The 71,560-nt window shown below is 45.1% G+C and overlaps 2 protein-coding genes and 1 long non-coding RNA gene across 4 annotated transcripts; 1 reads left to right on the top strand and 2 right to left on the bottom strand.

Annotated features, from left to right (window-relative positions):
• The first annotated feature begins 34,105 nt into the window (after positions 1-34,105).
• LOC115312002 (P2X purinoceptor 7) lies at positions 34,106-41,489 on the top strand. Its single transcript, XM_040221162.3, has 3 exons — positions 34,106-34,417; positions 34,480-34,695; positions 41,171-41,489. The coding sequence occupies exons 1-3, from the start codon at positions 34,194-34,196 to the stop codon at positions 41,322-41,324; spliced, it is 594 nt and encodes a 197-aa protein (XP_040077096.2). The 5' UTR covers positions 34,106-34,193; the 3' UTR covers positions 41,325-41,489.
• A 1,475-nt stretch (positions 41,490-42,964) lies between these two features.
• Positions 42,965-45,218, bottom strand: LOC121833675. Of its 2 annotated transcripts, none has more exons than XR_006076752.1 (2): positions 45,199-45,218; positions 42,965-44,057 (listed from the first exon to the last, which is right to left on the bottom strand). It is a non-coding gene; the product is annotated as an uncharacterized LOC121833675 (long non-coding RNA). The 2 variants fall into 2 exon arrangements; XR_006076751.1 differs by lacking the exon at positions 45,199-45,218 and adding an exon at positions 44,137-44,196.
• Positions 45,219-45,229: 11 nt separating this feature from the next.
• On the bottom strand, positions 45,230-50,706 carry LOC115311927. Its single transcript, XM_029970817.4, has 11 exons — positions 50,286-50,706; positions 48,532-48,788; positions 48,095-48,470; positions 47,357-47,530; positions 47,156-47,231; positions 46,933-47,043; positions 46,598-46,846; positions 46,369-46,540; positions 46,035-46,183; positions 45,733-45,954; positions 45,230-45,290 (listed from the first exon to the last, which is right to left on the bottom strand). The coding sequence occupies exons 1-10, from the start codon at positions 50,592-50,594 to the stop codon at positions 45,773-45,775; spliced, it is 2,055 nt and encodes a 684-aa protein (XP_029826677.2). The 5' UTR covers positions 50,595-50,706; the 3' UTR covers positions 45,230-45,290; positions 45,733-45,772.
• Between the last annotated feature and the right edge of the window lie 20,854 nt (positions 50,707-71,560).

Below are 71,560 nucleotides of genomic sequence, written 5' to 3'. Positions count from 1 at the left end.
CGCATTTTGTACAGACTCAGTGACTGGCGGAACTTGCATTCATTCGACGCTACATTGACACGCACGATTGCAGTCATATTAAAGTTTTCATTATTAATTCGGATTCATGAGGTTCCAATTAAAATTAGTGCGATAAATACCAATCTGTCATATTCACTCCTTCTATAGCGAATAGAATTAAGGTCCACACAAGTCACAGTCACACTTGAAAATGAAATGTTTATTGAGGCGAAATATCAACGTCTTAAAAGGCAGTGTTTGATACTGCAGTGCTGTCTGTCCATGCTGGAAAAAGCGATAGAGAAACTTCATCATGACGTCGTCGCCAGTGGGAGGAGCCTAATCTCAATTGCCGGAGAACTCAACTGACAGGGTACTCCATCGCGGCGCGTTGATGCACGTCGACGAAGAGTGGCGATTCAATTGAACTTCATTGGAGTTTGTCCCCAAAAATGTTCCCAAAGGGAAATACGCAACGCCGAATCGGGGAGTCTTGCAAAAAAAGCAACATTTTTTAACTTCTCCAAATGTACAATTCGGTACAATTCAAATAAAATTACCGATGTCAACTTTAAGTCGCATCAATCATGTAGTGTTGCATAAGTGATAAAATTTGGATGATCGCAACATGCGAGCTGCTTCGCGATCGCGATTAATTTTGACGGCCGACGGTGTAATGTCACGCGTAAAGTGCTCGTGTGTCTGTACGGAGAGTTGCCTCACTTTAGAAATTTTTGCAGCCAAATCGGACTTTTTCCAGTCAAATCGGACTTCTTCCAGTCAAATCGGACTTTTTCAAAGGTTGTTACGTCTCGATTGCCACACGAAAGTCAAATGGGGGATGTGAACTAAGTGTCGTCGCTGAACTCGAGGAGGGCAAAATGCAGGCCCCAATGAGAAGATTCCTCGCAAGGACGCCGGAGAAGGCGTATGATTTCGAGGGCGGACGCGCCTCGTCCGTCACCACACGGCATATCGGCTGCATGCAGTGTCGCTAAGTGCCCCGAATCGCAATGGGCGGTTTTAGCATAGCATTATACCGTGCGCAGCGCAATCGCTACTGGGAGCTCGCGCTGTAACTTTGAAGCATGCTTTTCAGCGCGCAACCAAAGCCTTACGAGCCGTTCAGTGGCCACCGCAGAACACGGTAAAGGTCTGCTAAAACTGCCTATTGGTAGTGAACAGACACCGTGTTGTTTATGGTCTTATTGACTTTGGACGAGTGGGCTGCCTCGTAATGTTTCTTCGAAAGCGCAGATCGTAGCGCTATAGCTCATGGGTCAATTTCTCGACCTGTGCATGATGCACTCCGATACCTGAATTCTAAGGTGCAGGCAATGGTGCATTCGATCAACGCATAACCAGAAAGGCTGTCCATTTGCTTTGCGTTAACTTGCGTTTAATTGGATTATGCAGGACTCATCTCCTGTGGCCAAAGGTGCTAGTGAGGACCCAGCACAGATGGCAGCTCCACCACAACCAATGGGTAGGTAGAAAACAACAGTCTGGATTCATCTCTATGATACGCGTGGTTGGCACCTATGTCACGTCATTGATATATATTATGCATTAGTGCCGTCGGTAGTCTTATGCTGGTGGCCACTGATGGTCCATGGTTGCAGTTTTGCTACCCTGTAATCATGGTGAACTGTGCTGGCTCCAGTGGCCCAAAGTGACAGCTTGTGTGCCCATCTCAGCAACTGCATAAAACTGTGAACACGATCTGCACTGTGCATAACTATGAGAAAAGTCGAAGAAGCTGTCATAAACATATTGTGCCTGGCCGGTAGCTCTCAAAATGGCTGTAGATCCAACCGTGTTGATGTTTCTAGCAAGGTGACACCTCATCAAGACTCACAAAAAACTTAAGTGTACACATGGTGGAGAGGAAATCCACACATGGTTCCTCGAATTTTGTGTCGAACAAGCCAGCAGATCCAAATCCAATGGATGAGACTAAATCCCCGTTAACACATATGCAACCGAGTAAGACCGAGAGAGACCAGACCGGTTTTTAAGCCTCTTGCGACGTCTTAGGACCAGCTCCGCTGCTGCGCATCCGGTCCTAAGACGTCGCAAGATGCTTAAAAACCGGTCTGATCTCTCCCGGTCTTACTCGGTTGTATATGCGTGAACGGCAATTAAGTGTAAGTTTGCAAAAATATTGTGTCTCCGGTTCCGCATCCCAACAGCGGCCTGCTTCCACCAAACATTCCCGACAACACCACAGCTACCCACCACTCTGAAATTCAGAAGGGAATGACATTAAGACAGAACTCACTCACCAATTCCAAAACGGGTGTCTGCTATTTACATAAAAAGGACCACTTCTAAACATATTTGGCGCAAATGGCAGGGGGAGCAGGACGCACCTAGCTGGTGGGCATTGCCTGTAAAACTCTGGAAAATCATCGGCGTGCAGTTTTGCATATTTCTTTTAATTTTTCGCACTCAGGCATCCAAGTCCTCTACCTTTGGCTAGAGATCACAATCTGTCACAGTCCAGCTGAGAGTAAGTAGCAGATGGTTCTTGCCACCACACAGGGCAATATTTGCTGCGTAATGACCTGGACAAACACGGGCAAACTTTGTCGTCATCACTTGGCGGTTTAAACTTCTGCTTAGGCCTAGCCCAAGTGCCCGCATTAGCACATATTGCCAAGCGCGTCTCCGATCAAGCGCGAACGTGGCCGAATGGTTATCGTGCTTGGCTCCCACGCAAAGGGCCGAAGTTCGATTTCTCGCCGCGCATGTGCACCTTTTTGTTAATGCCCCCACCTCCACCAAAATGTCACGAATGACAGATGATCAGGTGAAGAATGAACAGGAACTTAACGTTTAATTTGGCGAGCTTGTGCCGAAAACCAAAATACAAAGAGGTATAGCGTCGCAGGCATCGAAGGTCGGCGGAGTAGCACATTAGAGCGCAAGAGCGAGACTCTCTCTGTATCGCGCGGAGCCCCTCATGTACACGCGTGGACTTCTGGAACAATCGGCGTAGAAGGTTCGGCGCGTAGAACATTCAGACTTCGAACAAGCAACAGGGTTCTTTAATTTACCAGCACGCGACAATTACAGAAATAAGAAAAAAGTGCATGTGCGGCCAGGCATCGTACCTCGGTTCCTTGCGTGGGAGCTAAGCACGATAACCATTCTGTCACGGGCGCGCTTGCTCGGAGACACGCGTGGCAATATGAGCAGCCTCTGCCATTAACCGCATCTGACATGTACCAAGTGGTGGCCACCACCACAGCGCCCTTAGAAGTGCCCAAAAATCGTGTCTTTCATACTGACATGACATCACCTGCGAACCATGTATGAGTGCTACTGAAACTGTATCATGCCAGCTGTGCACCAGTCATCCGTTACAGCTGCAGCGGAAAAAGATGAGGAGCAGCAACCGACCACCGGAGCGGCAAAATCGCGACACGTGGTGGTGGTCGGCACAAAGCAGCCCATCCTAAAGCCCCCATTTCGAAAACTATCTTATCCTTCAATTATATGCCGGCCACCCCCACGTTGAGACATGGAAAGTGACAGGCAGTCCCTGTCGACGTGCTCGGGAAGAATAGCGCCGCCTGTCGGCGATTTTGTCCATGCAGTCTGGTCATCGGTCACTTGTGCTAATCGTTTTCTGCTGCAGCTGTACACTGCCACCCTGGAGGGTGAGGGCCTGAACTTCCCCCAACTGCACTGTTAAAGGGGTACTCCGGTGATTTCTTTACCCTTACAAAAATCTGTAGTTAAATTCTTTTGAATTTTTGTTGAAAATTTTCTGGAGTCGTATTGAATTTCTTTTTAAACTTTTTTGATGTTTTTTAGACTTTGTTTTGACAACTTATTTAACTCCTAGTTAAAATTGGCCACTTAAATTTTTTAGAATTCCTTCCTACATAAATTCTTTTGAATTCCTTCTTACATAAATTCTTTTGAATTCCTTACAAAAATTCTTTTGAATTCCTTCTTACATAAATTTTGTTGAATTCCTTTTGACAAAACCGCAAATTAACGTTTAAAAAAAACACTACATTTTTAATATATTTTTTAATTTCGTTAGGAAATAGTGTCTTTTTAATACATACAAATCCCACATATAAGCTATGTAAACAAACACAAACACCATCAAGCACTCAACACCAGAAACACAGTCCTGTTGACAGCACCAGAGCGTTATATAGCCTACATATCCAAGGTAATCATTTGGCCGGTGACCACCTGAGCACTTACTAAGTTTCCAAGTCTCCGGTCTCTTTCTTGAAAGTCTGTCAAAGGAAAGACGGTGTTCCGAAGTTCGTGGACTCTATCTCTTACTAAAAAGCATTGGTACAACTAATAATAATTTCGTGTAGTCGCTAAAACAATATCCACAAAAACGACTCATAGAACAAATGTTATCGCTTCTCTGCATAGCACCACTCGGGACGAAGCCAGTCAAGGCGGTTGCTCCACTTTAAAATAGTTATTTTGCTCTTCTTTACTAGTTGAATAGGGTCAATGATGCAACGATAGTCATTTACAAAGTGAGAACAGCAGGGCGTGTTTTTCGAACGCCTGGCCTCCAGCACGCGCCCCATGCCTTCCATCGTGCTTTGACTGCGCAGTCGAGCTCGAGGGGCGCGAGACGTCGAAGAGTTGTCAGGGATAGAAGGCTCACGCTGGAGGCAGAAGAACGGAAGCTCCTCCCTACGGTTCTCAACTTGTCAGACACTATTGAGAAACTTTTTTTTTTAATTTAAGATGTATTATGTTCAATAAAAAGTCAACAGAAAGTCTGTAGCTTTTCTTTTGACACTGGCTACAGAAAGTCAACTGAATAATTTAAACACCATGTAAATAGAACGTCTGCAGTATTTCTGATAACACTTTCAACAGGAAGTGAACAGAAAAAGATACAACGTAGAGTTAATAGAAAGTCAATAGCTTTTCTTTTGACTCAGGCAGAAGAAAATCATAAAAAAAGTTCAACACAAAATCAACAAACTTTTTGTTGACCATGTCAACAGGAAGTCAGTCAAAATAAAGTAATCAAAGTGAACAAGAAGTCAACACATTTTCAATAAAAAGTAAAAAAAAAAAAAAAAAATCCGTCATATCGGACCCCGCACACGACCGCAGACCAAATAAAATAATAAAAAATGTCTCTTTTTATAAAATATCATAAAGAAATAATGTCAATAGGTTTTCTTTTTATTTTTTAGAAAATAACCTACAAAAAAGTTGTTACAACTTCTTTTTATTTTTTTTATAAATAAGTCTACAAAACAAAATCTATTGTTTTTCCTTTTGAATTTTTTTAGAAAATAATCTACAGAAAAACGTCTTTACAAGTTCTTTTTAATTTTTTTATAAATAAGTCTACAAAACAAAATCTATTGTTCTTCCTTTTGAATTTTTTTAGAAAATATCCTATAGAAAAACGTCTTTACAAGTTCGTTTTAATTTTTTTATAAATAAGTCTACAAAACAAAATCTATTGTTTTTCCTTTTGAATTTTGTTAGAAAATACCCTATAGAAAAACGTCTTTACAAGTTCTTTTTAATTTTTTTATAAATAAGTCTACAAAAAATTCAATATTTTTTCTTTTGAAAGTTTTTTGACAATAGTCAAAACAAAGTGTGTTTATAAAGGAATTCAGTAGGATCGCGGAAAGTCAATAAGAAGTCTAAGAAAAGTAAAGATAATGTTGAGACCCGTTTTTGTAAGGGTATGGCCAGACATGTACAAATTACTCAAAAAAGGTAGTTAAGTTACTGAGTATCGACACCAAAAGTAATTGGAGTAGAGTAGAAGGTACCCATTTGTAATAGTAATTGAGTAAACTACTAACCACCGTAAAAAAGTAGCGAGTTACTTTTGAAGTTACTTTTTTATATATTTGTGGTAGCAAATAAACAGCAGTTTTAATCCGTGAAAAACCCTGCGAACCTAAAATATTTGCAGTCATCTTATGGCTAGCGTTTTTACCAAAATAGTTTATTCGCTCGCAGAAGCAATTGACTTTCAAAGTTTTTATCGGAGAGTTTTCCCCTTTTGCTCCTAAAGATGTCCCCAGCGAAGCTAAAAAGACGTTCCACCGACGCGCTGGACAGAACGGCAGCGTTGAATTTCAGAAACAGGCTGTGCAGGGTCGGGTAAACGGGTGTCAGCATCTTCGGTGTCCATGACCAAACATGTGAGGTTTCCTTCGGCTAGTCAGTCTTTTATAACAAACTCTCCTCTTTTTTTTTTTCTTCGACAAGTTGAGATTTTTATGAATGGCCTCTCTTTATTCCCACGACGTTCGGAGAGTACGTTGAGTACGTGGATTGTACGCACCTGACAGCGTCAAGGGTTCAAGTCTCGCGCCGCGACGATGAGATTATCCGGACGACTGCGCGTCTCGTTGCAGTCCAAGCTACTGAAAAAAAAATGTTTTGGTTTAACAGAAGATGAAACGAAGTATACTTCGCCGCTGACGCCGGGTCCAACGAAGGGATCTCTCAAGAGTGACTCGCAATCCTCGCCGGCGACTACGGCGTCCTGACGCGCCTGACACACCTGAGAAGTAAATCGCTTTTAACAAAGAGGAGGTATCCCTGGTGTGGAAGGTCGGAAGGACACGAAGCATTACGTGAACAAGCATCGTCGCTCGTACAGTTGCATCTGGAAGCGGGAACATGCTCCCATGAACAGATTATCCGTGTCTGCGTTTCTGCGCGGGAGAGTCAGGCTTTGAAAGGGAGTATGCGCTGACGACGAGGCGACCATGAGAACAGGCGTCCAGCGGCGAGGTCATTCCAGTGGCGCTTCCCGAGTAACCCCCGTCAGAACTCACTAAAGGCAGACAACAACAACCCTCGGAGTGTCCCCGTCTTTCACGGTTTCAGATGGAACATTAAAACTTGGGTTTGGGCTAGTTGGTCCATTACTGAATAAAAGGTTAAAAAGCGCGAACAAACGAGGACAATAAAGAAACACGGACGACAGGACAGGCGCTTCACTCTCAACTGGTTTTTATTAACACCATTGTCACTTATATACACATTGCCCAAACCACATCGAATTCAATCGCGACAATCAGAGCCAACCTTCCAGAAACACCATCTCACTCTGGAGCAAATACAAAGACGGAGCGCTGACGCAATTGTTTTCTTTCTTTTTTTATGTAGAATGCCTCTATAATCTCTCTTTCCGTTTTTTCCTTTGCCTTTCTTAAAAACTTTGTGCCAGTCAGGTCAGGTCGCCACATCGCCTACAATGGTCAGCGAGATGGCCCCCCGCGTTGTTGCGCACACACAAATTATACCCTTACAAAAACGGGTCTCAACATTCTTTTTAATTTTTTTAGACTTCTTATTGACTTTCCGCAATCCTATTGAATTCCTTTATAAACGCACTTTGTTTTGACTATTGTCAAAAAACTTTCAAAAGAAAAAATATTGAATTTTTTTGTAGACTTATTTATAAAAAAATTGGAAAGAACTTGTAAAGACGTTTTTCTCTAGGATATTTTCTAAAAAAAAATTCAAAAGGAAAAACAATAGATTTTGTTTTGTAGACTTATTTATAAAAAAAATTAAAAAGAACTTGTAAAAGACGTTTTTCTGTAGATTATTTTCTAAAAAAATTCAAAAGGAAAAACAATAGATTTTGTTTTGTAGACTTATTTATAAAAAAATAAAAAGAATTTGTAACAACGTTTTTTGTAGGTTATTTTCTAAAAAAAATAAATAGAAAACCTATTCACATTATTTCTTTATAATATTTTATAAAAAGAGACTTTTTTTATTATTTTATTTGGTCTGCGGTCGTGTGCGGGGTCCGATATGACCGATTTTTTTTTTTTTACTTTTTATTGAAAATGTGTTGACTTCTTGTTCACTTCGATTACTTTATTTTGACTGACTTCCTGTTGACATGGTCTACAAAAAGTTTGTTGATTTTGTGTTGAAACTTTTTTATGATTTTCTCCTGCCTGAGTCAAAAGAAAAGCTATTGACTTTCTATTAACGCTACGTTGGATCTTTTTCTGTTGACTTCCTGTTGAAAGTGTTATCAGAAATACTGCAGACGTTCTATTTACTTCGTGTTTAAAAAATGTTACACAAAACAGTTGCCCCTGTTTTGTGTAACATTTTTTTGGCATCACTGGACCGGCGAATTTCAGATAGACTTGCAGATTTCCATGTTTTAAAGACGTATAGATACGTAGATGACTATTTTTTAATTTTAGATACAGATTCGGGTTTGGAGAAAACGGTTGAGAAGATTGTCGGACTGTTTCGGGAGGTGTCAGGCGGACTTAATTTTACCTGGGAATTGCCTGTGAATAACTGCATTCAGTTTTTAGACATTTTGATCCTTTTTTCTGAAGAACATGTCTGTTGGCAGTATTGTCCGCGCACTAAGAAAAGCCTGGTGTTGTTTGAAAGTGCTCACTCTAAACTGGTAAAGAGGGGTATAGCCTTGACATGTCTAAGTGCGGCTCTGGAAAAAAGTTGCAATCACCAGATGAAAATCAGTTTTGAACGACAATCAAAAAGGTTAACAGACGCCGGGTACCCCCCTAATCTAATCTCTAGTTGTTGTGAGAGCCTTCTTCAAAAGCTAAAAAGAAGTAAAAAAGGCAGCGAGGCACGTAAAGAAAGGAAACGAGTGCAAGTCATTCCGTACATGCATACCGTATCTCATAATCTAAAAAAAGGTAGCCCGTAGATACGACATTAACGTGGTTTTTTCTGCACCGTGTAAACTTGCCAGGATCTGTCCGTTGTTGACAAGGCAGAAAAAGGCACCGTGCTCCAAGAAACACGCGGTGCAATATACTGCGTGCGTCGCCAATGTGGTTTACGAGATTCCGTTTAGTTGTGGCAGAGTCTACATTGGGGGGGGGGGGGGGGGGGGGGGGGGCAGACTGGGCGCTGCTTCAATGATAGAGCACGTGAACATAATTTGTGTGTGCGCAACAACGCGGGGGGCCATCTCGCTGACCATTGTAGGCGATGTGGATGTAAACCTGACCTGACTGGCACAAAGCTTTTAAGAAAGGCAAAGGAAAAAACGGAAAGAGAGATTATAGAGGCATTCTACATAAAAAAGAAAGAAAACAATTGCGTCAGCGCTCCGTCTTTGTATTTGCTCCAGAGTGAGATGGTGTTTCTGAAAGGTTGGCTCTGATTGTCGCGATTGAATTCGATGTGGTTTGGGCAATGTGTATATATAAGTGACAATGGTGTTAATAAAAACCAGTTGAGAGTGAAGCGCCTCTCCTGTCGTCCGTGTTTCTTTATTGTCCTCGTTTGTTCGCGCTTTTTAACCTTTTATTCAGATGGAAGCGCGGCGCCTGCGTGCATTACCGGATTAGGTCAATACCCGACCAAGGCTTGTTAAGCATCTCTTTCTGCGTTCGTCCGCGCTGGTGTTATGTTTTGGCTGCTCGTCGCCACCTTGGCTCAAGGACGCTTGTGATGCAGTTTCTACGGCTGCGTGGCAACGGAATGTGAAAGGGCCCCTGTTCGGGAATGGCCCTTGATCTGCCGGCGTCTTATTCATTTCTGCGCTCAAAATTTTGTGATGAGCAAAATTAGCACTAGATTTCGAAAGTAGTTAGTAATTTTAGTTGAAGTTACCTGAAAAACGTAGTTATATTAAACTACTAATTGCCCAAATAAAGTTGTAATTGAAAGTTACCAAGTTACTCGGAAAAGTAGTTAAACTAGAGTAGTTTGAGTAGAGTAGTTGAACTACGTCCAAGTCTGCTTTATGGTCCCCGATTTGCTTGGAATTTTGCTGAACTCGCCAAACAACATCGCTAAAATAGTATCCCAAATATTAGGTCAAAAAAAGTTTTTTTCACGAAGTTATTGAATTTACAGTTTTGGTCCTCACCGTGTTTTTCAAACTGAAAGTCTCTACTGGCAACAACGAAAAAGTGACGTCAGTGGAAGGCAGGGGTTCACTTGTTGGATTGTGGAATTTGTTCCCAACTGTTTCGAAGCGGTTTCATGGTGTCAAATGAATGTTTTGGAAGCTCGCTCCAGTCCCCGCGCCCCAGCACAGAGCTAATGATTGGCATATTCTATTTTTTAGACTGCTTGCTCGACTGGCAAGCCCGCCCGCCACTGACGTCACGGCATTGAAAAGTGCGGGAATATTTGAATGTTGGGTTTTGCATCATTTTCATTTGCCGATTTAGCAAATAACTTTTATGAATTTCGCGATACTAAGTAGCATACCGGAAAGGGTAAAGGCCGGGGAGTCAGAAAACATAGTTAGTTGAGGTAGCCCAAAAAATCGCTGGAGTACCCCTTTAAAGGGATACTGAACCGAAATTTGGATTTCGCAAAGTAAGGCTGCAGAAGTGTTGAACCGGACTCTACGAACCCCAAAACATCATTCGTACATCGATATCTCAAACGGATAACCGTACTTTTGGAAAAGAAGGGCGCGATCAAGCGAGTTCTTTGACTTAACTGTCCTCCGGGAGAATTTGAGAATGAGGAGAAGCGGCCTCGCTTCTCTTCTCCTCGCTTCGGTTCACCAGCTTGACGGGACGTGGCGAGGAGGAGAGAGAATGGGAATCGTGACTTGCCTTGCCTTGTCGGCCCCGTCGGCCGGGTTCAATCGCGCACTTCTTTTCCAAAAAATACCGCGATCCGTTAAATATATCGCCGTATGAGTGATATTTTTTGGTTTTGCAGCTTCCCGCCTATCCGCCCGGCCTTTTTTAGTGAGCTCGAAATTTCAGTTCAGTATCCCTTTAAGGACCTCTCACCCACTCATCAGGAGCAGCTGGTTGCATATTGCACATGCTGCTGGGAACCCAACATTGCAGCATGAATGCCCTTGTGGGAGAGAGTGTAGTCAAGGTCCGAAATTGGCTCGCAAGCATTGTTTAGAGAACTGTGGAAAGAAAACCTGCGTCATATGACACTAATGAGTTATTTTGGGCCGAGTTTCTTCATCCTTGCTTCATTCAGTTACATCCGGAGCAGCTCGGGCTCACAGCCTTTGTTGCTTGCTCAACGCAATGCGGAAGAGCTGGACTTTCACAGCACCAAAAGCATTGATGGTAACAACAGTTAGCTTGTCATTGGAAATCAGTTATGATAGACAGTTATAGCAGAAAGGAAGTTGAATGCAGCACTTTTGTGTTTTCGCTCCCTTTCATTTTCTGACCTTGTGTTGGATTTTGAAGTGACTGTCAGGTTCACAGAAACGCCGTGGCCGACTATACGGCTCCTCTGTTCACCTCCACGTTTGGGTAACTAACATTTAGTAACTCTAAAGGTCGGTTCACACACCTGCGTTCCGAGCGACAGGAACGACAGAAACACCATCAACGACGTGACACGGGACAACCGTGACACATGATTGCTTGACAAATTTCGCTACTCCTTGCATTATCTGTCACGCTTAGTAATGCGAATACTTGACCCGGTGTCAGGTCGTTGGTGTCGTTTCTGTCGCTCGGAACGCATATGTGTGAACCGGCCTTAACGCCGCCGTTACTTACTAAACACTTTATGGAAAGAAAAAGCAACAAACTGGGGGCGCTCGCTCTGCGCGCGGCTTTCCTCCTCTAGTTAAAAAAGTTTATATGACTTTATATAAGAACTGATATGAAATATCCGAAAACTGATATATGACATATGAAACTGATATGAAATATCCAAAAACTGATATGCGGTAGATGAAACTGATATGAAATACCCAAAAACTGATATGCGACATATAAGAACTGATATGCAACATATGCCAACTGATATGAATGTGTCCAATAAACATATCAGAAATAAATTCATATTATTTTTTTTCCAGTATACGACGTGCCGCGCGGGCAAGCAAACACGTGGCTTGGAACCGCAGTGGAGCGGCTTGATTTATTGACTTTCAAATAATTACGGCATGAGCGTTTACTTTTTATTAAGAGATTCATCCCCTGAGCCATTCAACATACTCTCAGAGGTATGACATTTGCTGAAAAAAAAATCCAACATGCTGAGAATATTATTTATACTCCATTATTCCGTACTTACAAAACGACCTGTATAAAAGGTGGAAACGCAGTGCTCAGAAGTAGTTATTTGGTGTGCTGTTGTGTTCATGATTGTTGTGCCGTATATGTGCATGTGCTCAATGTATATGTTCAGCTGATGCTAGTGGCATGCGTAAAGCGCGAAACACATGTACGACGAAACCTTCCGATCCGACGTGCAGACTGCCAAAATGACCTTGGGGGGAGAGGCCTTCCGTAGCATCGGAGGGCGTTGAAAAATTTCGCCTCCGACCGTCGTATTGCGCGGTCGGACGTCGGATCGGACGGTTTCGTCGTAGATGTGTTTCGTGCTTAATGTATCTACATGGCGGCGTGAGTAAATAAAATATTTTGTAGCACATGAATTGGGCGGTACCTAGCGCCATCTAGCCCAGTGTAACTGATATGCGGCATATGAAACTGATATGAAATAATAACTTCTGATATGAAAATGGTGTCCAATAAACATATCAGAAATAAATTCATATAACTTTTTTCAGTAGGGATATCAGTTGGCTGTTGAAGGCCAGGTGTAAAGCGAACGCCGCTGGGCGGACCCCTTCACACTTTTCGTTCGGTGGAGTTCAACGTTAGCCTGCCGCCCGGACCTTGGACGGTGCTCGCACGCTCTTTGTAAAGTTCCTAGCTAAGAGACGCACTTCGTGTTTCTAACATGTCCTGATATTCCTTGAAGCGCCGACTGCGTGACAGCGCATGTTTTAGGAAGCGAATGGCTGTCGCACAGCGAAGAAATAAACTGAAAGACGCCATATTTGCTTCCCGCGAAAGGCGCTTCGTCGTGCTTGTTGTTTCGTTACCTCTAAATGAAGATATCAAAGGACCTTAGACACTGGCTCTTTGCTGTTGGTCCTTCCTTTGCTATTGGAAGCGTCGCGTTTTTCGCTGTTAGGAGACGCGACCTTGCTGCTTTTCTGAAGTGGCGCGCTCTTGTCACAATTAAAGGGCATTTGGGTCAGTGTTTACAGCCCTTTTTTTCGTAATTCACTTACAGATAGCTGCTGCATACACATCCAGGGAACGAAATGTCCTCTAATATAGATATAGGGGGCATATGTCGAGGTGTGGGTCACGACTGCTCGTGCAGGGAATTTCTGAGGGAACCAAAAAATGGGAGTGTTCACCCGCACTGGTGTGCCTACAGTGGCCACCCTTCAACATCACACAATGAGATACGCAAGTCCTATTTAGTACTTTCATATGGAATTATATAACAAATATAACAAAACCAAACTTCCTGCTGAGAATACCATGCAAGGGAGAACCTAACTTTGAAAGCGCCATTATTGTGCTACGTCGCCGCTGTGTATTCTGTTTTAAATTGCCTTGGATATAAGTATGCAACGTCAGCAGCACCCATACTAATATACCAGTTAATGATTCTGTTTCGGGAAGATGGATGACTCTATAATGTTAGATGGCATCTCTTGTGAAGAGGAGAGCAGCCACAACCACAATTTTTTTTACAGAGGCTGCAGAAGAAAGAGGTGAGACACAACGCATAAATGTCCGTCTCTATTTCTATGTTTAATTTTAGAATAGCGCTCTCAAATATATATGTGCCAGTTAGGTGCGCTGTATAACGACCAAGGTGTTTTCGGTAAAGTACTAGTTGTAATTCAATGTCGCCAATTTTGTAATAAGAAACAAATATTATTTGATTACTTATTAATCTTTTAGTACATTGAAGCGAATTAAAGAAATAGCATAGCAACATACATATTTATACAAATTAATAAGAAATATTTATACAAATATTTTTTATTTATTTATTTTATTTAAAAATGTTATCAGTCCCTCCATGAGACTATGATAGAGAGGGCATGAACAAAAAGACTTGATAAACACTAAAGGAAAAAAGAAAAAGTGAAAAGAACATTAGAAACTTTGTCTAAAAAAAGAAACCAACAAGGAAACAAGAACAAACAACAAAAACTTGACAACTGCGTTTGTTGCAAACCCGCCCTAAAAATATATTACAGAAGAATCATTCGGCACTGGGGAAAAAATGTAAAACCAATACAACAATAGAAGAATGACGCTGGCTGGAAGTCATGACGCGACAAAAATAGGGAATAGTAACTATAGTCGATTACAAGTCAAGAAGGTAGGAGAAGCTCCTCCCACAAGCGTGATGCGTCCGTTTCAAATCCCTCCGCAGTTGAAAGAAGAGTTCACTAAGAGTTCACTGGATATAAACGCTCCCTGTACCGCTTCAATTGATAGATATTAGCTACAAAGTGGTGCCAACTTGTCTCTGATCCCACTTTTTAAGAAAGCGACCTTTGTATTCATCGGAGGGGGGACCGAGCCCCTGAAAGCAGCCTTTGTATCCATCGGGGGGAGAACCTAATTCCCGAAAGTCGTATTTGTTTCCATCGGAGGGGGAAAATTCTAATCTCCCTCTCATGGCTTCCACCATGCTAAGTCAAAGTCGAAAGATAAAGCAAATATGAACAGGAAGGCAAGACCCTCCTCGCGCGTTGGCCGCGGCGTCACGGAAACGGTGGGACGCTATTGGATGCGGAGGTGGCGGAGGGATATATGAATCCCTTTGAGGGGCATTTGCCGCTACCTTCTTAACCTGTAACTTACTATAAATAAACATGCCATTTCAAGGATTGCTGTCCACGTTATCAAATGTAAGATAAGAACAAAAAGATTCCAGCGATTGACACGATACTGCTTGTTCTGGGAGAGAGTTCCACTCGCTTATCGTTACGTGAAAAAAAGCATACTTAAAACAGTCTTTGAAGCAGCAGGGCTGATGAAGGGCACGACTATGTTGGTTACGTGTAATTCTAGACGCATCGGGAATTAAGTAAGCTGTCTTGTCTATCTGTAGATAATCATTAAGAACCATGTAAAGAAATTTTAACCTTTTCTCTTTACGCCGAGCCTTTCGTAGCGAAAGTTTGGCTCTCCAGTACAAAGTCGTTGGCGAATCTAATCGACGATATTTAGAAAATATAAAGCGCAAAGCGAGCCTCTGCACTCTTTTTAATTTAAGGGCATCTTGCTTAATTTGGGGGTCCCAGATTTCGCATGCATATTCCATGATCGGAATGACGAGCGTTTTATATGCCAAAAGTTTTGTGTCGACTGAACTCAGTTTTAGGGACCGGCTGAAGTTAAGTACCATATAATTTGGCGTTCGCTTTTTTAACAACATTATCTATATGCGTTCCCCAGCGTACAGATAGTGAGAAATGGTCACACCCAGATATTTGTATTTGCTAACCCTTTCAATCGGCTTTCATTCTAGCTCATATACAAACACACTGGGTTTAATTTTGTAACTGTAATGCAAACGTTTTTGTTTTTTTTCAACATTTAACAACATTTGCCATGTATTGCTCCATTCACCAGTGCGCGCAATACATATATTTAGGGTTAAGTTGGTCCATGGGCGTCTTAATTTCTGTATACAGTATGCAGTCATCGGCGAATAATCTAGCCTAGACGGTAAGGTTTTTAATTGTGTCGTTTATAAATATTAGGAAGAATAGCGGTCCGAGGACCGTGCCATGGGGGACTCCCGATTTGACATCACTCATATCGGAGTGCTCATCTTTAATTTCTACGAATTGCCTCCGTTCATATAAAAACATCTCTATCCATCTGACTAATACCGGATTCTTTAAAATTGATTTTAATTTGATCAATAACTTCCTATGGTTAACCTTATCGAACGCCCTCTTAAAGTCTAAAAATATGACTCCAACCTGACCCCTGCGGTTCAAAATCTCGGCAAAATCATGCACAACTTCAACAAGCTGACAGTAGACAACCCCTTGCAAAATCCATGCTGAAAGCTATTCAACAAGTTATGATTTCTCAAAAAAGAATGTATATGGTTCGAAATTATATGTCCAAGAAGTTTTCCACATGTTGATGTTAACGAAATCGGCATGTAGTTGTTAACGGATGAAGCTTTACCCGACTTCAAAACAGGTACGATTTTAGCAATCTTCCAGTCATTAGGCAGTAATCCTGTTAAACGAGATTTCTTAAAACAAATATTAACATAGTTAGACAGTGATTCAGCGTAAAGTCTCAGAAACGTATTCGGGACCTTGTCGTAACTGGTTGTTTTTTTACAATCTAGGTTAAACAGCAAGTCGACAATACAATCAAGAGATAAACTTACATCGGGGATAGGAGCCACATCCTCTAGGTTGTCGAACGAGGGCGTAGTCCCATCGTCCGTAGAAAATACGGTTGAAAAGAAGTGATTAAAACAATTTTCTATTCCGTATTGATCCTGGACCGTCCTTCAACCTCAATTTTTCCTATACACCCTCTTTTGCTGGTTTGAGATGACGCCGAAATTTGCGAGGAGATGGAATTAGAAAAGCTATATTCCAGTATTTATTTTTCGCTGCTTTAATCAGCGATTTAAGAGTTTGACTTAGCGTTCCTATAGTTTACTGCGTCCGTCCGGGTCGGGTACTTGACGAATCCCTGCTCTACAGCGCGATATTTATCTTTCCGCGTGAATGATATCTCTATTAATCCAGGGATTGTGCGTTGCCTTCTTTTAGTCCTAGTAGGTACATACCTTGTTATATACTTGGTAATAACTTCTTTCATATAAATCCACAAGTCGTTAACCGAGACCGTAGGATCGTCAGCAATTCTCTCAAGTGTTCTGTATGACAGCTCCTCCAGAATAGCTACGTCATCAGCCCGATTGAAATTCTTGTACGTATTGTAAGCAAATTTAGTGTGAGAAACCGATTGAATGGGAAGAGATAGAACAGCCATGCAGTGGTCAGAGATACCGGGCAATACCCTACAGTCGTGGCTAGTTGAGAGAAAATTGTCAGTGACAAAAAACAAATCAAGGATCGAGCTTGACGAACCCTGAATTCTCGTGGGAGTTTTAATAACTTGAGTGAGATTGTGCGAAAACATCATATCCAGTAATGCAGAGGACACTAGGATCTCATGAGATGTTGAAACTAGACCATCCCAGTCAATGCTACCGAGATTAAAATCACCAGCAATGATAACTTTCCGGGAGTGTGCACGTAGTTGATCCAAAAAATCGTTCAGATTATTTACATATTCTACTCCCATTCCGGGTGGTCGATATACAGCTCCCAATATGCATTCAACTTTGCCAATCTTAATCTTACACCACTTGTTTTCTATATCAGGGGCACCACCTAGCTCTTCACAATCCAAACAGTCCCTAACAACAATAGCGACACCGCCCCCTCTGCTTTCACGGTCAGCTCGCATTTTTCGCTCTCTTTTACATCGGCTAAATTGTGTGTGTTATTTACTCCAGAGATTTTCGGGCATCTCCAAGTCCAGATGAAGCTGAGCATCAACATCAAGGGAGCCCCACGTAAGGCACCTTTGCTCACCTTGCAATTCTCAAACCCGGTTTTTGTTCGTCTTGAGGACCACTTAAAACGTCTCCACGCGAACGAGGACACTATGTGCACGATGTGCCAGTCTAGGTACCGTCACTTTAACTGGTACAAGGACCATTTCAAGCATTGTAGCCTTGGTTCCGCATATGCAGAACTACGATCTGTTGAGGTGACCAGTATGGAGAGTAACCTCTCCAAGCATGATTGGACGCATGATCGGGCTGGAGAGCACGAACACAAGGAACGGGTGATCGCATCAAATAACCAAGGTAACGTCACAGAGTTGTGCTGAATGTTGTAAGGAAAACACCCATGCACAAAAACAGTAGTTGATGATGTTGTGGCTTGGGTCTCGGACTTTTGCATCTCGAACGGCATTGCGTTTTACTCATTAAACTTGCAATCTGATAGTGTTAGGAAGGAACAGTTTGTAAAGCAGGGAATTTATGTTCCACCTGTTGAGGTCATTCTTCCCTCGGGGTCTAAAGCATACCATATTCCCTTGGAGAATTTGATAGCAAACCTCATGAAACGCCCGGAGTTTATTAAGTATTTTAAGGGACCATGTCGACAAGATGAAGTTTTGAAAGATTTTTCTGATGGCACAAGGTTCCAATCCCATCTTGTCACAAGGAAACACAGGGGAAACGCTCTAACTATTTTCTCTATTGTGACGACACTGAAATTGCAAACCTACTGGGGATGAAACGAGATGCAAGAGGCAAGCTCAGTGTGTACTACGTTATTTTCACAAATCTGCCTCCAGCAGAAAGGTCCAACTTGCGAAACCTATTTCTTTTATCTGTGGGGAACTCAAAGGCTATCAAAATTACGGAAGCAAAAAGGCGTTCTCGCTTGATACTAATCGAACTGTCAAGTACCCAGGCAGCACACAGCATTGCGCAATATTGGCGTCGGATCGGAGAAAACCGGGCGAATATTATTCTGATACTGCAATATTGGCGCTGGATCGTAAAGATCGGGCAAGTATTACTATGATGTGGCCGATGTCGGCGGAACATCACTTGAGTCGGCCAACGCCACGCTGATATACAGTATCCAGCGCCGTTTTCCGGTAATTTGTCGGGTCTGAACCGGCTATACCGGCCGGTATTAGGAATTCTTGACCGTTTCTAAAACGATATCAATAATTTGTCGGGACTGAACCGGCTATATCGGCCGGTATTAGGAATTCCTGACCGTTTCTAAAACGATACTGAATTATGAATCGGTCAATCGCGCCTGCCAATCGCGGCAGCCGCCGCTGTTGCCACGGGGCGCGCGCCGAGGACGCGCCGGGCAATCAGCGACTGGAACTGGGTTTTTCTGTACAAACAAACGAAAAAATCTCTTTTTTTAGTAAATTTTATTGGATATTAGTACAAAACGGGGGGGGGGGGGGGGGGGGGCGTGATGTTTTCTAAAATTTTAGTTTCCAAGGTTCCGCGGCACAATTAATATTGTTTGTACACAACCATGTCTCAGCGGTGGTTTTAGGTGTAGTGCGTCCCGACCTATAGGCGCATCCTAACTTCGGCAGCGATTCGCGGCGCGCCCAGTTGGGAGTCGGGGGTGGCACCCTTGAAGCCCCTTCCACCGTATCTGTTTGGGCGCCAAAGTGGCCGATTGAAGCCAAAATAGAAGTCCCGTGCAGTTCCTCGAGTGGCTGGTGCGGGAGAAATGGCGGCGTTGCGATCGCTATTAGCTCGGTTCTCGAGTACGGATCGGTGCCACTTTTTCAGAGCAGGCTGTATGGCAGTTTCCCAACCGAGTGGTTTTAGTAACGTTGGCTTGGCCCCAAGTCCGCTGACACCGCAGCGGCCGTGGCCATGTTAACCGATTTTCGCCCATCTCTGCCGAGTACTCGAATGATATCGCCGATTCTGGCCCATTTTTAGAACGATCGTTAAACGATATTCGCCCAATACTCGGCTGTGCATGGTGCAAAACAGGAAACTGGCCCAATTTTATGAGCAATATTCCCCCGACGCTGGCCCAATGTCGACGTGCTGCCTGGGTAGTTGGCCTGTTCTGATGTTAGTTTTGAAACACCTAACGGAAACCAACTATTTCATGGCTGTACCGTCGCATATGCTGGCGATGTTTTGGCATGCAACTATATTGCTGGGTTCAAGGAGTTTTTCGGTCCAAAAGTCCGGTTCGGCTGTCGTAGTTGAAAGGTGCCAACCTCCGGCTTCTCGACATGCTTCGGTCTGAGAAGCATGTCGATGCCGTAGTACTCGAGTTGGAGAACGTTAACCCAGCAGACCGCAGTTCTTTGTCTAGGAAGTCTGGACTTAATGGTCCCTTAGTGTTGTCTAAAGTTGCTTATTTTTCTTTGACAAGTAATCTGCTTTATGATCCGTTTCATATTTTGCTCGAAGGAATTGCTCCAGAAGAAACCAATATTTTTCTTCTGACTGCTATTCGCACGGAACAATATATAGTTCACAAAGAGGCAGCTAAATGACGCTTTGTCAAGTTTTGACTTCCACAAAGCAGTAAGTAAGAGTGACTATCCAAGGTTGTTTGACCCTGAGCTTAAGTCTCCTCTGGAAGTGCGTCATTTGTCTTGCTCATCCACTTAGCCGTGGTTCTTCGGGAGCTCTATTAAACCGATGAAAGCAGTTAGGTTATGTGCTTGTCCCTGCTTGTCCAAATTACTTGGATGATTTTGTCATCCTCTCTAATGCAGAGGGTTTCACAGATATTGAGTACTTGGTTGCCGAGCATCAGAAACCCTTCGTTCAGTGTTACGGACCAGGTGCCTTCGTTCCAAAGCTCCATATGCTCGTTCATCTTGTTGAACAAATTAGAAATTTCGGCCCAACTAGCAATTACTGGACAATGCGATGTGAGGGTAAAAATGCTCTCCCGAAGTCTAAGAAGTTTTACAACCTTAAAAACATACCGCATTCTGTCAGTGAGATGTAGTAACTTAACCAGTCGTATGCACTTTGGAACGGCGATGGATCGCCGAGAACTAAACGAAGAGATGCTTCTGACAAATCGTTAGGACGTTCGATTACGCTCAAGCCTTTGTTGCGGCAGGATTGGATGACTCAGAGCCGTATATGTAGAGAGTTTGGCCATTCGTTGGGAAGTATAGGAGACAAATGAGGAGGCGCCATTGGCCGAAAGCGGGCTGGGCGTGTTCCAGGGCGTCTTCAGAAATTCGAATGTGACCAACCAGAAGCCGGAAATAATACCCTGGTGGTAGTCGCGAGAAACAAACCTGATAACTGCATTGGAGTAACTCTCGATAGATGAAAATATGGTACACGTGATGTTTCAATCACGCTCATCCAAAATGATGGTGGAAGAATGCGACTAACGGAACGATCGACATAATCCGTACGCCAAATGCCGAGGGCCGGGAATCTGCCGTCAGAGCGGTCACACTCTGTACGCGCAAAATAGAGTTGAGTGGCGCATTCGTTTCTTACATCTTTCTGCATGATCATGATGAAAACAACACGTGTACCCTATTTTCAACCACAAAGAGTTACTACACTTCACTCTTACGCACTTATTAAAACCATATACGAACATAGACCTTCGATGATCGATCGGCTCAGAACTGTTTTTTGCAACCACCGCTAGGGGATTCTTTTCGGCTTCTGGTTGGTCAAGACAGCATGCCAAGCCCTCTTTCCGAGTCTGCCGCACGCCCTGACTCTGCCCGCACCAAACTCTCTACATATACGGCTCTGGGATGACTCTTTGCTTTCCTGGGAGACGTTGGTCACGTTGTCGCTTCAGTCATTGTGGAAAACGGCAAGGTTAAACTGGCTGACGTCAGTGGCGTACCAACTTGTTTTTGAGTGGGTTTGAGGGGGGGCAAACCAGACCCCCCCCCCCCCCCCTTCCCAGGGCCGGGAGGCGGTGCTCTTGGTAACCCTTGGGCGCCGCCGGCCAGTGTTTTCCCTGCCCAGTGGCGGCTGTTTAAAAGGGAGGGGGGGGGGGGGGGGGGGGGGGCAGAACACGTGCCTTGCACCCCCATTTTGAGAACTGGGCGGGGGGAGGGGGGGGGCGGAAAAGCGCCCCCCTCCCCGGTTGGTACTCCCATGGCTGACGTTATGATTGGAGATCGCAGAGACGCACCTGTTTTTGTGAAGATCGAGGTGCCACTCCGAGTTTTTATTTTTTGTGTGCATTCTTCTTGCGCGTTAGAATTTTATGTAAAGCTGAGCGCGTTCATAACATGACAGACGATTCTTAAAAATGCTTTACTGCTGCCAGCTTCCGCTTTCCATGGCCTGTACATATATACGTACACTACTGAGCAAGGTTTTTGCTGTATACCGCGCTTCTTCGACTTTTGCCTTAGCTCAAATGATCTCTGAACATGTTAGTGCCATTAAAAATATGTGGAGTTAATATGGGAACAATTGTCGCTATACGTTAGCCTTCTTTGAAAATATGCCATTGTTTGGAATGTATGCCTATGAATTTCTAATAAACCATAGCAAATTACACTCACCTTCTTTTCTTTAAGGTGTCATCTGCTCTCATATCGGATTTTTCCGAGCTGCTGCAGTTTTCGAAAGTGGTGCACCCATTTATTGCACGGAGAACCCCTTGCCACAGGGAAGCAAAAAGTCCTAAGCGCACAACTACGATATGAAATCATCATCTTTTTTAAGTGAGTGATAGATTATATATTCTAAAATTATGACTAGTTTTAACAAAGTACTGCTGTGTTACTGTTACAGTGAAAATAATTTTATTCAGAACGAACCACCAAAAAAGCTATAAGTGGGCAATACTGCAGCCTTCGGAGGGCCCTTGCAAACAAATTTCCAGATATGTTGTGGCAAAGACCAAAACCTGGGACGAAGCAAGCATCAACACTGCGAAAGAATGTCTGTGAGAATATTGATTAATAATATTGCTTTGTTTCATATATGTATTTAATGATGTTTCTGACGCACCACCGCTCTAGTCTTGCCATTTTTTGCAGTTTTCACGATTGACACCTTTTGGAGTCTCGAAACTTTTAAAATATATTTTACCACAACGATTATAACTATTTTTACTGCCTTAAGACTTCGTATAGAATGGTTAAAAGTTTCTAGAAGTGTGTGTGTGTGTTTTTTTCTAAAATATTATCTGAATCTTGCACCTTTGATAATAATAGGACAAGTCTGAATCGAGCAAGCTTTCGATGTACAAATATTTAAGGCATAATAAACATATCAAATGAAAGCTTGTATCCAAGCCAATAAAAAAAATAATATTGTTAATTTAGGTATAGATTATATGGACGAAAGAACACTGAAAACTTGAGAAGAAATGCTAAATATACAAAATTCAGCTTCATTTTTTTCATATGTATTTTTTTTTTATTTTTACAATTGTTTATATGAGAAGCTTTCTATGTGTTCTTATATATGCAATAAAATTTTTTGACGTATATATCTTCGTCATATTCAGCAGTGCGTTTGGAGAGAAGACATATTTTTGCATCAATTCATAGATGAAACGATATGGGCCGTTGCCAAATCATTTACGTAATTATATATATATGCCTGCAACGGGTGACCATAGTATTTATGATATACATCATGTACCATTTAGCAAAAAATGAGGCATGACTTGTATGTTTTCATTTTTTTATGCTTGTATGTCCAGTTCAGATATAATAAATCTTAAGATTCACAACATCTCTTGAAATAAACCTATTGAAACCTCTTTTTTATTGTTTAACAAGCATAAAAAAAATTAAGTTTCACAAACCTCTATGTCAGGCAATGAAGGGGCGAGATAAATTATTTTCAGAAACCTAGCGGGCCGAGTGCGAAATTTTGTTTTTTTCATGCGGCCGCATTTTCACATCGAGGCTCGTTTAAAACTTCTTGACTTTCTTTTAATTTAAGACAATAACAAAGAACACAGATAAACGTGAGAAATGCATAACAATGATAGCATTTTTAGTATTATAAGCTCACAGTAACATTTATGGTGAGAAAAGAAAAAGTGATTTTAAATGAGCTTAACATTTCTTGATGATTCGCTTTTCTTTATTTAATTATCGCAACCCTGAAACACCCGTCTGTATTTTGAGCCTTCATCCACAAGTGGCAGGACTGAATGTTTTTTGCGAGACTCAAAATAATCCATTCATTTTTTACTGTGTCGCTGTATTTTGCGACGCATGCTACTTCGCTTTTGAGGAGTGCAATTTCAAGCACGTTCGGGGCCACCACACGAGAAAAACCATCAGCACTTCCAGTGGTTTCCAGTTCTTACGACCTGAGGTTGTGCAAGGAGGCTTGGGGCTGGAGGTCTCTTTGCACGCCATTACACCCACTTTTGCCGTGTCCCGTAGCTTAAAAATAAATTTGGTCACTTTTTGTCTCTTCGCCAGCTCGTACAGTTGAAACCTATTTTTGAAATCACTAGCCTTCCCACCGGAGATGTGGGCAAGTTTTGTTAATATCGAAATGTTTTCTTCCAGCCATTCTTCAACTGTGTGCAGAGCGAACAGTGCGTGCGCTGTATTGTGCACGATGTCGTCGCTGACATCTCCAAAGTTGTAGATTTTGCGCTTCGTTGTGGGGACGCCGGTGAAGATAGACACGATCTGGTTCTTCCAATGAAAGCATTGTACCGCTCGCGGAGAAACGACGCTCCCGTTTCCTGCACAATCAAAATGCAATGCAATGGTACGAGCCTTGAAATGCGACTTTCCTGAGATTAAGGCAAGCCGTTGATCATGTCGGGTGAATTAATGGGGGAAGAACTTTGTTACGCACTTTCTGAGCTCATTGCAAATTGCGTTACTTCCCCTTTGTTTCTTTAGCAATTCGCAAGATTCCTACAAAGCTACTTCGATTTATTCGTCTTCCTTCATTGGCAACAATTCCAGGGTTCAACTATATCTTTTTGGACGCACCTTACAGGTCAACAAAACGCACTCCTTAGTTGGGTTAGAACACATGAGTCTCTTAATGTCTTCAAGACTGAATGTTTGGTCGCCCACGTTTAATATTGTTGTCAGGCAAAGAGTAGTCGCTCCGTCTCTCGGTTTTGGTGAACTGTGTCTAACAAACTCAGATGAGATATCAGATATGTGAACAGCAGAACCTGCCAGCGAATCAAAACGAAAGGGAAAGGCTGCCGCTCTCGAAGACGGCGGCACATGAGCTTTAGCTCTGTTAGCGCCTCCTGGTAATCTCAGGTTGTCTATAGCTTCCTCCTTTCTATCGTGTGCACAGATCGTCATGTGGTAGTCGTTTCTAATGTTCACAGTGACCCTGTCCGTATTAATAAACAATCACGACAGATATCTAGAAAGGGGATGCGACGCCCATAGAGTTAAAAAGGGTGGCGGCATGTCTTTGTCCCGCTAGGCCCTTGGGTTGCCCTTTTGTTCCCACAGTTCGTCGAAGAAAAATAGCCATTGCTGCTTACGAGAGCCTTCAAGGTACTAAAGCGCCGTTCACACACTTTTCATCGAGTAGGACCAAGAGAGACAAGACCGGTTTTTACGCCTCTTGCGACGGCGGAGGACCTGCTCCGCAGGAGCACATCCGGTCCTCCACCGTCGCAAGAGGCTTAAAACCCAGTCTTTTTTTTTTTTCTTGGTCCTACTCGGTTGCAAGTGTGTGAACGGCGCTTTATATTTCAACAAGAAAAAACAATAATATAGAAAAGGCGAAATTCGGGAAGACGCGCACATTGCAGAAAAGCGAAAGCAAGCGTCGAAGCAGCGTGATGCTTCCAGACTGATAGTTTCACCACATATCATTCTTCGAGATTTGGAACGTACGTTTGGTTTCGCAAAGATAGAAGTGCCAATAGTAAAGACGGTGGTTGGGAGGTTTCAACAAGCCCAGCTTAGCTATCGGGTAAAGAAAGTTGTTTGAATAAAGAAACAAATTCATGCAAGCTTATCGACGTGCTCGGCGGGCCGTCGCTTTGAAAGGTTTTACCCCGCAAGTGCTCTATTAACTGACGAAAACTTTTAAAACGTCCTATTAGTTTTATTAATCTTATATGACAACGCTTAAACATAGTTTAAGACCGATTTCTGTAGTTTACCAAAATAAACAAACTGAACGTGCGGAAGAAAGTTTACGATATTATACTATAAATACTATCGATGTATAAGTTTTGCCGAACTATGCGCGGACTTGAGAACCAATAAAACTATGATCATGTTACAGAAATAACTAACATTGAAGTAAAAAACGAAATGACAGAGATATGCGTCGTACCATGTTGGTACAAATGTGTATTATTTTCAAACGCACTGCTTAATAAGACGAAACTATGTATGTCAAAAACTTAAATTTTATTGCATTTATAAGAGCACATAGGTAGCTTTTCACAAATAAAAAATATAAAAAATACGTATTTTCCTAAAATGTCGTTGATTTTTGTCCTATACTTCGTCTCATCCTACGATGGACTAAAGGCCAAAGCCACAGACCGCCAGGTCCAATCACGTTCCACGCTATACTATGGCACGCTTAACATTGATTAGGAGTGGACGAATAATGCTCAAATCCAAAAGCGCCACATCATTTCTATAGCTTCGACGCTGCAAAGAGCCTATATGTCGTGGCTTTCTTTGCGATGTAAAATTGTTGAGTCACTCAGTGCTCTTCTATTCGAACCACTGTCCACCCGTCCCCTCATCGGTGATCCGAGACGCGGGCACCGATTCGTGCATCGAAGCGAAATACCGCACAATTTCTAAGTGGCTCGTGATTGGATCTGGCGGTCCGTAGCTTCTGCCTTTAGTCCATCGTAGGGTGAGACGAAGTATAGCTTGTCTACTCATGTTTACAGTGTTGTTTCTTTTATATAAACTATACTTACGCTTTTTTTTTTAATTGGCTTAGGTACAAGCTTTCATTTGATATGTTTCTTGTGCCTGAAATAATATTACATCGAAAGTTAGCTCGATTCAAAGTTGGTCCATTATTGTCAAATGTGCAAGATTCACACATTTTTATTTTATAAAATAAAATAAAAAACACACTTCTAGTGAACTTTAACCCTTCTATGTAAAGTATTAAAGCAGTAAAAAAAATTATGATTATTGTGAAAAAGATAATCCAGACTAAGACCTACCTTCTGCCCTTTCGAAAACCACAACACAAGAACAAAAACATTTCCGTTGTTATCATTTGCAGTTTAGTTCTAGTAACACATATTGTACCGACATATATTTTTTCCGGAATATTTTTAGGACCCATCATTTTTTCTTGCACGATTTGAGATGACGTGGCCAGAAATTTGCGACAGGCGCTTCAAGTATACTTATCTGTATCCACGTGGCGTATTCACCTTCAACTTTTTCGCCATGTGCAAATACCCGCCAAAGCAAAGGGTGTGCCGAGTAAAAAACAAACAAACCGTAGTTTCAAGGATAAAAAAGGATGAGACAATGAGTGTCTTGCGGTTGCAACATACTGAAAACTTTCTCCGTTGCCATTCCATGGCAGTACTGCGTCAAAGGAAGAACATCTGAACTTCTAAACGATTTCGCAGCCGAGAGCTGAACTGGTTACGAAATACAAAATTTAGGACCCTCGACTACAAGCTGCTGCTTTGAGAAATCCTCTAAAATCATCCATCTCTGAGAAAACTTGTCTTGAAGGGGACATGCATGTTCGACTGTTTTCAGGCATTCGTTCATCATTTCCAATTTGGGGACCCGCGCCTTGTCCGGGGATGTTTTGAGGTCGACTGAGTTCTCAACTGGCGAAGAAATACAAAATTTAGGGACGCCGACTACATGCCGGTGCTATTCGCGTCTCCAGCTCGACGCTCGCCCTCCCGCGGCGAAAACGGGAAGCGGGTCCCCCAATTCTTCTGCACAGGGGGCACGGCGGAATTCTTCGCGATAATGGGTCACGAAATGTTATTTTCGAATGCAAACAACACTCTTCATTGCCCCAACGTAATGCTGCAGCAGGTGTGGGATTGTACCTTAGTGGAGAGTTTTAGTATTCCGCATAGAAAGCGCATAGAAGCAAACGCAAGCGGTGTGCGTTTGCGTTAGAGCTGCGTGCCCTACGTTGTGCGTGCGCCTCATCGCCATGTGCCATCCAAGGCCGCCATTTTGGGCTCCGCGCACGCACAGTGTGGAACACACAAAGCTAACGCAAACACACAGCGCTTGCGTTCACTCGTATACGCAATGTTAAAACTCACTACTGTTTCATCGGCTTCCAACGCCAACGAAACGTGCTACGGTGATCAGACGTGCAAGCAGGTATGCGTTCCCTCGAACCGGAAAGGCTGAGATTGGCAAAACGACGGAGCGTAAAAATGAAAGTAACTAAATGTTATAAAAAGATTGGTAACTAAAAAAAAAAAAATATATATATATATATATATATATATATAATTTTTTTTTTTTTTTTTTACTTTTCGGCATTTAGTTTGGAAGGATATTAGTTGCGACTTTAGACGTTTTGCCGATTGTCAAAAGTCGCGACTTTGATGGCAAAATATACTTTGTCCGCAATGAATGTAATTTTACATGGATTTCTCACATTAGCTAGAATGTTTTCATTGATTTTAGACTATTTCTGTTTTATTACTTGGTAATTCAAAATACTGCATTTGGCACCAGTGATGATAATTAGGACACCTTTGATTGTCATACTTGATCGCGCGTTTGAAATAGATCATAAGAAACAAATTATAATAGAGTTTGAAAAATTGCGTATTAAAACATCTCAATTTTAATATTACGATTATTAATACGAATCATGGAAATTTATGTCACCAATTAACACCACGATCACGAAAATACGCCATTTAACATAATAGTATTTCCGCAAAGGAATAATATTGTTTTCTTTTTAGCATATAAATATCTTTGACATCGTTATCAACATAGACAAACAGTCAAACACTGGATGTAATATGAAGTCCTATGCCTTATGCATTGCTATAAAAAACACACACAATCTTCAGCTATCTGACTCGGATTCCGTCTTTAGGATGTTGCAGTGAGAACAGCGTTTATTAATTTATACGTTTTGTGGACATATTGTAAAAATTGAAATTATTCTCTTATTCTTGTGCTGGGAATAATGTTAAACCAATTAATCATCTAAATACCCAAAACCCATTAAAAGGCCCGCAGTTCATTATTTCCCATGACAATTGTCTGAGCGAGAAAAGGCAGCGAGAACGCACAAATATCATAAGTGATTTTTTCAACAACTACGAATATCAGCCTGGATCGAACATGTATGTCGCAAAATAAAGTTTCCGCTAACGTCTTCTCTAACTAAATAATGACGATGTGAGACACACCTTGAGTTATGATAGAATCCGGAATTAAAACCTATATTGAAAAAGGAAATCCAAAACAGAGGTTAGTTTCGGTATCACTCCAGAATTAAAACGCGCATCCTTGCGTAAATATTACGCTAAACACCGTTCTTGTTTTCAGGGTAAAGAGGTGACCTGCGCTCATAACACCCTAGCTTCCTCGTATTACCAGAAAAAATTTGTGTCGCTCAGTAAAGCCAGCACACTACACAGGCTCAACAGCGGCACGCATCTCCGACCCTTACTATAACCGCCATTTTGGAAAATGAGTGGCGCCACCTATAGTTAGTTGGAGTCGCGAATTTCAAAATCTTGGGCTTCGGCCCTCTTCGATGAATGTTATATCCAATCGGATAATTCAATACGCTCTTCTCCAGATTTCTTTTTTTTTTTACTTTTTTTATTTGCATTCAGGTCGATTGGTCTTACTAATTAATGTAAACATTTAGTACGCGATTATTTATTACTTTTAACATGTGAATATAAAGTTCACAAGAATAATCATCCTCTCATAAATTGGGCACTCACCGCAGTGCTCCCATTCCTTACAATAAAAATCACTTTGCTATAATCACATAACAATAATAATTAGCGATAATGTTTTGAAAACTCTTCTTTTATAATTTTAGATTCTCTTAAAATAAGACAGCTGTTTTCGTTGGCTAGTTAATTAATGTCAGTAGCCGAATACTGGAAATGATCGTGAACGTCTAAGCGAGAACGAATCCACCTTATTTGGCAAATTGGTCTCAGGAACCAAAGAAAATAATTTTGAGAAAAAAAATAAAATATACCCAGCACATTATCGGTTCTTCTGGTTTACTGATGTGGTATGTCAAATATTTTACTGTGTTGTATCTTTAAATTGTGCTCGTTTGAACTTCGCTGTTTCTCAAAAATGTGCGTGAGATGCCTCCGAAATATATTTTTCTACTGATGTAATATAGATTTTAGATACCACAGAATTTGCCATTATATTGGGGAGCGATAATTAATTTATAAAATAATAACGAGTTATTTTGTACCCAAGAATAAACTGCACACGTTGATTACCTTTGATATTATCCGTAGTGAAAATACATAAAATAGTTTATTCGACCGATGAACCTGCAGTTTACACGTCATCATCTTAAAATATTGGCACAATAATAGCGGAATATGATAGAATGGAGTACTAGCATTGCAAATTGTTTAAAGCGTAATGTTTCCGTGTTATCGTCATATGTGTATATTAAATACATGGGCTTCTATGGGAGCGGTGCCGTAACCCGCTAAGAGATGGCGCAAGCATACGATGGCACAAATTTCTGGGGATGAATCACCCAAATACATTCCCCATGGAAGCACTTGATGCGGTTTCAGGACGCAAAGTGCCACTTTGTTGTAGCAGACGATACAGTCGATTCTCCCATAGCAGACGAAAACGACACACAAGGGGGGGGGGGGGGGGGGGGGGTCATGTGACCTAATGCCGGCGTTCGGTTGCGCCCCGCCGTGTCGGGGCACAAGACCCGGATGCGAGAGGAGGCCGTATCCCCTTGTGGACGGCTCTCCCTCGCTTTCTCGGATGGCATGCCACTGGCACACCCATCGGGACCTTGATACTTGGACTTGTCCACCCCTCCTGGGGACCCGGGCGCGTCCATCCCCGCAAGCTATACAAGCCGGCCCAAAACAACGTCTGGGGTACTCGTCGAGGGATCGAGGGCCTTGCTCCGCGGAGCTCTGCTCTTGATCAGCTCTTCCCCTTTCCGTGAATCTGCCTATAGCAGTAGCACGGAATCCGACCGGTGATCCTGTCAATTGAGGCAGCGCCGATACTGCGGATTTTACCGAGGGCAAAGCGTAGAGGCATATCAAGTCATTAAACATGTCGTTAAACCTGTGTGCCTGCAGACATACTGTGTTTTTTACGTGGTACCCCGCCCCCAAAGGTAAATCCCACAGTCATTCTGTTTGTATCGCCACTTTTTATAGTAGAACACGATGAACTTACTCGCTCGCATCATCACTTTTCTGCTATTTGTCCTGACATTCCAGTGTCTGTTTGCTTTACGAGTTACTGCACAAAATGGCTTACAGGGATACTGGACCGAAATTTGGATTTTTAAAAATAAGGTCGCAGAAGCGTTGAACGGGACGCTACGAACGCCAAAACATCACTCATACATCGATATCTCAAACGGATGGCAGTACTTTCAGAAAAGAAGGGCGCGCTCAAGCGAGGGCTATGACGTCATGTCCTCCTGGAACATTTGAGAATGAGGGGAAGCGGCTTCGCTTCTCTACTCCACGCTTCGGTTCACCAGCTCGACAGGACGTAGCGAGGAGGAGAGGGAATGAGAATCGATGACGTGACAATTGCTTGGTTAGCCTCGTCAGCCGTGTTCAATCGCGCAGTTCTTTTCGAAAAAAATACGGCGATCCGTCAGAGATATCGCTGTATGAGTGATGTTTTTGGGTTTTGCAGCGTCCCGCCTATCCGTCCAGCCTGTTTTGTGAGCTCGAAATTTCGGTTCAGTAATCCTTTAAACTCGAACTTTGGTGGCAGATCGGATGAATGACATTGAAATATGACTGATTTATTGAAGGGCGGTTGACTTACTGACGACGTACAGTTTTTGCCCCGAATGGTGCGTCGTCCAGGGCAAGCATAATTTGCATAAGCCCCGCTCCACTCGCAAATGCACACGCTTGAGCCTAAAAGTGACACATCTGCAGAAGTGTGGCAAGCCGGGTGAGTTGGTATGGTGACATAGTGACCAACGCTTGTGTTGTGCTTGTGAACAACGCTTGTGTGTCGTGCACGTTCCTTTTCTCTGTCCTTGTCTTTTTGCGCGCTGTTCTGTTCACTATGTGACGCATCTCTTGCAAAAATGCACAAAAATATGCATTCCACAAAGTTTCTTTCCCGCATGACGCTGTTCACACATTGTGTTAGATTTCACGAGCACCTCCCTGCACACAATAGCATATTGACTGCAGGTTAGTCCTCAGGCTGATACTCGGTAGGCGCCTCGCAACAAACGATCAGAACGCATTTTCTCCCGCGGGCAACTTGGGTCACACAGAAGCGATAACGCGCAGTCGGCATGTCATTGTAACTGAATATCATTATCACATATGCGATATCTTGTTTTTTTTCCCCTTTATTGGGCAGATGGCATAATGAAGAATTAATGAGTGTGAAAGGAGGACGCGACAAAGACAAACGACAATAATGCTCCGGTAATATGCAATTCAAGAGCATGCTCAGTTTCTTAAATATACATGGCACTTTAAGAAACTTTAAGTCCAGACACACTCGACGCTAGGAGCTGATAGGACCAATCGCACAGCGTTGAAAGCCCACCAACATGATCTTCGTCATACTTCTATACGTGTTCAATCATCGCTCAACCAAGCTTGAACAGAAAGGCCTGGTGAATCGCGCTTTCCACGCTGTTTCATTGGTCCCATTAGATCCTCTCCGTTCTCCGCTTGCGCTCTCTCCGGACGATAGAGACTCGTCTTCACCTCAAGAACCTTAGTCAAAAAGAAGTCCGGCTCCTCGTGGAGCCTTACGAATTTCCCCTTGTATGTAGAGAATTGAGAGATGTGGTAGGGGGGGGGGGGGGGTGCATTTTAGATTATATGTATGTTATCTTATCAAGACGTACACGTTTCAAACGCCGAAAGCATCGCTTCTTCGACAACCAAATCTTGTAAGAACTGCTTCGCGCGGCGTAAGAACAATGCGCAAAACTTCCTTATTTCTAGAGGTGAGTACGAGGGGCGTCGTGACCCTGCCGAGGTTCAAGTTCGACCAGGTTCGACTTTTGCGAACTTGGAACGCCAAATTCGACGAAAGTTTGTCGAAAGTTCGAACTTGAAAATTGTAAGAGCCGGCAAAGGAAAAAAGCAAAGGGAGTATTGTTTTACACTATTGAACTAGATCAGTCATTAAAAGCATATATGTTTGCATTTATATAGCCGCTATATAAATACAAACATATGTGCATTAGCGTATCAACATCGGTACTCGTTTTATAACGTACAAAATAAACGTTTCTATGAATCATTTGTTTGCCAAAATTCGAAATTATTTTTGTAAACAAGTCTCACAACACTGTTCATACGTCGAACTTCATCAAATTTTGCTAAAAGGTTGAAGGTTCGCCGAACCAGTCGCACCTTGGGTTCGACGAAAGTTCGCGACATCCCTAATCAGGACGGCCGGAGAAGCGCGTTCTCGCGGGTCGTATCTCGAAGGCCATCACTCTAAAAAAAAACTGTGCGTCTATTTTCCCGCACAACACTCGGAGAGCCAATCACCACAACTTACGGAGGCAGCTCAGCGAATGACGATGCCGAAACATATGTTTAGACCAAAAAACGCAGTCCGAGTTGTGACATTAAGCAATGCAAAATGTCACGCTTGCATTGCTTAATCTCACAACTCAGACGTAGTTTCGGAGTGCTGCGAAGGATGGCGCGCAGAGTCGCGGCGGCCGCACTCCTATTCCGCCAAGCTTCGGACTGTCTTGGAAACGATGGAAGAGCCGGCTCTCGGCGGGTGCTATGTCGTTCGTCCTTTGTCGTGAATGTCGACACGGCACACATCTTAGTGAAGTTCATAATTAAAAAAAAAATGCGAACGACCACACAAACACAAATGCGATATACAGCGAGCGGTATAGCAGTTGCGTTGTTGAAAAATGTGTTTTAGGAGATTTTCTTCTAGTGTATTTGCTCCAGAACGCAGACATACTTGGATTGCGCGGACGTCGGGCCTTTTAGAAACCACAACCGCTCGCAGACGTCGCACGAGTACGCGATCGGTTGTCCAGGAGTCGCCAAAGCGAAGGGAACGACGTCGTGCAGGTCCCGCTGCCTCCGCCGCTTTGCATCCGCCTCGCAGTCCCGCAGCTCGTCGTCTTCGCCCCGCTGTGGACACATTCGTTTTGCCTGTTCTTCATCATCTGCCCTTAATGCGTGCTGGCCGTTTGCAGGGCCGGATTAAGGTACGGGCTAAGGGGGCTGCAGCACTGGGCCCCAGGCTGTCAGGGGGCCCCATGCTGGTCCCTGAAAATTTAAAGATGTTAGTCTTTTTTTGTTTCTTTGTTTTTTATTTAAAGGGGCCCTCCGGAGCGTTCTGCGATGGTCTATATATGGCGGTAACTCAATCTATGGGTCCTAAGGATCCTAAAAATCGTAAAATTACAGTCATGCGCGGCGGATTTCCCTATTAAAATTGCTATCAAAGTCCCCGGCACGCCCCCCTTTCTGAGATGACCCCGGAAAACGGGAGGGGCATCTCTTTACGCATCAGCCAATGGCAATCGAAGGATTCCAGTGTCACTGCGTGTCACCGACCGCCGACCCGCGGAGGAATCTCTCCAACGCGCGGACCGTCGTCAAGGGGCCCGGACCAAAGTTGCCCGGACTTTGTGCTCAGCATTCGTCGTTCGTCGCATCCCACGGTCGCGCTATGGACCTTTCGGACCTAACGTCTCTAGAGCTCGAAATCCTGGAACGGACAGCTGACATGGGTGCCATATCCTACGATTCGACCCCGATGCGCGACGTCGACGAACGCAGCGCCGCGGGCACCGACTGTGGCAACGACGAACGGCCGCGCCGCGGTGAAGCGAGTCCGCAAGAGCTGGAAGACGCACCCGACGATGGAACCGGGCGGCTTGGGAACACGGACTGGTACGTGGTGCGCTCCATTATACCCCGCTTTAATGGGTAATTGATGCGTGTTTTCTGCGAAGGTGTCTATGTGGTTCCTGCGCGCCGATGGAGACCGTCGTCGAGTGCGTCTGCTGCCGCGAATACCCGGCCGTCGCACGGAAGCAGCAGGGCCGGCAGGGCTGCGTAACGGGCCACCCGGACTTCGAGGCCCTGTGCCTCAACCCTGAGGTGTTGAGGTTGGCCTACCTCAACATGCGGCACTACGGGCAGCAAGGGATGGGCGCAAGTGCCAGCGAGTGAGTACGATGTCATGCTTTGCGCGTGAGCAAACTCACCATGTCTCGGTGAGGACCGTGCCCTCGGCAACTACGTTCACTGTCCGATTCACAGCGTACATACGTACTTGTAATAACTTGTTGTTAGGCTAGATGAACGTTTAGCACCATCCTGGGAAGCGGTCGATGAATTGTTTGTGTTGCCGATAGTGAAATTAATCATAACCCCCACTGTCCAGGCGCAATATAGCGCTTCAGGGAGGCTTTCAAGAGACTAAATGAGAAGCAGCCTGCCTAGTTACCACCCAGTCATTTGTTCAATACAGAAACACGGACACTTCCAACTGCTGTCCCACTATAAACTACACATATTCTTATATGTTCTAAACGAACTGTTCTGACGAGACCGCCCTTTTCGAGCGTTACACTTCTTCCCGTTAGGCCAGATCATGGAGAGCTATTTTTCCTTGCATTTACGGTTATCAGTTTAGATATGTCATTTTCTTGCTCTGTTTAGATGCAATGTTATGCAACAATAGCACTATGAAATATATGACAGTCACATGGCCTCGTCTCTAGTCGAGACGGCCTCGTCTCGTCGAGAGCAATAGAAGGCGACACCTTGGATGTACATATGCTTTGGCGTTGTCCCCATGCCCAATGCTCCCTTACCTCCCTCTTTTTCACCCTTCTCGACCCTCTGACTAGGCAGGCTGGCTCACCCCCCCCCCCCCCCCAGCTTCAACTCGTTGATACACTACTGCTCCTACTGGTACAGCATGTCCATGCTGTACCGGGTGAGCACTGGTGGCCCCAATCAAGCACCGGACTATGGTGTAACTAATAAAGGTTCCCTCTCTCTCTCTTTCTCTGTCTCTCAAGAGAGCAGTGGATATCCCACACGTTTGGCTTTGGCGCAAACGACAAAGATAACGCAGTCCGTGTCAGAAACCCAAGTCTGGCTTGCAGCTTGCTCAAATGGTGTCTCTGAACAGAGCCGAATTAGCGCCTGAAGCCCCTCTACAAGCTCGCAGAGAGCAGGTGGCCGCAAAGGCTTGAAAGTCCTACTTTGTCAACGAGAGGCGAAGATTAACTCACTCCCGAGATTGTATTCGTCTCATGCAGTTTCCTTGCTTTTCTGTCTTAGCATAACTCAACAAAGGGTGAAAGCTACTGCCCTTGTGGGCCAGTCTGAGCGACGGAGCTAAGCACGTGCCAAAATTCCACAGGAGGAGTACTTGAAGACATTACGTTGTCACATGCATTGTTCTTACACGCCCCGATTGGCTTGCTGATGCTGTAGCTTTTGCATTTTCCCAAGTTCGGAAAAACGAAGAATTACTGTTTCCAGATTCTTTCCTGCTAGCTTCATGGACTGGACCAGCACTATGCTACAGAACAACACTTTTGAAGCAACAAATAAATAAGCACGAAGTTATCATATTGACGCAGTAATTCGCAACCGTGTTGGGGAAGGATGCTCCAGTCACTTTGTTTCTCAGAGCTAAGAGTTCAGAAAACTGCATACACCTACTTTATCTTGCATGCACCAATGCCTTGTTGCTATCTTAAAAATGAGCTTAGCTATGCCAGCTAAGTTGATGCTGGGCAATCTTTTTGAGAAGAAACAAACACCAACTGCTTCAAGTGCACTGTCAACGTCGACAGTACAGTTGGCACCTTCAGCTCAGACATCCTCGTTTTTTTACCTGGTCTAGTCTCTGCGTGTGACCTTCAAGCCCATCAAAACAGGGGCCGATATCAAAATGACGAAAATCAAAATGTAAAGGCCAAACATTGAAACGTCGAAAAATAAAATGCCGAACAGCAAAACGCCGAAAGGTGAGAATGCGTACATATCTGATCGCCATATTTGGTACGGTATTGGCAGATGCTAGCTGCACCAGTGTGTTGGAATCATGGAAGTGTCTTCTGCAAAATTAGGAGCATGAAAAATGTGCAAGCTGCGCTCGAAGACGATATCGAGGCAGAAATCAGATTAGAACCTCGCCATCTACCACACAAGAAGCAAAGCATGCGAGAAGAGAGCCTGACAGCCGCTTTGGGCAACTGGGACAAGCTCAACATCCTTAGCTTTCTTTGGGAAATACACACAAACTATTAGATCATATTCAACAAACAAAGAATTCCTCTGGCAGAACAAATGTTTCTTCCACTTTCTCAATCTAGAACCCTGTAGGTTCGTGTTGAACATAATATTTTGGAATTGTTTGGTCTCTGGTACCGGGTGATTCGGCTAATAGAGATTTCGGCGGTTTGTTCTTTCAGCATTTCGATAATGCATCCTTTCAATTTTTGGGTGTCCCAAGCGAGTGCAATGTTCTCTGGTCAAAACAATCAAAAACTTGAGAACGATGACATAGGCACAGATTGCTGTTGAGTCCATGGATGCCACTACGTCTTTCCTCTAGAAGGCAAGTGGAGACTTATATTCCAACCCTATCGGCAAAAGTCATATTCTTTACTCCAGTATCCAAATTGTCAGAAGGGGCTTTAGACGGTGTTTGCATGCTTTTTGGTCAAGAAACTACACAAAAAGGCAGTCATTGAAGGCTCATTGCTCTGGTTCGTGCACCGTTTACAATGCAATGGCAATGCGAACTAGAAACCTTCCATTCGCCCAGCGATGCAAAGTATCCCCCCTCCCCCCCCACACACACACACCAGCAATGTAAAACACCCCCCTGAAACAAATTTCTGGCTATGCCACTGCAGGCCATGCACTCAAAAAAAAAAAAAATTTCCTCCTTCCCATACTATAATTGTCAAGGCAGTGCAGCCATATGGGGGGCGTACCATACTGATTTACGATTTATTTTTCCGCAGATATTGTCCACTTAGGGGTCGGTAGGTGTGTCGACCTCCTCAGCGTAGTCCCCCTGGAGACGAACGCACTGGTTCTAGTAGTGTGGCAGCCTTTCCGTTCCGAGACCACTCTTTGGGAGTGCTTCGCACCCACGCCTGGACAGCCGCTTCGAGTTCACCAGTGTCCATGAAATAGGGTCCTCATAGGTGGTTTTTTTCATGGTGCTGAATGGCTGATGGTCACTGCGGGCTAGGTTGAGGGAGTACGGTGAATGTAGGGATGGGCATTGTCATGCTGCAAGAGCGTACCTGCCGCCCCTTTCCCTGGCAGCTTCTCGTGAATCGCGCAATCACCTGAGGGTAGCCACATACGGGGCGATGTTGATGGTGGTGGCCGGTTACATGCAGTCAATGAGCATAATGCCCTCCGTATTCAGAAAGCCACGCGAGGATGTCTTTGCGGACATTGATGACTCGGAGGCATCTGTCCAGGCGTGGCTGAGACACACTTATAAACAGTGCAGGAATGTGATTGCTGCGCCAATTGCGCCAAACTGCACCAAGGGGCTAACTTTGCTACATCCTGCTACATTTCACCGAAATATGGCTAATCCGTGCCAAGCCTGCGCCAAAGAAGCAATTTTGGTCGCCTTTCATAAACGAAACGAAACTGAGAACCGTAATTGAGCATGCGTAAGCTAGGTCGCACAAGACGCCACCCGACACAAAGTACCCTGTATTAATCGTCTATTTGGTCTTGCATGATTTTTCCCCACGTCTCGCGTTTCGTGCACTCGTCGTCTCGGGAATCTCGTCTCGCGTCTTTTTTTTTTTTTAGCGGTAGACACGGGCGTGTGCGGACTCTCAGACGTTAGTGTATCGGGTGCCAAACATGCCGTCATGCTGTGAGACAAAACCACGTTTTTGCGCGGCGGGAGTTACTTTTTGAGCTGAAGCGCTCGCGCGACGTCGTGTGTTGCCGTCCCCACGTCGCTGCAGATATGGCGCTTACTAAACTGAAACGCATCGACATTCCTGCTCTTGTTTAAATCATACGCTGCTATAAAAATCCCTTTCTAACTCAATGACTGCTTGGCAAAGTTTTGATTACTTAGGTTTTTCCTGGTGGGCTTTCTTTCGAGAGGGACCCCGGTACGTGAAAAATCTGCCGCAAAAGAAAGTTGGTGAAGAGAAGTGAGCTAAAGCAAAGAAGGCAATGTCTGCACGCTGAACCCGCACAGCGTGCTTGTTTGTCTCGAGTTCAGTCGTTGCACGAAGCGCTCCAAGAACTTTTTTGACCTTGATTCGCAGTGTCTTGCATCGATACGCTCAGGTTCTTTTTTTCTGTGTGTTTAGCCTGTACCTCGCCTGCCGGCCTGGCAAGCACAAGTCGCTGGACTGTTTATTGTCGTATGCTGGACAGTTACATTTTGCATACTATTTTGGGAACCATGCAGTTGGCGACGGAGCGCGGAGTGGCATGGTTTCGGTTTCGGTCGAACAGCCGTTGTCTCCGCCCGCGCGACGAAGCACGTGTAACTGCAAGCCTGCCGAAGTTGCCCTTACGTGCATGTGAACATCATTGCAACAAAGGCACCAGCCGGGACGCTTGCAATGCGTTGTTTTACGTTTGCTTACTTTTTTTATAAAAATCTGCCACGTCAAGAATTTTGGCGGTGCCAGAAGAGTCCATGTGCGTATGGCAGCTGCCTAATTTGCTGTGCCAAGAGCTGCACAATAGTTTGTGCTCACTTGATTGTCACAAGGGGGGACGCCACAACAGCCACACTTGCATCTGCTCGTTTTCTCTGTCGTAACTTTGCCGGCATCTGACAGCATGACACTTTGGCTCCCGTAACATATTTTGTTGCCACTTTGGGACGGCTTTTGGTCCATGGGAGGTATATAGGGCAGTAAACACCCCAGTCAGAGACATGTCAAGGCGTCCTGCCCTCCAATCCTTCCTAGCTTCGATCCCTTAATCCCCTGATCTAGTTGAAAAGCCAAAATCTCAAGGTGGGGTGATAATTATTGGGTGTCTGGGTCTTGATTTACACTATTTTTGGATGCAGATACCAGACACCCTGAAGCCGGTGGATGATCATCTCGACATGTTCCTTGTGGTGCCAGCAACACTTGCACCGCTGGTGTGGCATTCTTTGCACGCTATGCTGGGATAGTTTTTTAGGAGTGCCATGTCTGGACAGCTTATTCAGAAGCAGGCTGTCGTCGTCGAGATCCATGCTTTTTTTTAACGGATGATGTTGCAGTGCCCACATGGGTGAGTATGACAGAAAGGATTCGAGATTGGAATAGGTCACCAAACAGTATCGCATCATTTTTCGTTAAAATATTTTTCTAACAACACTATTCATTGAAATAAACACTGAAATTCAAAGTTTCTCGTGCAAGAATGGGGAGGCCTGGGGGTGCTCATATGTATCCCCACTACTCTGATGATAGTAGTGTCACCTCTAAATCAACACAGCATAATGGAAGACATATCGCAGTCTAAAACGGGAAAAAATGTTGATATATGTGTCTTGCAGATGCGTATATGACCAAATAGCAAATGATTGCGGTGCCCTGAGCCCTAAGGTATTCAGGACCAATAAACACATGGGGGTGGTAGCAGCTGTCATGGCAAATGGAAGCTGTCAGAATGACATGTTCGGATATTGACACGGATTGTGTCGGAGAGACATGAAATCACAACTGCTGGAGCCACTCCAGTATTGCATGAGCACTTCAGCTCGTATGTTTACACCAAAACTGTTCTGTGCGAGCTTCATAGAACACTCATGGCCAGGCTGCTATTCTCAAATCCCTAATCACCAGTACCAATGCCAAGCTTCGGCAGTGCCAGCAGCACTTTAGACAATGTTAAATTGGGACGTTCTCTGATGAGTTCACATTCCCTGGCACTTGTGTGCAGGAAACCTTTGCAGTAGGTGTGTGCGAATATTGGTTCAAATTGAATAGTATGTTTGCCATAACCTTTGCGCTGCAAAGGGAAGCCGATGCAACCGGCTCTTTTTGCGCTGTTGATGCTAGAAACGACAGTGCACTATTTGATTCAAACCAATATTTGCACACCACTGCTTTACAGGCTTACGAACTGCACTGTTTTGTCCCAAATTAAACAACATCATATGGGGAGCTTTCCACTGTTCTGGATGAATGGCTCCCATTCCCTCTGGCCAGTGCACATAATTTTCATGTGTCCTTCCCAAAACACAGCGATGCAATATTCGTCACCAACACCAATGACAGATATTATCTACAATTGTGAACTGGGACCCTGTGAACTTATTTTATGTATCATGACCACGCAACAGATATTCCTTCCTTGTTAATTCCGGTGTATAACTGGTTGTTGTGTCGATTGGAGTTGGAGGTGCGTTAGGAGAACCAAGGCCTATAGTTTTTTGTTTTTTTTAAACTCTGGAGCATTTAGAATGAATCTACAGCAGTTCACTTCAATTTGGCTTCCATGTCTAGCCCATCCGACATGGACTGCCAAATAGGGATTCTGCTATGTGATAGCTGGAGTGGACGTAACAGAAAAGCAGAGTATGATTACATGCCTAGAGAAATGAAAACAAGTGTAGAATTTGCCAACAGAGTGATAGGCTTTGCTTCTTACATCCAATCTCTGTCATTGTTCCAGGCACTACAGATTTGCAGCCTACAGGCAGTGTGCCCTGTGGCTGTGGAGCCGCTTGGGAAAGAAGAATAGGCGGCCCCTGCCATCCTGTGTGGTCAAGACAATTAGGGGCAGGTACCCTGCTGACGTGTATGCGGGCTACAGGGATGCAGAATAAATTGCGTTGACCTAGAGACCACGCAACCCCCTTCCCTTGTCTCTTCACCCTCCCTGCATGTGTGTGAAGTCGCTCGTAGCCATGAACGGAATCCTCTAAATCACGTGACCTATTATCTACGATATCACGTGACCATAACTATGATCACATGATCGTAGTCAAACCAAAGCCAGTGCACCTACGTCACATTCAGTCACACGACGAAGCCGCCTCGGTGGCTCCGAGGCGAGAGTGCCGGCCTACGGATCCCCATGTGGCGGGTTCGAATCCCGGCCGAGGTGCCTGCAATCTGATGGAGGTATATTGCGGAGAAGGCAGCTTGGTAATCGAGCTTTCGATTGCACGTCAAAAGATCCCCAGGTGGTCGAAATTAATCCTCGGTCCTCCGCTGGGGCGTGCCAGATGCCCGTCGTTGGTTTGGCACGTAAAACCCCCAAATTTGATTTGAGTCGCACGACCGGATTGCTTCATTTTCCTCCTAGAATCCAAAGGCTGTCATCAAAACTACTAGGGCGTGAGAAGTGCTCATTTGGAACACTAACCTAAGCAGTAAAATTTGGCACCCACTAATACCATTTTAAAGTAAAGATAGAAAAAGCACCGATGTCATGTTCGCACTAACAGTGTTGTGCAGTGTACTTCTACTTTCTTCTGGATCTGTTCTTTCAAATGGAAAAACTGCATATAACATGGAAAAATCTGACTGCATGAAGCTACAAGATGCTTCCCTACATCAGCCGTCTGAGCGTGCCGGTGCGATGAGGCGAAGAAAGGCGAATTGCGATTGCTGCAGTTTTCAGAGGGACGTGGTCGATTGTTCCGAGGGTCTCGATGACGACGTGGCTAACATGACAAACAAATGACGTTCTGCTTGGGTGACTATAGTCCACTTCAATGCAGCGAACGACGGAGAGGAGGTCGCCTCCTCTCCAGCATTCGCTCTACTAAAGTGGAAAGAGGTGGGAGGAGCTTCCACTTCGTTCTTGACCTGTCACCGACTATAGGCATGCTGTAAATTGTATTACTTTTTTTATTTAGAATTCATTGCCAACCTACATTTCATTACTGTACTCTCAACATGTGCTCTAGTATAGACTTTTCCAGTCCAAGCCTTCTGCGAAATCCTTTTTTTACTTGGCTGTGGAATGCTTTTTGAGCATGCACAATAGATCCCCTGCATAGAATATTCTATGCCTCCACAGCCCAGTTACCCTGGATTTTTCCTCCCGGTGGTAAATAGGATCTGCTTATATATTTCAGTGAATACTACGATTGTTAGTTTATATTGTCGTTATAATTGGCAAGTATACCCTCACATCATGCAAATACTTTGAGGAAATGGCACAATTTCGGTCGGGTTTTTAGTTAGGCATAGTGCAGTATTCTAGTTACATCGACCCATGTATTGACCTCACAATGCAGAAATCATCCAGGGGATCACAAAATTAGTACTACCATCGGCATCACTTGTTTTCAATTATGAAATTATTTCCTTTTGGTCATGCAAATTTCTACACCTTCCAGGTTCTGGTACCGAGAAGTCAAGTTGTTGGAAAATTAATGCAGTTTATTTCAATCGTAAGGTTAGCGAATGTGCCTCACTTATTTGCAAGCAGGTCAATAATGACAGAAGACAAATGTTGCAGACGGGGGGAAAACCGTGGTGTAGACTGGAAAATGCAGCACTGTTTTTAAATTGCCATAAAAAACTTCTGTTAATATTTCCAGTGTTATATGCAACCACCCCACTTATATTATTGCTGCATTACCAGCCTACCTCCTGGATGAAAACCCCATTTATTGGAAACACGGGCGGGCTGCCCCGCCTCGGTGCAGTCTCCACAGCATGTCCGCTCATCAGCACATGAAAAGAAAGATGGATAAGGCATTGTGTTACAGTCTTCAGAAAAGTGTCGGTTGGGTTCCGAAAATACTTCAATTTTCTAAAACTGCTGCGATGGGCTAAGCTTGTGAACTGGGGATGGGATCTCTGGTGCAGAACTACATGCTATTCAAAATAGCACTTGATCCGCCTTCATTGTGGTGTGCCCACAATGAATATGACAATACGGTCACCGATTTCCTCGATCTTGAAAGCTTGCACAAATTATAGCTAGGATCCTGCGTTCTTGAATTTAATTTTTTTTTTAGCAAAATTAGAGGGTGTTTTTTTTTTGTTTTGTTTTTTTGAACCATCAATTTGGAGCTTCCATTTATGTACGCAAAGTTCGGAGTCTTTCGGCATTTTCGATGAGGCAAATGAAAGGTAGAAAACAGCACTTTGTGAATTTAGTAAAGCAGTATTTTCATATGAGAGCGCCGTATTCATCTACTGTCGTAGAGGGCCTACCTCATTTTTATTATAAGGGGCTACATGGCAACGGAAGTTGACACTGCAGTAAGAGGAGAATTGCAAAAATTGTTCGAAGATTCCGGGAAATATAAAGACTGGTGGGGGACCTAAAAATTGAGTTTTTCAAATGAATCTGAATCAGCAAAATTTTAACGGCTAGTGTTTTTTGGAGTTTATCAGGTTTATCTGAGAACGCAGAACCCTAATTACAGCTAATGGACTGGGAAGAATTATAGCACTGGCCTGTCCTCATCTCCTAATGCCTCTACTGTTGGCACTGATGTGCCAACAATAGAGGTGCACCATGCTGGGCTTGAAAAATCCGGCTTGAGAGGGCAGGTGCCAATGCTTGCATCTCTCCATTACGCTTGATCGTGGCCCTAAAATCAAGCATTATCAATAGAGGAGATCTGCATTTCTGTGAAAAATGATTGCAGACAGATCTAATGTCCTCCTTACTGTCGGTCAGGGTGTCCTAACGGAAAACAATGATCTATTTTGCAGCTCGGCTGTTTTCTCTTGGGTCTGTCTGCTTGCATTCGCCGTACGTTCTGCAAAACAAAGCGGTTATTGCCTACCATGGTAGTTTTCATTAGGACGAGGCTCCTGTGTGCTTACCACTGGCAGCATGAAAGATCCAACCAGGTCTTTGCTCCCTGCTGCTGTCCGCCTCGTTGACAGACTTTCCAACCTACAGTGAAAATTCAGACTGTTGCATAATTACATTCCTAGACATTCCAAGTTGGGCTAGATGGGCGTTCACACTGAAGTTAGTGTCGTCCTCACCGCAAGTTGAGCTGTAGCCTTGAATCTCGCTGTTTTGTGACTTTTCTGTGACTTCGACATTGCCACCGGCTAAAGTTACTTGCCCTCTTTTGAGATAGGCATGCCATGACCAGCTTGATTAGGCCCTAAAATGGAACATTCTCATGAGGAGAGATCTGTATTTCTGTGAAAAATGATTGCGGACAGATCTAATGTCCTCCTTACTGTCGGTCAGGGTGTCCTAACGGAAAACGATGATCCATTTTGCAGCTCGGCTGTTTTCTCCTGGGTCTGTCTGCTTGCATTCGCCGTATGTTCTGCAAAACAAAGCGGTCATTGCCTACCATGGTAGTTTTCATTAGGACGAGGCTCCTGTGTGCTTACCACTGGCAGCATGAAAGATCCAACCAGGTCTTTGCTGCCTGCTGCTGTCCGCCTCGTTGACAGACTTTCCAACCTACAGTGACAATTCAGACGGTTGCATAATTACATTCCTAGACATTCCAAGTTGGGCTAGATGGGCGTTCACACTGAAGTTAGTGTCGTCCTCACCGCAAGTTGAGCTGTAGCCTTGAGTCTCGCTGTTTGGTGACTTTTCTGTGACTCCGACATTGCCACCGGCTAAAGTTCCTTGCCCTGTTTCGAGATAGGCATGCCATGACCAGCTTGATTAGGCCCTAAAATGGAACATTCTCATGAGGAGAGATCTGCATTTCTGTGAAAAATGATTGCAGACAGATCTAACTTCCTCCTTACTGTCGGTCAGGGTGTCCTAATGGAAAATGGTGAACCATTTTGCAGCTCGGCTGTTTTCTCTTGGGTCTGTCTGCTTGCATTCGCCGTACGTCCTGCAAAACAAAGCGGTTGCTTACCATGCAAGGCTGTATTAGGACCAGGGTGTAAGATAGACAGGTGGGGAAACGAGAGCCAAATGAGCGACCGGATTGTGTACCCCTCGGTTTTCTTTTTTTCTGTGGCGCCATCGATGTGGAGCACCGCAAACTCTCACTCCAGGTGGGCGACTGGCTAAACTGACGGAGATGGTTTCTCGTGGATTTTCAATAAAGACTGTCGTGCTCTCTGTTTATTTTGCGCACTCTCCCATAAAGTTCCATGCAAATCCGATTCCGATTTTTTTCCTCTCGCCGCAGCGCCATCTGTTGCAAATCGGGGGTACCCGCAAGCAGACGAGTACACAATCCGGTCACGGCGCTGCGGTAGGCTTCTATGGGCCGTTTCCCCACCTGCTTATCCTGCACCCTGATTAGGACCAAGGTCCTGTGTGCTTACCTGCGGCAGCATGGAAGTCCCGACCAGGGATTTGATGCCGTTACTGGGGACTGTGGCCGAACCTGGACATTCGTGCTGCCACGAGTTCCTCTTTTGGAGGCCTTGTGTAGGCTGCAGTCATCGGTGCCGGGAAGACGACGGTGTTGGCCCTCGATGCAGCAGCCAGGGACCGCCACTGTTTGCTGCTCTCCATTGCCTCCTTGATGAGCTTTCCAACATACTCTAGAATTCAAACCTTTGCATGATAACATTCCTAGGCTCTCTGGACAAGGCATTCACACTGCAGTTAGTGTTATACTCACTGTAAGTGGGATCCGTAATCTCTGGTCGTGCTGTGTGGTGGCCCTTTCGTGCTTTTGATGTTACGACCGACCAACGTGGCTTGCCCTCTCGTGTGACGGCTTGGCAGCGGTTTGAGTTTTCGTTGAAATGGAGGATTGCAAGTCGAGTCCTGCAAGATGGTTACATTTCAGTGATGGTAAAGTGTGCCACTTACAAAGAGTGGTTATTCTGGCATCAATCCAATTCCATTATCTGATCATTAGGAAGAGACTGTCAGGTTTGTCGCATTGTAACCAATGGACTGGATGAAAGTGTCCAAACAAAGGAAATGTGATTGTAAATTGGTTGACTTACTTTGCAAGCATGCCTTCTGGGCTGAAAGCCTGGGACTTCGGGGCGAAGTCTATCAGGACGCTGTGGAACGCCTCCAAAGCATATGTCTGGCCATGTGGAGACATCTGTGCAAGGTCCTTCAGGAGCAGTTTGTTGCCAGTGATGCTCTTGAATTGGTTGTAGGCCTGCGAGTCTGAGGATGATACAAGTTTTAGAAAAACCACCTTCATTTGGAAGAACAAAAACATACTGGGATCCATCCATGGTCGTGTTGGCTCTGGCATGTCACCATGGAGGCACCTTCCATAGGTTCCTTCGTGCCCCGAGTGTTTGTTGATGACATGGTTGTGCATGCTGAGCCAGATGTCGATGAGCAGCTTCTCGTCGCCTCCTGCAGCCCTTGCTGACCAGTACATATGGTTTGTAGCTGTCTGGATCCAGATTTGCAGGTCTTGGCATCCAGCCCGTTTGCTTGCTGCTGTCAGCTTCTTTTTCACACCTAAAATTCAGAGTCGTGTCAGGGAAACCTGCAGCGTGATCGCTGGAAAATAAAGGCTGCACGAATGGCCTGTTAGGATTGCTTACTTTTGGAGATGTGCCATATGTCAAAGAAGTGGTCAATCCCGGGTTCGTGCGTCTTCATGTGCTTTCGTGTGGCAGGGTGACGGTCAGTCACCAACGATCGGATCTTGATACCTGCACCATTAGGTTTCCGAAGATAGCAAAAGAATAAGTGATTATGCCAATTTGAACAGAGTGCCTGAAAGGCCGCCGAGTAGTGATATACATGAACTAAGCATGAACATACCTTTCTCCTTGAAGAATTGCAGCTGCTTGAGGAGGCCCTCCTTCTCCATGTTGACACTGGCCATGGCCTGTTCAGACTAAAAAAAGGTGTGAAATGAATATTTTACCAAAATAGTGCATAGCAGTGAAGTAACTGATGACATAACACAAGAGAAAGATTATGAGATTGTTGCAACTGGTTCACGTAAATTCGACTACTTGCCTCTTTTAGCTGGACCTGGACAGAGTGTAGAATCTTGTTGATTTGCTCGACGTGGACTGTGTACGTCAGGTACTTGGCACAGAACCCAGGGGAGTCAAATCTCCCGTCAGCAGAGATGTCCACCTCTTTGTTCTGCAACTCGTTGAGAAGTTCTTGTTGCTCTTGCAGCCAGACCTGTTCATGCAGATAAATATTGCTTTAGAAAGGCATGGAGCATACTACAATAGTCCCATCTGTTTATGTATGCATAGTGTAGTGTTGTAGAATGAATGACTGAGTGAAAGAAAAAGGAAAGCACAATGCAGCGAGTTTGAATGTGACTTAGATTGTGCTAGGTTGTGATTTGTGTTTTTATGTTTGTGTATTTCATAAAAGAGGCAGCAGGCCGCCCGTTACCTCGAAGCTGCCCTACCCTTTTCCATTCTGACAACCACCCTCTGTCTCTTGACTCTCACGGGGAACCTGACTCACTCAACCCAATGCCAGACAGGGAACTGCCCCAGGATACTACACATAGCAGAAATAAATTAAAGTATCGTGGATTTAGTAGCCCATGGCACATATGTAACATGATGTATAAAATTTTATCTCTTAGCACTATACCATTGAAGTGGCATACTACAAGAAGATATTTATTCATTTAACCGAAGTGTGACTGGGGCTCCAGTTTTGTACCTCATTGGAAAATTGGGTATATGGGAAAAAAATGCAGTTGCAGTGTCCCGGAATATTGCTCACCTTGTGGATTGCAGGTAGAGCGAAGGCCTTCCGATGCTCGTAGAAGCTCGAGTCGGAGATGACCTGCACGTTCATATGGCGTAGCATCCGCAGCGTAGGGGCAATCTTCACTCCAGAGAAGACCAGGTGGCTGGTCAGCAGTATGTTCCCTGCTGGTCTGCCGTTGACGATGGGCTGGCTTTTCCATGTGCGCACGTGCTCCACAGGGCAGATGCTGTAGACTGTGATCAGTGTGCCGGTAGTTTCGATCGTTGTTTGGCACAGTCTTGAGCACTCTTGGCACGTCTTGAAAAGCTCCCTTAGGCAGCTCTCGAACACCAGAAACTGGCGCTCTTCTTCTGGTGGTGGTGGTGGAGCTGATGCACCATGCTCGATTCTGAAATGGGATCATGTGAAGCATTCTTTACAGATTCTATGTGTTTATATGCACGACTTACCTCTCGTAATCCTCGCTGTGAGACGGAGAGTAGGTTGCGTCAGAGTCTGGCATGTTGCTGGGAACAGGAGATGTGCATTCATATGGCACCCCACTGCTACAAGTGGAGAAGGCAGACTCGGGTGGATGCGACTGTGCAGGCACGTCTGCGACAGGGACAGGTGGCACCACTGCAGGGATGTTTGTTTCAGCAGTACAGTCCCTGAGGGTCATTTCTGCCTCGCAGGGTGCAGGCAGTCCAGTTGCCGAGGCCTGAGTCTGCAAAGGGCACTGTTTATTACACATTTCATATTTTTAAAATTAAAGGGTGCAACTCGAGCACTCCACACAATGCCGTCACCGCGGCAAACATCCTTGATGCCTAGTTTTTTAGCTGATGGCAAACATCCATGAATTGTTTTGTAGCCTTTCCATAGCTTAGAATTTCATGCACTCAACCAAAGCTCTCACTGTAATACAAATCTAAGGGATGCCTCACTCTTTATATTTGTTTTTATAACTTACATTACCATCTATATTTTCAGTCTCTAGCTCAGCAACAATAAATGTTCATGTCGCGATATGATGTCACATTACATACATACGTAAAGCTGCAGCTTGACATGTATTTACCAACCACTGAAGGAAATGCAACCAACGAGCACTTATAGCCGCAAGTGGGAAACATACAGCAACTGCCATGAGTTCTCAGTGTCCAGAAGTGCCACCAAGCAACAAAATCATGGCGTGCATTTGCTATGTGCATACAAATTTGCAAACGCGGGTTTGCACGCAATCGTGGGTGCAGGATTGTGAGAAGAAAAAAAAAAACTGAGTTTGCTCACAAGAGTAGATATAAAAGAAAACCTGCTTGTTAGTAGTCACGGACACTTGGAACTTTGCTAAGCTGATACGAAAGGGTTCCTGTCTGTAAACAAGCTGGGAAAACATGTATTGACTTTGGGTGGGTCAATAGCAGAGGGGGGTGGTGATGGTGGTACCATTAGAGGCGATTTATGACTCTGTCCTTTTATCTTATTTGTTCGTGTTTTCTTTTTACAAATGAGTTCGATCCTGCAGATGGTGCATGCTGATAGGGTTCTTCGTTTTCGGGTAAAACCCGATAATACCTAATTTTTCTCCCCCGAATAGTTCTGATAAAAATCGGGTTAAACCCGATTTCTCCCCGAAAAGCAGTGTTGAAATCACCTGACTTGATAGAAAATATGAACCATTCTGGATCTGTTTAATTCCTTGGTCATCAGTTGATGGTTACAATTTTCTTCGATTTGCGTGACCTCCGCAAAGATTCACTTCAGAGCCGATCAGAAGGTAGAAACATATCCTATGCCTATATAATATATTTTGTTTACTTTTGTTCATGTAAATAACACATTGCACGTATTTGTAATTGATAAAGAAATCCCGAAAAAAAATCCGAATTTCGGAATGGTTTCTGGAAAAACCCGATTTCTTCCCGATTATCGCCCGGAAAAATAGCGCCCGATTTTTTCCCCCCCGATTTTTGAAAAATATAAAACCCGAAAATGAAAACCCCATGCACCGCACCATTCGCGCGATAAGCTCTCGAACCGCTAGTCCGGAACATTAGGCACCACTGATCGACTTGACGAATGCCATGGGGATTCCCATGTTACACAAATGCCTCCTCAGTTCTTAGTTCAGAATATAGATACCAGAAGCAGCCGCACTGCGCAACGCAGAATGCCATGTTCGTGACACTCCCAAAAATATTTGAGCCATCGAAAAACTCACCACGACTTTTTGGCGCTTTGGGGGAGGATCGTCGGTCTCATCGGCGACGGGAAGCAGAAGCGTCGGCACAGCATCTGATCGAAGACGGGAACGACGCAGGTCGTCCTTTCGGAAAGCAGTCGGCTCGAAATGTTCGGCACAAAAACGGGGAATGAGAGGCAGGTTCTCAATGTCGTGCCCTCGCCCGGCGCAGCGTAACCACGCAGTCCTTCGTGGTTCTTTCTCCGGCAAAGAGAAGAATCGCAAGCCCTTGCGAACGTTCTTCCCAGTTTGATGGCGGCACGTCTTGACGAAACAAACGTTCGGCATTTCAGGGAAATCGCTCACTCAAAGGATAAAAGAAACTACTGCAATACGCAGTCGCATTCCACAGATGACAAGGAAAAGTTTGACTCATTCACGTGGAAGGATCGCAAAGCTGGCTTCGCAGTCGGGATCCACGGGAAGAAGGAACACGTGTGTCGCAAACGCACGCTTGCACACGCCCCGGGAAGCAGACGACCCGACGCGCCGACGCATCACCCCCTAGCAACAAGCTTGCGGGGAGAAAACATAGTTCGCTGGCTTTGGAACGATAATTGCAAACTATGTTTCCCGCACCACAATCAGTTTACGTTTTTCTCAAACTCTAATTTACAACAAGCTTAAAAAGTATTGCAATAATAACGTTCGCATTCACCGCGAGATGCAGCATTTCCATTGGTCAAGTTTTAGCGATGGCCAGGGAATGGGCGATTGTCTTTCAAGAGAAAATAGTAACGATATATTTCTACTGCCATTTACTTAATAAACGGTTTTGTACTCTAAAACTTTGTATACATATTAACTTGCACCTACTACGCAATATAACAACATAAACAGACGATCGCAGAAAGCTCCGGAGGGCACCTTTAAGAAAGTTTAGGAAGAAAGCAAGAAGAAAAACTCCGAAGGGCCTCTGGTGCAATGGCCTTCTCGCTCTCTTTTCCTCAACAAGGAAACAAGGATGCCATAAAGTTCCCGTCTCTAGATCAGCTGGCGTTTGTGAGCGCGTTGTGCAAGAGCGTGCCAGAACAACAAAATTTAACACGGCCTCCCATGCCCCTTGTTAGTTTTTATTTTATTTTTTGTTTATTATTCGAACTTGATGGAAGGACGGTTATGGAGCTTTCTTTTGTACTGCGGCCCCCTTAGCGTGTTTTACGAACAATTGTGGGCAGGAAGTTAAGCAAGTGTTAAGCAAGCAACGCAGATGGTTCACACGTGTTGTTTTAAACCTTTTCGTGAAACTCCATATGAAGTTTATTCCAGAACGATAAGTCGGAACAAGCGAAACGCTGCCCGTAAATCTTCTGGACACCGTCTCTATAGCCACCAACAAAGAGGCGTTTTAAAGAGCCGACGCCCCTCAACAGTTTTCGATGGATACTGACTGCAAGGAAGTGCTCTAAGTCGATATCTGGACTGCCAGTGCAACTGAACACTCTTCCTTCCAGCGACTGATACGAACACTGGAATGGTTTCACCAACCTCTGAGGTATAACCTCTTATTTTTTAACGTTGAGTCACAAAACAAAATGGCCGCCGAGGTCTAAATTAAAAGAAAATTTAAAAATAACAAGATTAGTACTAAATCTGATGCGAAACATTTTTCCCATTCAAAAAGACAGCGTGTAGATACAAAAAAAGAGAACATGTTCTCGATTCTCATGATAAATTCTTTAAATGCAAATGTGCCCGAACGACAGCGGTCGATGTCTTAGAATCGCACGCAGTTTCTCCTATGCTTTAAATGTGGAAGTCTGTTTTTGTTTCCGAAACGAGGGTTCAGTTATTAGAAGAGCGTTTACGAAGTAGTTTGATCCCGATAAAGACTGCTTCAACCAACGAAATTTCTTTCTGGCCTATGTCACTTCCTTCACTGTTCACACCAGTAATTAATTAACAGAGGGCTAGTTGGAAGTTAAAACACTTCCAATAACTTGGAACAATTACAAGAATAAGGGCTCTAGATTTTCGTGGCAGTTGTCGATTTGCGAGGCATACCATTTAGGGGAAGCGAAATTAGAAAGGGAATTTCGCAGGTACCTTTTCGGTTCCTGCATAACTCAATTCATGTGTGATTAATGGTGTCACTCGACATGTTAGCAAGAGGGTCACCTGTGCTACAAGTCGACATCGTGACCAATTTGTATAAACTAGCCCGGGCATGTACTCTATGAATCTAGCTGTAATTCAAGCCAAACAAAATCATGAACGGAGTCAACATTTTAAACGGAAGCATTTTAGTGGTTTTTTTTTTTTTTTTTTTTTTTTTTTTGTGGTTAAGTTGCAGGATGTGAAAGACAAATCCTAATATTTTCCGCAATGTTTATTTGATTTCATTTTTGTACCTCAAAATTACTGTATTGTCAATTGCTAGAGCGGTTGATTATTTGTGAAGTAGCTTCTAAACAATCGCATCCGCCTCAATGCCAGCAAGGAAAACTTGAATTCCATTGAATTTACGGATCGAAACCAGGCTCGACAATAATCATACGATGAAACATATCTAGATTTAACAAGTTCAAAAATATCATATTCCCGTCGTCATCGTTACCTCCACCACCACCATCATCACCACCACCCTTATCATAGGTAAAGGCCTCATAACAGCCTCAGCCCAGGGCCCCCAAAATGCCTTAATCCGGCACGGGCCGTTTGAGTGGGGTGTCGTTGTTGAAGTCCACGTTATTGACTCGGACCCTTTACTGGAGCAGCAGACGACATTAGTCAGCGCAGTTAATGATGATGATGATGATGATGATGATGATGATAAGTTTTATTGTCTTAAAACCGAACGGAACGCCCTCACTCCAGATAGAGAAGCCTTCAATGTGAAGCAGGGTTTGCAGCTGATATCAACGGCCTTGATGTCCGCTCCAGTGGCTAGTGGCGCTCGGACGCTTACTGCAGTACCGTGTGCTGGTCGCCGTTGCAGCTGTTCACCCCTACAAAATTTAAAACAAGGTAAAAAAAAATTTTAACTTTCTATTTAAAAAAGCATATATATGTATGTATATATACAGATATATATAGGGTGTTTTTTTCTTTTAAGCCTAACATATTTAAAAAAAAAAAAAGCCGTGAAAGCTACATTTATGCGGTTTGTTCAGGTGAGTTATACGGCTAGGGAGGCATAGTATATGGGGCTAATCATAACGATCAGTCGGCTAATCAGTTAAAATTTGTTAATCAACTTTTTACTTGGTGAAAATAGTCTTATGGTTCCAATTAGAAATTTGCTGAGCGTCGTCCGAAACCCCTAAATCAGTCATTTTTGGAAAGACTTTGAGCGCGTGAGTAGCGCAGTAGTGCGCTAAATTTACCACTCGTGGAGCAGGTACAAAGCTGGGGCCAGATAAGACACGGGAAAACCCCGCGGGCGCCTTACCGCAACCGCTAGCCTTTAACTGTACCTGCTTCACGAGTGGTAACTTTAGTGCACTACTACGCTTCTCACGCGCTGAAAGTCTTTCTGAAAATGACTGATTTAGCGGTTTTCGGTAACGCTCAGCAAGTTTCTAATTGGAAACATATGTCTATTTTCACTAAGTAAAAAGTTGATTAACAAATTTTAGTTGATTAGCCAACCGACCGTTATGATTAGCCCCATATACTATGCCCCAGGCCGTATAACTTACCTGAACAAACCGCATAAGTGTAGCTTTCACACCTTTCTTTAAACAAACCTGGAAAGCTTAAAAAGAAACACCCTGTATATATATTATTTAAACAGATTTAAATAATTTCTTCCTAAATGTGTGTATTTTTATTTAACATTCTTGTAAACGTGATAAATTCGTTATCAGTCGTTAAAGTATATCAAAAGCTTCATAAAAGAGTGCACGTAAGGTAATTCCTCCTAAAGTTAGGTGTGCCGGAAAGTTCAGCTTCATTTAAACACTTTTTTACGGTGAATATATATACGGCGTTGTGCATCAGAACTAGAGCAAACTTCCTCGTGATTTAAAAGCTAGTGAGTAACTTTATTTGCGTTTTAAAGCGCAGCTCTTAGGCGCCCGTTTCCGGGTTCAGCGGCGTCGCTTTTGGCGTCGGAGTAACCGCGCGCGCTGCATGATGGGACGTCACAGTTTGGCCGTTAAATTTAGCAGGGAAACTGGATTGGTGTTGAAATGACATGACGTCGATTTCCCCGCTAAATTTTGCGGGAGAACGTAACCCGCTAAATTTAGCGGAAAATATTTTACAGCTAAATTTAGCGGATATTTTCTTAATAAATTAAGAGGGGAGATCAACGTCATGTCACTTCAACACCAATCCAGTTTCCCCGCTAAATTTAGCGGGGAAAATGACGTCACATAACTTCGAGTCACGTCACATGAACAAAATCAGCGGGAGGAGGAAAGCAGGAGGAGGAGGGAAGGAGGAGCAGAGGAGATCAGGAGGAGGGAAGGAGGAAAGGAGTTTTTTTTTTTTTTTTAATATATGCATACAAAACATAACTGCTAACTCGTCACCACATCGAATTATGAGCTTCTTGAGATACATATTAAAACCTTGCCCAAATGTGTTTGACTTAACAAGTCTAATAATAATTTTTAAAAAAATATCCTATGGTCTTCTATAGACTTCTTTCGTTGACCCTCGTCCCCAGCCAGTGCCACCTAATAGGCGTATCCGGTATGGGCGACGAAAAAATAGTAAACCATTTGAACCTTCAAAAAGTAAAAAATAGAGGGGAGGCAAAACGAGAATCGGTGACAGTTACGCTTATATCTAGTCTGTTCGCGTGGTGACGGCAAAACAATGTTTTCGGCCATACTGGAAGTGACTTCAATTCAACATGGCAGCGCACTCGCAGAAAAGGTCTATAGACCGCTTTATCGTGGGTGGCGCCATTTGTAGAGCGAGAGAGAAAAGGTGAAAGGGCTGCCGGCGCTTTCCCCCTCGCTGGGTCGCTAGAAAGAGTGAAAGTCCCGGATGAGAGGCTTGGTCGGTGTTGAGTGTATGCAGTGCCTAAACTTCGTTCGCGCTTTCTTCTCGGTCCTAACCTCGCAAACTTAATTAGAGCCACGGGCTTCGGTGGTGGCAGCCCCCCGGTGATCGGGACACTATTGCTCGGTGAAAGGGTGCATGAATAACGACAGAAAGCGTCGAATACTGTCCGAGGACCTATGTTGCTTGCATGGAATCAGGCAAGGCGAGTGCGGATGTGATGTTTTTAAGCTCCATCGCTTTCCGCATGACTGGAACTGATCAACCATTTATGAATTTTTGCTTGCAATGGGCCTGTTTCAGCGTAGCCGTTTTAGTAATCAACAAGCGATACACCGACACGGGGAACCTCAATTAACTTTTGTCAACACCCGGAGCTGTGACCGATCGGTTTGCTGCGCTGCTTTTATTCTGTGTGTCCGTGCTCTTATACTTCCTTGTGGATGAACGACGAAGACGTTATAGATGTATACTTATACCGAACTGGCAGAAAGGCTCAAAGCAGTCACAGATTATTTTACTATTCGATGCAATATTTTGAGTACTCACCTCTAATTTCTATCGCTGGCGCGTTCGCTGCCGCTGTTCCCCCTATCGCTGCACTGTCGCGGATGCCATGATTCAGACAAAAAAACGTACACACTGGGCTCGAAAATGAAGATCGCAACACACGAGACGTACACTGCAGCGACCAGTACAAATCTTAATAAACTTTTTTTTATTGCAGAAGAGAGCAATTCGAGTCGTAGCCAATGCGTCGTATTACGCACACACCGATCCACTTTTCTGTAAGCATAAAGTAATAAAAATACAAGAATATTACAAATATAAGCTTGCGACAGTATACGCGGCATCCCTTAAGTATTTTAACCACCCATTACTGCGGTTTCCTAGACTAAGTGTTAAAAATACGGTATACACGAACTCATCTCTGTTACGTCACGGCGCGGTGGTGGCGCGTCGGACGCACTTCCGGTCCGGGGCTGTGGGCGGAAGTGCCCATTTGAGACGTGTATTCCTGCGTTATTTTGAAAGGAACCAGACAAAAATTTGCCTTCTCGTCAAAATGCTGCGACTGGGGCTGTACTAAGAGTGTCGAGAAAGGTTTGAAGGTCAGTTTTCATGCGCTCGGTTCGTCCGAGAACGCGGATATGTCCAGTGAAAAGGGAAAACCAGACGCCGTCGGGCCACGATTGCTTGGGCGGGAAGCATTGGGTTAAATTCACGGATACTACTGGCCATCAAATTTATTTGTTTTGTTCCAAAATGAGCGCCGGAAAACCGTCAAGTTGTACGGACCACCTGCGAACTACGTTCAGTGCGTCTTCAAGTTCAAAAGGTCGCCTGATCGTTCGAAGTGTCGTCTGCTCTTTCAAACGTTTCTGCTTGTCGTCTGCTCTTTTAGAGGACACCGGCCCGTAGACCAAACGTGGGCCCGGTACTTGCGATAAGAATTAAGTGCAGGCCTCAAAATACTTAAGTTTGAAGGTTGGTAAGCAGGCTCGACAGTAGATACAAGAAGATGTTGATCCTTGTTACCACTGGCCATCACCGACTTGTTGTGCCTGATTCACTTGGTTAGATTCTGCTTGCGATTTTCAGTATCGGCGTCGACCATCTCAGCTACGGTTCACGCTTTTGCAGTCCGAACGACGTCGCTACAGAAAATTGCGAGCGAAATCTCATCATGTGAATCAGGCTTTAGCGTACGTTCTGCGGCGTCCACGCGGAATGAATCGCCGCATATCAGATTAATCACACGAAGTTTTGCGGTGTAACGAGCCTCGTTAATTTCTCTGACGCTGGACAGGTAGTCAGACATCGTTAGGAGGACGTAGAATCAACAATTCCAACGCGAAAAAGAGCGCGGGGACTCACACCGGCGCCGACAACATCGTATTTCAATGGTTTGTTTATGGGCGACGGCCAGCTTTTTGCCCACACCCCCATCGCGCATGCGCGGCGCCGGTGGCGTCCGCTAGGGGCGCTCCGGGCGCTCCGGTTTGTTTGTAAACATGAGTTGGTGTATACGGAGTACGTAGCGCCGGGTCCCTGAGAGTACCTCGTCCTAGAACAAATTGTGGGCTTCAAATGTTACAGCATACATTGCCAACATTACTGAACTTTTTAAGAGACCACCATGTCTGTCTTGATGCACTAAATAAGAAAACAATACGCACAATATTCACTTCTAACTTTTAAACTTTTTTTCTCCTGCATAGAACTGCCTGTTTAGTTTTTTCGCCTTTAAAATGTTTCTGTTAACTTTTCCTGTCTGCCGATCTGCCGATAGGGGGCAGGGGCTTTGTCAAGCTGCACATTTTGCAGCTTTTTTTCCCTGTCTCCGTCACCCATATGTACAAATGGGAGTAAATAAATGAATTGAATTGAATTGAATATCCAGCGCTTCAAAGCTCATAATCAACGGAAACAACCCACTAGCGGCACTCCAAGGATCGCTTTTGCCGGCTCTCTGGTATCGCGCAGAAGATCGCGACTCAGGAAAACTGATAGAACTAACTTTTCAACAATTTCCAGCCACACCCGGCGGCGGAAATGAGCCTTCGACTAGGTATTGTAGATGATAAAATCGAGTCAATGTTACCACTGCAAAATATCAACATTAAGATATAACTAATTATATCCTAATATAATTCTCTACGGAATTAACGATGTACAGATGTGTGTTTGGAACGATTTGACCCTGCGCCTTTCGTCGCAGTGTTTTGGCGAGTCGTGCGGCCACCTGGCTGTGCTGACCCCAGCCGGAAGTCGGACGGATCAGCGATCGTCCAAGCTCTACCGCATCTTCCCAGCGAGACCTTGGTCGCGAACACGCATTTTCCGATGGCAAACAAGACGCTCCGCCTCGCACTTCTTCGCCACGCAGCCTGTCTTCCGCTCTGGGCGCCGGGACGAAGAAAAGAAGCCGCCGCGGTCGCTTTTCCTCGCGTGCATGCGCGACAAACACGGCTTCGCAGCTTTCGGTTTCTTCGCCCCGTTTCGCCCCCCCCCCCCCCCCCCCCTTTTTTTTTTTTTCTCCCCTTCCTTCATCTTTTTACTTTCCTCGTCAAGTGCGCGTGCAGCCGGTCCCGGAGCAGCCCCGGGGGGAAAGCAGCACCCCCTGACAGGTAGCGCATTTACAACGTCGTCGTAGTCGTCGGCGGCGGCCCGCGAGCTCCTCACCTTTTCATGCTCCCCGCGGCCAGGGAGATAGACAGCCCGCCGCACACTCACTCCACTGTGCAGCCGCTCGCCCGTGCTTCGAGAGTCAACTGGAAACTGGCGAAAAACGAAGTCGCGACAATGGGGAAGAAAAGAGGAGGGGGTTCATTCGGAGGAAGTCTACCTCCCCCCTTCTTTTCCGAAAAGAGAAGCGGCGTCCGGGAAGGTGTTCGTGTCTGTCCGAGTAGGAGCGGACAATGGTCCTATAACGAAGTACCCCCCTTCCCCCTATACCAATCTCCATTGAGGACACACAAACCGCTCCCGAAAAGGTGCTGTTCTTCGGCTCGACCCCCCTTCGAGGGGACCATGTTGACGCCTCTGGCGCCGGGCCCTAGTCATTTTATTTTCTCGAACTACAATAAAACGTTACACCCCCCCCCCCCCCCCCCTTACCTTCCCGGCTCCTTCTCTATTCCCGATTCTTCCCCGATTTATTTTGGCGCCGAAAGTGGTGTATAGTGGTACCCATACTGTAGCAATTTAAGCGTCCTTGCATTCGACCATTGTGGACTTTCTATACCGCGGCGAACGATTCAGCTTGTTTATTATTTTGTGCGTATCTGTGTGTGTTCGTATTCTGGGATCAGTTTCTTTGGCGTCGTTCGTGAGCGATGTATGCTCCCGTCATTGCAGTTGGTTTTGTACAAGCCTTTAATGGAGTGTTTCTATATCACGGACCGTTAATATCGGAGTCCTTTTGCCTTCTCTCCCCCCCCCCCCTCGGGTTCCCCTCCCCTCTCTCGTTTGACACTCACGTATTTGATACCGCTGCGGCCGTGTATATGCAGCATACATGAGAAAAGACGAAGAGGACGAAGGCGGAAAGAAAAATAATAAAAACGGCAATCCAAAAGCTTCGAGATAAATTTGTGTAACTGTCAAGAGAGCCTACGTAATTGAGTGTCAGAGCATAAATGGCTCCGGTTTGGGGTTGTAAATTTTGGACGGCGAGATAGCCCGTCCTTTCTTTTTTTATTTCTTTTTATGGTCGTTGTTGTTATTATTATCGCGGTTGTTGTCATTGCTATCATTACACCGCTGCCGTTTATGTCTGTAAAGTTTTTCTTTTTTTTTTGCGTTTTTCTAAAGCGTTGTTTATTTTGATTTGGTTTTCTTTGTTTTTTTGAGGAGACTACTAGAAAAGAGAACGAATGGAGGGGGAGGAGCTGGCGAAGGGCGGGCATCTCGCTTTCGGGCGTTTAGATGCTATAGACGTGCCTCTGGGGATGAGCACGCTCACGAAAAGAGACGCGTCACTTCACAAAAAATTTAAACTTGCCTCGATCATTCTGATAAACCCGGGGTGCACGGAATGCGTCGTGCGTGCACTATGCGTGTGTTATAGTTACTTACGCTTGGTTATGGGGAGCTTTGGGTATATTTGGATGTGTTGTATTCACGACACACTCTTGTGCTCACCGGGTTTATCAGAATGCCCGAGACGACTTTCAATTTATTCACTAGTGAAGTGCGTGAGGAGTTCGATTTAATTAGAAGTTTCCACGGGTTCTGCACATACTTTACAAAGGAATACATCTTACACCCTAGTTTCACGACCGCTCTTAACTGTCATCAAGCCAACGACAGTTGACTCAATCGCGATCGGCCGGAGTTACACGGCGGCGCCAACTGTCATTGAGCCGCTAACGATCATTGAGTTCAACTGAGCTGGCCTGCCTCAGTTAACTGGTGAGATGGTGGCGGCCGTCGTATTCGCGACTCCAGCGACCTATAGGGGGCGCCACCACCAAACAAACATGGCGGCTGAGTCCAGGTCGCATCGGCTCGGCCGGTGCGCCTGAACGGGTGGCGCATTCAATTTAACAGATTTTCTTTTGTTTAATGCCCAATTTTATAGGTATTTGAACTGAGACGGTTAAGTGTAGCCGGCACACATAAACTTTGCAGAGCATACTTTTGTTTTCCCAGTGTTTTTTGTTCTTTTTATGTCAAACTTTCGTTCTGAGATTTCGTTCAAAACCGAAACTATGGGCTCCGGTGAGACGGTTATATACTAATCAGTTTTAATCATCTAAGGAAAGCGGCGATGACTACAGAATTTTTCCACCGAGAGTAATTTTCAGCTAACTCGCATGCCTCGACCATGCGACTTATCTGCCCGCGAAATCGAGCTTTTGTGCGTATCCGCGTTTAAGAAACAGCTGCAGTCGTCTGCTCGGTCAACAACACGGGCTGCAGGAAAATTACGAAAATTAGGCAAGCGCTTCTTGAGCCAAGGACCATGATAACTCGCCGGCGCCCCACTAAGCAGCTGATACTCGTATTTCAATTCAGGTTTTAGTAGCAATCGAGAAGTCATTTTGACGAGCGGGTTATGTATTATATTACGTACTATGGTCCCACTAAAGCGATATTAGTACACTCTTCGGGTTGAAATATGAACTTAGTTGACTAGCTATTAGGTGAACTGGTGAATAAAAGTATATTTGACAGACAGAGCCAAATGGTTCGATCCGGCCGCACGGAGACACACTGAAGAGAGTCTTCATTGGAGATTCACGCAGAACCTCTCTGCATTGACCTTTGCTTCGAATCCTGAACGGAAAAAATTAGTATTTTTTGTGGCCGGTCAACCTGAGCAATGTCGACGTATATTGATGTTGGCTTCGACAGGGGTATATTATAAATATCGGAGGCGCGATAGATCAAAATGCTGTGACAGCTTTTAACGCTGCGAGACGCGTCCCCCACTTTTTGAAAACAGACAATTTCCCTCATTCTTCATTTGCAGCGAGCAGGTTTTCCTGAATCAAGTACTTGCGAAATCAGCCCAACTCCTTCAGTATGGTCCAGAGGCTTTTTCGGCGAAAAGCAGCCAAGATGAATAGCCAACGCACCGACCGGCGTGGGCGGCTCAAACTTGAAGCTAATCGAACACAACCAAACTCAAGAAAAGCAGCTATCGAACCTTCCGATTCACTTGAGTGCAATATTGGTGTTCCCTCCAGTGAAATGCCTCGTCTGTCGTCCTCAGTCCACGGTTCTACATCCTTATAAAGAAACCACTTATCAGTTACCAAGCAGTCGTCACTTTGAATGTGATTAGAGACAGACAAGAAACGAAAACGTTTTTCCGTGATTCCTCACCATCCAAGAAAGCACGCGACCGTGTGTTGGGGAGTAAACGGCCTTTCAAACACGTGATGGAAGGAAACAATCTACTGAGGCTTCATTACAGTAAGGAACACTCAGGCAAAATTAAGAAATATTCGGACCTTCGTCAAATTACATTGTTCGCCACCGCGCCGACAACACGTGTCCGCGAAAGCCGCCAGAGACGCGGAGGGGCGCGGAGCGACCTGGTCCGGCTGGTTCCCGGTTTTCCCGCTTGGTGGCGTCCGTTTTGCTGGAGTCGCGAATTGCCGCCGATGGCCAGCGCCAGCGAAGCATGCACTTACTATTGTTGAAGATTTGGAGAGGTATCTAGAAAGCATCGTACTAAAGTAAATGTTGCCTGAAGGGTATGATTCGGAGTCAGAGCTGCCGCTAAAACGATCCCGGCTCGTCGCGAAAGCCCATGCTCGGCGAGCGCGGTCATTGTGATTTCGGTGCCGATAGGACTTGACAGTGACTATCTCGACGTCCATCAAAATATTAAAGAAATTATTTCAACGTCCGTTACGTCACTTTCGTAAAACGTCAAAATAATGTCTATTATTTTGACGTCCTCCCTCGATGCAGTCGTCGTAGTTTCCGTTTCGTGGTTTCGTCAGCTTCGTTCTGTTTAGTTTCTGGTGGTATTGTCGGCGTTCTGTTGACGTGTTGGCGGAGTCATGTGTAGCGTGCCTAAGAAGTTTCGGTCCTAGTTCGCAGTGGAAGTGTCTTACTCAGCGTGTGTGTGCGACTGGCTCGACAGTTGACCCTTGCGGACCTTACGCGCCCGGCGGCGATGTTCAGAGTTCGCACATCATTTAGGCACGCGTCTCACTTAACATTTTTTAATCTACAACAAAGGGGAGCTGGATATCCCTCTGTCGTGTTTGCACTTAACACATGTACGTGCGTACACTACGTAACACTGAGAAATTTGGCACGCTTTTTGTGTCTGCACTCCATATCGTGCGAGCGCGTCTTAAGGCCAGTTCACACTCTTGCAACCAAGTACGACCGAGAGAGACCAGACCGGTTTTTAAGCCTTTTGCGCCTTCTAGGACCGGATGCACTGCAGCGGAGCTGATCCTAAGAAGTCGCAAAAGGCTTAAAAACTGGTCTGGTCTCTCTCGGTCGTACTCGGTTGCATATATGTGAACGGCGCTTTATGGTTGCAGTGTAGCTTTCCATCTGGCTCCCGCCCTGTTTTTTAACCGGGTTTCGTGAGTTAGTTGCTTAGTTCAGATTTTATTTTTGGTTCGTGTATAACGAGCCGATGAACAACAAAACGATCGGGATGTTATATAAAAGGTTGTGAATGCAAACATTGCCTCCTTGATGTTTCTTGACCGGTGGGTACGAACAAAGGTTCTGGTGAGGTCGTACGAGATACACGCATTTTCCAATCAACTTCAAATATAATGGCACGACATTCAGCTCCTTTGTCTATATTAAACATGCGAAATAAATAATCAAAGCAGCGGTGCCGCATTCGTTGGCCGCAACCAAGCAAACGTTGCGTGCGGCCTGGTAGGTAATGTACCAACTGCAAGGAGATTTTTTTTTTTTCATTTTGCATTATTTAGAAGGTCATAAAAACTGCAATTGACTGCACATATGTTGTCGGAAAATACGTGTTGAACCACGACGCCGCCTGCAGGCAAGGTGATATCTGTTTGACAGCCACATTCGATCACTTTCCAGTCCGATCCGAGCGCCGAAGTATCCGACGGTCCGACTGCTGGCTTCGAATCCGCTCGTCTTCCTTCCTCGCGCTCGCCTTGCACGAGTAGCTTGCTGCTCCTATTCTGCGTATGTTTGTCCATCATCAATAGAGAGTTTGAGGGAACCCTTTTTGCCCATCGTACTGTATCGGATGTGCAAAAACGGTTCCCTAAAACTCTCTACTGGCCCAGGGACGTGACAGCGATACATCCGTCAGAAACTGATCGCTTCGTAATACCGAGCGTTTCGCATTCTTCGAAATCTCCTCGTGCGAGTTTCGCCGGAGACGCTCGAATCAGCACAGTAACGCGGCCGATATTTTACCCTTTTTTTTTCCCCTTCCACTGGCTGGTACGATGTTCGGTGCAAAGAAAAGGCGCATTATTCACTCAAGTCGTTCCCACAATTTGGTGATTTTTGAATCCGGCGCAGCTACGGAAAGTCACTGATAGGATCAAAACGACAGGGAGAAGTTTCAGCTGTCCCATACCTCCAGCTTCCTAACTATCGAACTTCGGCGCCTCGAGGGCCTTGAGCGCCCACGCGTTGCAAAAGCACGACGGAAGGCAACGAGCGCGTGCTGGAGGACGGGCGTCAGAAAGAGACGCCCTGCCGTTTTCGTCCGTCTCCGACCGGTGTGTTGATCGTGTTATTCCTCCCGTGCATCCAAAGTAGTCCCGAGGTGGCAACAAATGACGTCACAGAAGCCGGAGTGTCACGCTGTCGGCCGTCGCGACCCTGGCGATTGGCGTTAGAAGTTTTCGGCAAAACGCACGAGCGAACGCGAGTGTCGCCGTAGTCGCAGCGTCCCATCTCCTGGTTGCCGAAACTTCCGTGGGTTGTCAAGCTAGAGAGCGACCTGCAGCAGGACAGGCGTCTGCCACATCCACCAGCGCTGCTGCAGGACACCGCCAGGATCGCGGCCGGCGACAGCGTGACACTTCTGTGACGTCATCGGGAGGAAATCCAGGGACCCCTTTTTGTGACGCGGTAAACACGCCAGTCGGAGACGCGATCCAGGCACCATGCATGCATACTGATTACTAGCCATACTCAACACTTGCCACGAATCGTGACTTCCATCACGTGCACCGATGGTGGTCGAAAGGCGATTTCTCGCGACGCATCGCTTCGTGCTGAGTAAACACCCGGTGTTCGCAATGCGTCATTTTCATTTAATGTTTCCGCCCGAGTGGTAAGACATGCGTAGAAACTTCGGAGCGCTTCGAATCTGTTGGCACCGAAGGAATTCTCGCCCCGTTTATACGGCGCATGACTAAAGAAGAATAAAATGTGGACGAAGTCACGAGTCCCGAAAACACCCCCGAGACCGACACTCGTATACTGCGCAGCCATCGATGCGGCGTGATTCGAAAAACGCTTTCTTTCAGCGCTCTAATAATCGGACCCAAAGACTCCGAGAACCGTTCAATTCAATGAAATAGCGGGTGATCCAAGGAAAACAGAGAAGGGACACAAAGAAAAAGGGCCAACTCCGTCGGCGCGATGGCTTCGCTCCCAACTCGACAGCGCGTCGATGGGAGTAGGCGGGCCTGAAACTGCCGGTGTCGGTAGCCCCGGAGTGCCGTTATTACGCTGGGAGCTCGGCGTCGAGTGAAGCCCCGGAGGAGGATCGGAAATGGCGCGTGGTGTCGCACCGCTTTGCCGGTCTTTGGCGTGATCGATCACCGACCCTGACCAAGGAGGTTTCTTTTTTTTTTTTTTCTTTCTCTTTTTTTTTTCTTTTTTTTTTTCTCTTTTTTGTCGGCGACGCTTTCTCTTCGCACTCCTCCGAGGGCGTAGTGTATATATATATATATATATACGTCGAGTCGCAACTCGGCAGCGTTGCCGAATATATAGGCGGCGGCCTGCGGAGTGGACGGCCTTACCGGATACGTACTGTTCAGTTTAGATGAGCGGATGGTAACTCTGGCTCCGGGCCGATCCAGCCCCGCGAGCTCCACATACACCACGCGATGCGTCGTGCACCGAATCGCGTATACGTGAGGTTATTTCTGCTGGTCCTCCTGATACGTGCTTGCTAAACGACAGCTCTCCGCAATTTGATTTAATGAAAGGCTGTCTAAAAGGTCGCTTATAGCCAGGATAGCTTGGGCTAGTTCGGAGTTCATGTAAACGGCCTTTTATCCGGTCCTAGTTGTGGGATCACTACGCTCACTAACGTAAGTCTCACGGCGTGGGATGGAGAAAATCAGCGCAGTGGTGGCATTCAGTAATTGCACTGAAATCAAAGTAAATTAGCATGCTATATCATCTCAAACTATATAAATGGAAGGTTGCTTTCAGCTTCGGGATAGTTTATTTACCTTGACCAAGCATGGTGGCCCATCTGGCAGGTTCCTGCGACGCCGGTCGAGGGTCGGCGAGAATGACCGCTGCTCCAAAGCAGTCGAAAAAGTCACGTGGAACTCCCAGTGCCCGAAGTGCGGGTACCAGATGGTATCGCTGGCGAGAACGGGTATACCATCTCTGATTGGGTAAACGACACTTCAGTGTTGCAAATGCAATAGTTAAAATGACGTATAGGCGGTGCTAGCTCTTCCAGCTGTGCAGGCCTGTTATTTGCAAGCTCATACTTCAGTTGAGGGAACACTCATGCCGAATGCTTTAAGGTTCAACTATACAGCTGAGCCCTTCGAATCGGCCGTCGGTTTCCTGCCATGAAATGAATTTCGTGCTGGGATACATAATTTTTGATTGGAATCTTACTATAGTCAGTTACAGGTTAAGGAAAGATTTCGAAGGAAAGGAAGGCTCACGAGGAGGAAGCAGACGGAACGCTGGAGAGAGGAGGAGGTTTCCTTCTCTCCTCTCCAGCATTCCGTCTGCTTCCTCCTCCCCAGCCCTCCTTTCCCTCCAAAACGTTTCTTAACTTGTAACTGACTATATTAGCATATCGTTTAAGTGGGCCAAAAGAAAGAGGGTAGAAAGCAAAATGCCTGCTTTTTTTGGTACGAAAATTCGAAACTCTACCGGACGATTTCATACATCGTTTCCTTCGAAATCTTTTTGTCTGTCACTGTGATACATCCGCAGTATCCGAAGAACGTCAGCCTACCGAAACTCGCGCACTGGACACGAGCACTGCGTCACTCGTCGGGTGCGATCGTCAACGATCAATTGGTCGACGAATATTTGAATTCGCGTTCGTAGCCGATGAGTGCCGTGACGGCACTTATCGTCGTTTGCGAACGACAAATTCCAAGATGTCCTTAAGAAGGACGGAGGAAGCATGGAGTGATAGTACCGGTGTCCATTCACTTCAAAACCGCTCAACCTCTCCTTTCATTGTTTTTTTTTTTTTTTGTTTGTTTTTATTGGTGAGGAAAGCTAAGGAGGAAAAGTTGAAAAATTATTTCATGGCCCTTTTAAAGGGGCAGCATTTGTTTCAATTTTCAGTAAATACGAAAGAATTATTCCTTCGCATACATAACCTATGAAACACGGGTTGGTTTATTTTATCTACTTAATGGCAATCTCAGAAACGATTCGAGAAAACCGAGCAGTATTCACTCCGGTCACATGAAATGGAGCCGATTATATAGACCCCTTTCCAAAGTGATCCCTCTGTTGGAAGCTGTGGAATCCCTGCATAATGGTCAGTGATTTCCCTACACACACCCTAGGGGGTAGTGGGGTGAACACGCCCCCACCCTTGTTTTTCTGAAGGCGCCCCTTTAATTCGCAACGACTCTTCTATTCTCAATGCCCCCCCCCCCCCCCCCTTAACCACCCCTCCCCCACTAAACATTTAGACACCCCCCTAATTTCAGTTCCTGGGGAAACCCTTGACAATGGTGGATACAAGTGCAAGCTTCTGGCGTTCGATTGTGCCCCGGCTGCACGAGCCCTCGTGCAGAGGGAGCACAAGTCGAAGCTACCCGCTCACGTTACTTGCACGTTCTGCTGTGTCGACTGTTCCACCACTGTGCAGTGGATCAATTTTTTTTTTTTTTTTTTTTTTTTTTTAGCGGCACGTGATTTTTAGGAGTCTATTGCAATATTCATCGTAGCCACGCGCTGGGGTTGGCAAAGCACAGGTCACGCGCTGAGGTCCACACGTTGGTTGGATTTACATGGATGGGACCATGCACTCTAAGAACTGCCTGCGCGTCTACTTACCCACAAAACACTCAAAGAGCCAATCATTGTGATCTATATGAGCTTGGCGAATGATGAGGCGGAACATCCGTTTCGACCTAAAAATGAAGTCTGCGCTGTGGCATTACGCAATGCAAAGCGTCATGCTTGTATTGCGTATAATGGCACAACGCAGAGTTAATCTTGAGGTCTCAACGGATGTTCCGCCTAATCATTCGCTGAGCTGTTTTCGTAGATCGCAGAGATTGGCTCTTTGAGTGTTTTGCGGGTAAGTAGACGTGCAAGCATTTCTTAGAGTGTGGCGCATCGAATCGAGATTCGACTATTCTGATTGGTAGCAGGTGAGTAGAACAGGAATAACTAGGGAGACAGAGTGCCTGTGATTGGTCCCTGCTCGTTTCGATGCGCTACGATCACATTCATGCAACCCCAGCCGCTGTCAGTGTGCGGCTATTCCCTGGAGCAGAGGTGCGCAAAAGCGAGGGTCGTAATGCGACGTCTGGGAGTGGTGGGGACCTAAGAAAGCCGAGCCGCTGATAGCTTTGATACTGCTCTAAAAGGGTGTTCGCCGGACGGCGTTCGTTCATTTTAGGGGTCGCGGGCCTGAAAAGTTTACGAAACTCTGCTCTAGATACCTCGATGAAATTGTGTTGTGTGTTGCATCGTACCGCACGCCGGTATCCGATGCTCATTCCGATTTAAGCGGGCAGGGGAGGCGCTTAACCCAGGATACAGTGTGCTAGAACTGGGTAGGTGTGCCGACCGCGTCGGCCTCTCCATAGGAACTGGGTGTCGTGTGGCCGAATCCTGCCGCGCACAGGGACCTGGGATGGCGCTGTCAGTCACAGTGGGGCCAGGAGGCAGGTCGCGCAGCGTTTAGCGAGGCTGGCTCGGGGCGTTTTGGTTTGACTATTTCTTCTAGTTTTGCGCTGTGTAGGAAGCGATACAATATTGTGTGGTTGTTAGCTGTGCCGAAGAGACAAGGGACTCGCAACGATGTCAAGTACGGCGAAGAAAAAGACAGAGCGGTGGTGTTTTGTGCCGGGGTGCAACGTGGGTTACAACCAGGGTTGTAAAGTACCTAGGTACAAGTAACTGGAAATCGGTATCTAGGTACTTTTGTTGTACCTGAGGTACAAACCTAGGTACTTTCATTTCTCGGTATCTGTATCTGTATCGTAGGTACATTTTCCAGTAACGTGTAACTAAGTGAAGTTGCTTCATCAAAATGGAAGAAACTATAAATCTTGAAGTATTAACACACTCCATGTGCCGTGATTAACGTTGAGTTGGGTACGACCTGGGAGGCACTGACTTGATCGAGTGACGTTTTAGCGAACGAAGCCTCGCCCATGATGTTTCATTGAACGACTCTTTAGGGAATGGCGGTGTTCATTTGAGCGAACGGTGGATTAGCGGTGCCGTTCTAGCGACACCAATTTATCGAATCGCTTCGGAACTCCGTTTAGGGAAAATGGCGACCTCCTTCCTTCATCTCAAACCGAAATCGACTTTACTGGGTGTTTCAAGCTCCTCTGAAAGCTATACAAGGGAGGAGTAACTTGAAAGATGTGCGCAGTTTCTTTTGCATGTATCTTGTCCTGGTGGTGAATCTCTTCTGCCATAAATGTAATATAAAATATAACTGAAAATAAATTATAATTACAATCGTAAAGCAATGTAACATCGCGTATATATTTTAGTTTCCACTCAATAAATCAGACTCAAATTCTGAAGTTATCAAAACTAAAAAAATTCCGAAAAAAAAAAAAAAGCTTATATTTCTTCCGCCGTACGAAAGAAAAATAAAACGAGGTAGCTTGAAGGCGTTTCGCTCGTCGTCACGAAGATTAGGTGCGTATGCACTAGACTCATGCGTTTCTTCGTGCGGCCGACGTCTTCTGGGCCCGTCGACGTCAGTACCGGCTCTGAGAGCAAGAACGTCAACAAGCTAGTTTCGGCGGTTTGGGTGTGACATGGTAAGCAGTGGAAGCTGTGGCCTCGGTGGACCAATAGGAGCGTGGGGACAAGGCAAGTGAGGACTCAACACCGATGTGGACATCGCATTGACACCAATAAAGCACATTTATCGAACTCGTTTTTAGTGTATCCTTAGTATAAAAAGCTCTACTTCCAATATATTTGTACAAATTTTGGGGAAGGTAAATAAAGACAGTATCTGTTATCACTTCGGCCGAGTCACCGAAGCATGACTTACTGTTATCCGCCTTTTGTTTGTTTTATTAACTGCGTTGCCATTGGTCCGTGGAGCGCTATATATAGTTCCACGCGGGCCCGAAATAAACCGTTCATACCCTGGTAGCCGGCCTGCCTGTTTGGTCCTCGCGGTTCTGTCATACTGCGAGATGTCAAAGTGACAACAGTGGCGACGAGGCGCCGAACTCCGCCGGGCAGGAGGCAAGGGCTGCTCAAGATCCGAGACGGGGGCAATGGCGACGCCGACCAGCTTTCAAGTGCCTGCCTTCGACGACAGCAGAGATAAGTGGGACTCCTACATCGTACGCGTTGAAGCATACTTCGAGGGAAATGCTATTGCCAGTGGAAAGACCAAGAGAGCGCTGCTAGTTTCGGCACTCGGCACGCATACGATAGAAGTCTTAAGTGGTAGCTGTGCCCCGCGAAAGGTGAACGAGTTATCGTATGAAGAAGCTGTGGAATTCCTAGAGCAGCTCTACGCGCCTAAGCGCAATGAAATAGCCGAGAGCTATAAATTTTTCAACCGCGTGCAACAACCAACTGAGAGCGTACGAGAGTTCGTTGTGCAGATCCGCAAAATTGCGGAAAACTGCAACTTTGGCATGAGTCTTGACCGGATGCTACGGGATCGAATTGTGTGCGGTGTGAGAAGTAGAGACGTCCAGCGAAGGTTGCTGTCACGGCGGGACCTTACGTTGAATGAGGCGGAAGAAGTAGCAGCCGCAGCGGAAGCAGCTGATTCCGAAGTAGAACAAATGCAAAGGCCAGAAACGAAGGAAGGGGCCATACACAAAATGGTGAAACAGCCGTCAAGAAATGTGTACGGGCGGGAGAAGCACCTTTCGGTAGCAGCGTGTGGTCGCTGTGGAAGTTCATCACACACCGGGGAAAACTGCGGCCACAAAACGAAAACGTGTTTTCGCTGTGGAAAGCAAGGGCACCTAGCCAGAAAGTGTCGAGCTACGGGGTATCGGGAGCGAAGCGGGAAACCTGATAAGGAACAGATGTCGTCGTTGTTGGCGGACGCGTCAGCAGAAGATGATGACTTGTGCATTTCGTCGGTGTACGCAATCAAGTCGCCAGCTGCAACGGTCTGTTTGGTTCAACCAGTCAGGAAGAAGCTTTGCTGGGGAGGCATTGACGTCAGCATGGAAATAGACACTGGCTCTCCTGTCTGCGTCATTCCTCGGAACGTGTATCTTCAGTGCCGAAACCGCTGGCCTAGCCTTGCAAAAAGTGAACTGAGACTGAATTGTTATCTCGGGAAATTGCCCATCTTAGGAGAGCTGCATCTGGACGTTGCTTTCCAGGGCCGCACGGTTCCTGCAAACCTGGTGGTGTTGGATTGCCTTGGACCCAGCCTTTGTGGCCGGGATGTAATCAACAAGTTGAACTTGCTTGGCGCAGAAGTGGCCTCTGTTTCCGCTCACCGAGACCACCAGGATTTGGAATCCCTGCTGAGCGACTTCCAGGACCTGTTCGAGCCCGGTCTAGGAGCCATCGAGGGGCCCCCCGTACCCCTTACAAAAATGATCAATGAGTTTCAATTGACTTTCTATTGTGTTCCTATAGAGTCAATTGAAACTCGATATAAACTCAATGTCTAATGAGCTTGACCATTAGAAACTCAATTTTGATTCTATTGAATTTACTCATTAGGAATGCAATTGAGACTGATCATAAGAAACTCAATATCGATTCTATTGACTTTACTCACTAGGAATGCAATTGAGTTCGATCATTAGAAACTCAATATCAATTCTATTGAATTTGCTCAATAGGAATGCGATTGAGTTTGGTCATAAGAAACTCAATTTCGATTCTATTGAATTAACTCATTAGGAATGCAATTGAGACTGATCATAAGAAACTCAATATCGATTCTATTGACT

Source organism: Ixodes scapularis, unplaced genomic scaffold (genome assembly GCF_016920785.2).
Source record: "Ixodes scapularis isolate PalLabHiFi unplaced genomic scaffold, ASM1692078v2 PGA_scaffold9__187_contigs__length_104089568, whole genome shotgun sequence".
NCBI lineage: Eukaryota > Metazoa > Arthropoda > Arachnida > Ixodida > Ixodidae > Ixodes > Ixodes scapularis.
This window is presented reverse-complemented; position numbering and strand designations above follow the sequence as displayed.

Bases quoted from the DNA above. Each gene is read 5' to 3' on its own strand.
- LOC115312002 (XM_040221162.3), top strand. From the start codon at position 34,194: ATGGACCTTTCGGACCTAACGTCTCTAGAGCTCGAAATCCTGGAACGG. The intron at 34,418-34,479 runs GTACGTGGTGCG...TTTTCTGCGAAG, and splicing joins CGGCTTGGGAACACGGACTG to GTGTCTATGTGGTTCCTGCG. The intron at 34,696-41,170 runs GTGAGTACGATG...TCATTGTTCCAG, and splicing joins ATGGGCGCAAGTGCCAGCGA to GCACTACAGATTTGCAGCCT.
- LOC115311927 (XM_029970817.4), bottom strand. From the start codon at position 50,594: ATGCCGAACGTTTGTTTCGTCAAGACGTGCCGCCATCAAACTGGGAAG. The intron at 46,541-46,597 runs GTATGTTTTTGT...TATCATCCTCAG, and splicing joins ACGACCATGGATGGATCCCA to ACTCGCAGGCCTACAACCAA. The intron at 46,184-46,368 runs GTAAGTCAACCA...ACCATCTTGCAG, and splicing joins CCAGAAGGCATGCTTGCAAA to GACTCGACTTGCAATCCTCC.